General features: G+C 36.4%; 7 protein-coding genes and 1 long non-coding RNA gene across 9 annotated transcripts; 4 read left to right on the top strand and 4 right to left on the bottom strand.

The window, feature by feature from the left end:
• Positions 1–3,846: 3,846 nt before the first annotated feature.
• Positions 3,847–8,612, top strand: LOC113329156 (probable apyrase 7). Of its 2 annotated transcripts, XM_026576122.1 has the most exons (4): positions 3,847–4,212; positions 5,161–7,270; positions 7,557–7,625; positions 7,737–8,612. In XM_026576122.1, the coding sequence occupies exons 2-4, from the start codon at positions 5,275–5,277 to the stop codon at positions 7,853–7,855; spliced, it is 2,184 nt and encodes a 727-aa protein (XP_026431907.1). In that variant the 5' UTR covers positions 3,847–4,212; positions 5,161–5,274; the 3' UTR covers positions 7,856–8,612. The 2 variants fall into 2 exon arrangements, with proteins under 2 accessions (XP_026431907.1, XP_026431906.1); XM_026576121.1 differs by having other exon boundaries at positions 3,848–4,212; positions 7,557–8,612.
• A 105-nt stretch (positions 8,613–8,717) lies between these two features.
• LOC113329178 (guanosine deaminase-like) lies at positions 8,718–9,647 on the top strand. Its single transcript, XM_026576145.1, has 4 exons — positions 8,718–8,815; positions 8,896–9,078; positions 9,180–9,284; positions 9,396–9,647. Exons 1-4 carry the CDS (start codon positions 8,807–8,809, stop codon positions 9,645–9,647), a joined length of 549 nt encoding a protein of 182 aa, XP_026431930.1. The 5' UTR covers positions 8,718–8,806.
• Positions 9,648–10,047: 400 nt separating this feature from the next.
• LOC113329177 (guanosine deaminase-like) lies at positions 10,048–10,944 on the top strand. Its single transcript, XM_026576144.1, has 4 exons — positions 10,048–10,137; positions 10,243–10,436; positions 10,526–10,630; positions 10,741–10,944. Exons 1-4 carry the CDS (start codon positions 10,119–10,121, stop codon positions 10,942–10,944), a joined length of 522 nt encoding a protein of 173 aa, XP_026431929.1. The 5' UTR covers positions 10,048–10,118.
• Positions 10,945–29,463: 18,519 nt separating this feature from the next.
• On the top strand, positions 29,464–29,796 carry LOC113329176 (antimicrobial peptide 1-like). The gene has a single exon (XM_026576142.1). It carries the CDS (start codon positions 29,464–29,466, stop codon positions 29,794–29,796), a length of 333 nt encoding a protein of 110 aa, XP_026431927.1.
• A 26,878-nt stretch (positions 29,797–56,674) lies between these two features.
• Positions 56,675–58,434, bottom strand: LOC113329117 (UDP-glycosyltransferase 87A1-like). Its single transcript, XM_026576083.1, has 2 exons — positions 57,807–58,434; positions 56,675–57,707 (listed from the first exon to the last, which is right to left on the bottom strand). Exons 1-2 carry the CDS (start codon positions 58,312–58,314, stop codon positions 56,722–56,724), a joined length of 1,494 nt encoding a protein of 497 aa, XP_026431868.1. The 5' UTR covers positions 58,315–58,434; the 3' UTR covers positions 56,675–56,721.
• A 1,760-nt stretch (positions 58,435–60,194) lies between these two features.
• Positions 60,195–60,755, bottom strand: LOC113329175 (UDP-glycosyltransferase 87A1-like). Its single transcript, XM_026576141.1, has one exon. The coding sequence runs from the start codon at positions 60,753–60,755 to the stop codon at positions 60,195–60,197; it is 561 nt and encodes a 186-aa protein (XP_026431926.1).
• A 700-nt stretch (positions 60,756–61,455) lies between these two features.
• LOC113329227 lies at positions 61,456–62,245 on the bottom strand. The gene is made up of 3 exons (XR_003349762.1): positions 62,188–62,245; positions 61,664–61,732; positions 61,456–61,547 (listed from the first exon to the last, which is right to left on the bottom strand). It is a non-coding gene; the product is annotated as an uncharacterized LOC113329227 (long non-coding RNA).
• A 155-nt stretch (positions 62,246–62,400) lies between these two features.
• On the bottom strand, positions 62,401–68,158 carry LOC113329174 (20 kDa chaperonin, chloroplastic-like). The gene is made up of 6 exons (XM_026576140.1): positions 68,151–68,158; positions 64,585–64,853; positions 63,247–63,428; positions 63,002–63,157; positions 62,604–62,681; positions 62,401–62,445 (listed from the first exon to the last, which is right to left on the bottom strand). Exons 1-6 carry the CDS (start codon positions 68,156–68,158, stop codon positions 62,401–62,403), a joined length of 738 nt encoding a protein of 245 aa, XP_026431925.1.
• Between the last annotated feature and the right edge of the window lie 3,931 nt (positions 68,159–72,089).

Raw genomic sequence — 72,089 nt, 5'->3', positions numbered from 1 at the left:
CATAAACACTTAAGACTTAACCCAAAGAACAGTCAAGTGATTCAATATGTCTATGGTGTTTAAAGAGATTAATCAAATACAAATTATCTCAGAGAAATAATTCATTTGCATATATAAGAATTTAATCGACATGGCACGTAGATGTGCAAGGTACAAATACTAAAGCCGTCCGTGAATCAGTTGAGCCACAATACGTGTACTGGTTTGCATATTGCAAATATTCCCGAGTTCCGGAGTTAACACAGAACAATTTGGGTACATGTACCGGTTTGCATACCATAACCACTTATCGAGTTCCGGAGTCAACATAACTTTTCTGTTATGTATACCAGTTAGCATACCTTAAGACTTAAACTGGTTCCGGAGTCCACCTAACTTTTCTAGTATATGTACCATTTTGTGTACCAAGCCGGACGTTGCGTGACTACAGTTCTTTTACGTTTGTATACAGGCATGAGTACCGATGCGGTTCATGATTTGATGAATTTTATTCAAAGTATGCATAAGAATTTGCGCACCAACAACCCTTTCATCGACATATAAATACTCCGTCACGTGTACGAGTACATGTAATAAAAAATCAGAATTATATCAGTTTTCTCAGTTTGTAAAACTGATAACACTGTCTTATATCCGAATATAATATTTCTATATCTATATCTAAATAAATTCGAAACATTCCCGAATAACATCAATAATACATATCATTGTTCCAGGCTATTTCCAAATGATAGAACTTGAACACGATTTTGATTCTGAATAACAAAATTGTCCTTAATCGAAATTAATCAATTATGAACAAATGTTCATTAAGCTTGGTCACTATATTTCGAGAATCTTTTCATTTGGAAATTAGTGCTCAACTCGAAATTCTTATCTATGTATAATATTCTAATTAGTTATGCGACATCGTCTCATAGATAAAAATATGAATATAACTTGAGATATAGGTGGCTCAAACTCGAAATCAAGATATAGTTTTGACAACTAAATTTGACAATAAGCTTGAAATAGAAACACTTGTGAGATCGACCGAGAAATGCTCTAACAATACCTTTAACTCCTAAGGAATGACCTGGACAATCAAAAATAGTTAATCAAATATCACCATTTTTTGTATAATACATATAGGAAGCATCAATTATTATCTTAATATATCCTTTATATCGTGGTAACCGTTCCTTGATGAACACCTTCTGGTTTATTCTATGACTAGTAGAAGCTACAACAATATCACATTTCTGAACTAGATTTTGAATTCTCATGATGGTGCTATGAGCATTAGATTTTATATTTTGAAAAAACAAATTACATTTATCCTTCCATATGTACCATACAATGAACACAATTCTATAAATATAACTGTCTGAAGTAGTATCATTATTTCCATCGTTATCATTAATAAGAAAAAAACTTACCATCTAATCCTGAAAAGAGGCAAAATTCTGAAGGACAACAGACATGTTTACATTCATACCTATCCAAATGGACCTTGCATAAGGAAGTTCACCCAACATATGACTAGTAATTTATATAGTGTGATTATAGAAACGACAATGTATTTCTATATCCGCTTTATAACCTGTAATTTTTTCTATAGTAGGGAGAATATCCTTTAAGCATTTCCAGACAAATAACTGAACTTTATGTGGCACTCTAGTATGCCAAAAATGCTTCCAAATTTCTCTTAGAATCATATCACCACTTATACAAAATTATTAACATAATTAGTACATAAAATATTATAAGCACTTTTGGCTGAAAACTTACCTTTGCTATCTGGTATCCAAATGAGATAATCCTCACCAGTTGAAGGCATAGTCATATTAAGGATGACATTAGCAGTATCTTGATTAAATATAGACATGACAAGATGAACATACCAAACTCTAGTATCAAGTAAGAAAAGGTCACAAACAAAAGTAAAAGTAACAAGACTGGATAGACCCATAACTGGAATATGTGGACTATTTAAGCCAATAATCCACTTATTTAGCCAAATTTTTATCTCAGTGCCACATTGAACAATCTACATAGAGTGTTGTTGAACAACCTCAAGACCAGAGTATATACACTCCTCCAGAGCCAAGAATAATCATCTTTAAGTTTATCTAAGTGAAGTAAACTTCTATTTTTACCATACTTAGCTCTAACAATCTGCATATATAGAGAGTTATTATCACCACAAGGTTTCCAAGCAAGTTTGGTTAACAATGCAGTATTAAAATATTCAAGATTCCTAAATCCAAGACCACCCAAAGCCTTAGGAATACTGAGTTTATTCCATCATATCAAACAGAGACCTCTATTATTTTGATGCCCCCACCAAAAATGTCTCTGAATAGAATCCATTTTATTTATCATAGTCTTAAGAATTCTGAAACTCCCCATTTGATAAGTTGGTAATGCATTCAAGACATGCTTAACCATTGTAGTTCTAGCAGATTGGTCATCGTTGTTCCTTTTCAGGTTTTGAGTCTAGAGCCAAAAGAGTGAATTATTAGATTAAAAGCTTTGGTTTTGTTTCTTCTTATCAGAAGGGTAACACCAAGATATTTATCAGAGTCTTTCATTTCAGTCATTTTGAGTTCTCTAGCAAGATCATATCTAGAACTAGGACTAATATTATGACTAAAGTAAACATTAGACTTATCCAAATTTAGTATTTGACCAGAAACTTTACCAAAATTATCCAAGACATGCATTATACGAATAATATTATGCATGTCAGCTTTAGTAAATGTAAGAATATCATCGGCAAACAGTAGGCAGGTGATACCTAGTGCATTTCTAGCTTCCATAACACCTGAAAGCAAATGATTAGTTTCAGCAGTCAAAAGAATTCTAGGCAAATATTCAATGCATAGAATGAAAAAAGAAGGTGAAAGAGGATCACCTTGCCTAATACCTCTAGAATGAGCGGAACTGTGTGTAGGAGTACCACTAAAAACACAAAAATTTGTGTAATAGAGATGCATTGTTCTATATAACCACAAAATTTCTCATCAAACAATTTTTTTTTAGAAACACCAATAAGAAAGGCCTCTCAATCCTATCAAAAGCCTTAAAAGATCTAGTTTTAAAGCCATAATACCGTTGTAACCTTGTTTATGTTTCATGGTATGAACCATCTCATGTGCAACAATAATATTGTCATGAATATCTCTTCCTGGAACAAAAGTTGCTTGGTAAGGAGAGATTAAATGCTTAAAATAAGGTATGATTCTATTAGTAATAATCTTGGAGATAATTTTATATATAGTGTTACACAAACCAATTGGTTTAAAATCAACATGAGTTTTTGCATTATCAATCTTGGGAATCAAACGAAGATAAGTCTTATTAAATTCAGCAGGCATAAACTCAGATTCAAAGAAACTTTAAATAACAATAATAACATCATTACCCACAATGTCCCAATTATGCTGGTAAAAACCATCTTGGAAACCATCGGGACCTAGAGAACTCCTAGCAGTCACGTGTTTGATAGTTTGATGAATTTCCTCACTAGTGAGGAACTCTATTGAAAAGAAGATTATCCTGATCATAAATCATCGTGGGTATGATATCAAAAGTATCATCAGAAATGCTAGGATTGGTAATCTTACTAACTTAATTAGTAATATCTTTACTATCATTGTACCAGACTCCATTAGATTCACATAGACAATCAATGTCTTCCCTAAATATTCTCCTATTTGTTAAGGTGTGAAAATATTTAATATTATTACGCATTTGTGTGATAATTTTGTCTCCTGAGTTTTGCTTATTGAATTCTGCTTTAATACTAAACCAGTCGTCAAGCATCTTAGTGATACATAGGGAACTGTTCCCATTTCTTCTTGTTGTCCGTGGATCCTTTTGGTTAGCCAAAACTGTTCTCTGTAGCACCCATTTTTTCTTTTACTGTCGGTACTTCTGGACAAATAAATTAACTGTAAAAACAGTCGCGGAAAAAGTTCTAAGTCCTTCCCTCCCTCCTCATTTCGATCTGATCGAATTTGGGGGCACACGGAGAAGATCTTCTGCTTCTTCATCATCGGAAATTTCTAGGGAAGAGGGAGAGAAAGTTAATGTATTTCTTCTTCTTTGGTTCTTCTTCTTCCTCACTGATCTGCTCAACTTCTTCCACTACAACTGACTCCCTCTCCCTTTAAAAGTCCTTTTCTGGGTCAAAATCCGATCATCATCATCTTCACTCATTGGGTACAAGTAAGTTCTTTGTTCCTTTTCTTTGATTGTTCATTTTCAACTACTATGAGTGAAATTTCAATTTTCAGATCTATTTTTTCTTTTTTCTGATATAATTTTCATGAACTCAACAAATATCTTCAGAGATCTCAGAAAATTTTGATTTGATTTAGTCCTGTGATAGCCTAATTTCATTTTGTGTGGTTTTGATTTTGTTGTTGGAGATTAGATTAATGGAGGTTTAGCTCAATAGGTGTTTGTGAAAATGAAACTAGAATTGGTGATTGTTGTACAACAATTTGGGCGCAGAATCTTTGATATCAAACCACAATTCGTTACATGAGATAGAGAGATTGACACACTCAATCAACATCCGCCCCGTGTTAGTCGTGCACATTATAACACTCTTATGAACAAATCACCCATCACTAATGTATCTACTGGCATGACTAAACTCCTACAAGAAAAATAGAGTCTTACCTTTCATTTACAAGTAATTGAACTATCGCACATCACACCTTTATAGAGAATTTGAATGACTTCTCATTGTCCTAGACATAACTAAAAAAATGCTCTCTGGAAACTTTTCATGAACTATGCAACCAACTGAACCTATGCAGTTAACGACCCTACAGTTCTCTAGGAAGTTCCTTTCTGTACATCGTCCATGAGGTAGGTGTTGTTGCTTTGACAGGGTTGTGATTTATTGTCAGATAGAAATTAGGATATGTAAATTATCAATTCGACTGTTGTATGTTTGTCTATTTTATTAGGATAGACTGGTAATTATCAGATTACTTTACCATTCTCGAGAGTAAGTGATTAGGATTGAGAATAAGGTGTCTTGCAAGTAGTCCCTGGCTTATGGAAGCTTTGTGGAAGTGATAGTGTGGATAAATCTTACATAAGTAAACGGTAAGCAACATTATGGAAAATCTGTAGGTTTAAACATCTTTGTTTTTTTACCAGGTCTCTGATATGGTATGTGTAAAGTGGGAAATTCAAGTGTGCTCTGCGCTCTGTCATTAATTTAAGTTTTGATGGAATAAGGCGTTATTTATTGCGCAAAAGTATTGGCTTGAAATGACGTTCATCAGAAACGCGGAGAAGTTTTCATCTGCTGATAGTCGTATGTCCGGTGCGGTTTCTGCAAGTGGACCATCTATATCATCTGGAGCATCATCACGAGTAGGTACTAGTCATGGTCATTTCTATTCGACTCCAAGACAGAAGAATAATATGCGTGTATCAGCGTCTCTTCAAGACTTCTCTAGCTATCGTAAGCCTGATACAGAAGATCTTCTTATAGGCATTGACTATGCGAAAAGTGCAACTCATACAGATGAAGAGACTCATCCTTTGCAGAGAGAAAATGGTACTTCAAGTTTTTCAAAGAACAAAACCTTTCCTGGTATCCCATTTATGAGAAAGAAAATGGTGCGAGCAACCATGGCTGTTCTAGGCCTAGTTTTTTTCTTTTTCCTGATTCTATTGGGTGGAAGATTTCTTAGCAATTTTTGGTTTCAGAAAGCCTCACAGTTTTATGTGGTACTTGATTGTGGAAGCACTGGGACACGGGTTTATGTATATGAATCATCTGTTGATCACCAGCAAGGTGGAAGTCTTCCCATTGTCTTGGAATCGTTACCCGAAGGTCTACAAAGTAAATCTAGTTCATCGAGCGGGCGTGCTTACCGTAGAATGGAGACTGAACCTGGGCTTGATAAGCTAGTATACAATGCATCGGGTTTGAATGAAGCTATAAGCCCACTTCTTCTGTGGGCAGAGAAGCAAATACCGAAGCATGCACATAAGAGTACTTCTGTCTTCCTCTATGCCACTGGTGGAGTTCGCAGGCTACCCAAATCCGATTCAGAATGGCTTCTAGATAATGCATGGTCCATACTGAGGAATTCATCATTCTTGTGTCATAGAGACTGGGTTAAGATAATCACTGGAACAGAGGAAGCTTATTATGGATGGATAGCTCTTAATTATCATATGGGCATGCTTGGGTCAATACCTCCAAAAGAAACATTTGGTGCACTTGATATGGGGGGTTCTTCTTTACAAGTTACTTTTGAGACGAAGGAACTTGTGCACGAGGAGACTAGTTTAAACTTAAGTATTGGAGCTGTTAATCATCACCTTACTGCTTATTCTCTTTCAAGCTATGGTCTGAATGATGCTTTTGATAAATCGGTTGTTTATCTGCTGAGGAAGCTCCCTGGAATTAGTGGTATGGATCTCAACAAAGGAAATATTGAACTCAAGCACCCATGTCTGCAGTCCGGTTACAGAGAGAAATATGTATGTTCCCACTGTTCCTCATTGAATGGAGAAGGTGGGAGTCCTGTAATTGGCGAAGGTAATATGGGTAAAGGTGGGAAACGTGGAATAGATATCGAGCTGATTGGTGGTCCAAATTGGGAAGAATGTAGTGCACTTGCAAAACGCACCGTGAATTCGTCTGAATGGTCGGGAGTGAAACCAGGAGTTGATTGTGAGCTGCAACCCTGTGCTCTTAGAGATGGTTTGCCTCATCCACATGGGCAATTTTACGCCATTTCTGGTTTCTTTGTGGTATTCCGGTTTTTCAACTTGACCTCAAAACCGACACTGGATAATGTATTAGAGAAGGGCAAGGAGTATTGTGAAGAAGTATGGGAAGTTGCAAAGAACAGTGTCCCTCCACAACCTTTCATAGAACAGTATTGCTTTAGAGCACCCTACATCGTGTCATTGTTGAGAGAGGGCCTGCATATACTGGATGACCAAGTGATTGTTGGTTCTGGTAGTATTACATGGACACTCGGGGTTGCTCTGTTGAATGCAGGAGGATCATTATCAGCTACAATGGAGCATCACAGTTACATTATATTCCAGACGAAGATAGAGCCAATTGTTCTTTATGGAGCATTGTCCATATCACTGATACTTATATTTTGCTTCTTGTCATATATTTGGAATTGGATGCCGAGATTTTTGCGTAGACCTTATTTACCACTTTCTAGACATAACAGCTCAACGGCTATTCCATCTCCTTTCCATTTGAAGCACTGGAGTCCTATCAATTCGGGTAAGCTTATTTACTAGTTTGGCGACATGTGTAGTGTTTTCTTATCCTCGATACATGATTACTTTAAGTTACTCTACCTTATATACACGTAAACCTTTTATGTTATACTAATTAGTCCACCACTTATTGTTGAGAACTTCTTGGTGTCAAAGAATGTTATGGGGTATCAATGTTTCTTAACAAATGATGTTTCCTCTACCTTAATTTGAGCTTCTTGTTTCTGCTTCAATTATATACTTTGAATGATGTCATTCTTATAAAAGCATTCCGTTTGGCCAATTTTCAGGATCAAAGACACCACTGAGCCCTACAGTTATCGGTTCTAGACAGAGACCGTTCAGCACAGGGGGACTAGGTGAAAGTGATATCCTGCTCTCCATGGGTTCTTTCTTACACCCATCACGCGTACCACATAGTTATTCTTCTGGTAGCTTGAAACAGATGCAATTTGAAAATAATGGTGCAGGTTCCTTTTGGAGCCCTCATAGAGGTCAGATGCAGCTCCAGAGCAGGAGATCACAATCCAGAGAAGACCTTATTTCTTCCTTGGGTGAAGCACAGATGGGTATTGACAGGATGGTCTAATATGGTGCCAATTTCTTCCCTCACATTACATGGAGTCACGGACACGGTTTCCCTTACCAATTCAAATGACATCACCTGTCAAGTCCTACTCCAGTTCCATGCTTAACATTACAGTCCACAAGGCTAAGTACTACTAACCCTCATTTAGTATTAGAATATTATAGGCGAAAACAGAGAGAATAGAACAATTCTTTTTCCAGTTATCAGCAGTAGTGAAGCTCTAGAATCTAGATGCACCTTTCAAACATAAGTTCGATGGTGCTTCATCCATTCTTTGGTAAACCAAGATCACATTATTGCTGCAGATCATGTAGCATAACACCCAGTCATACAGCACAGAATTTTTTACAGGGGATTAATCTGAGGTTGCTGTAGCCTAGTCATACACACAATCAATTGCAGTGGAGAAACCTCCCCACTGCAAAGTTGGCTATCTTCATGGGATCAAATTTAAGAGCATCAACAGGCACTCCTTGATTATTATTTTTCCTGTAAACATTATTCTATTCCTTTGTTGTAATACATATGAAAAGGTGATTTAGATTTTTTGAATTTGGGAAGTTTTGTGAAATTTTGAATGTATCTTCTCTGACAAGTATTGAAGAATGGATTTAGCACTGATTGTACATTTGCTTTGTTAATGTCTCCCTCTGACATTGTTGTGTCTGCTTTGGGTGGTTCAAATTTTCTCGAGACACCCACCATAGGGACTGTATCAGGCAGGGAGTTAATATTGTATTTTCTATAAAAAAAAAGACTTGCCGTTGATTCTTAGATGGGGATAAGCTTATTAAATTGCCAATTTGGTTCTGAAAATAATTACAAAAATGTTGAATCCAGCACTATATTATGAAATGTAGATCTGCAGATTCTGAAAATAATAAGTTGCATATTTCAGCTCAAGTTGCTTAATTCTGGTGGTTGACATCTAATCTCTCCCAGCCATGGAAGATGCAAATGGTAAGTCACTCTCATTATACCACAATTTGTTTGTTCCGTAATTGTAGAGATCAGGAGTGTAATTTCAATTTGTTGGACAGGATACCGATCACAAGTTCTTGAAACAATCAGTTGAAGAAGCATACGAGTCTGTCAATACAAAAGATGGGTATCCTCTTGGCGCAGTTATTGTTCGTAATGGGGAAGTAGTCGTGAGTTGTCACAACATGGCTCGTAAATACAAAGATCCAACTGCCCACGCTGAAATGATTGCTATTCGAATGGTAAATTAGTCTGTACTCATATTGATCAATGAATGATTGATGTTACATCCGTCTAAATCTAGCTCCTATTCGCATTAACTAAACTCATATGTACTTGATAGGCCTGTGAGAAGCTGCACATGGAAAAGTTCTCGGACTGTGAGATATATGCGTCTTGTGAGCCTTGTCCAATGTGCTTTGCTGCAATTCAGTTTACTAGCATTAAGGTTTATTTGTTTGGTTCCACACTCAATTCGTCCGTCTTTTAATTTCCTTATCCTTAGTAACAACCGAAACAAAGAAAATTCAGTGCTGATGCATTCATGTTTTTTGCTCAGAGGTTAGTTTATGGAGCTGGAGCAGAAGCGTTAGCACCCATGGGGTTTGGTAATTTCATTTCGGATGCATTGAGGGGTACCACTGCATTTGAGAAAGCCAATTTGGAGATCAAGAAAGCGGAAGGTGACGATGCTATCATGGCTAAGCAGGCGTTGCTATCATGGCCGAATTTTCACAAAACCGAAGTTACAAATTTCAGTCACTATCTGTTTCCTCAACTCTTAATGAACTTTTACCATTTTGATCAATAATAATAATCGAATCCATTCCTTACCAGATGCGACTGTTAATATTTATTTGTAGAGAGATTATTAAATAGTCGAGTATTAATTAATGGAGTTTTAACTGTAATTCTGAATGAAAATTATTTAATTGTGGAAGGGACACTAGAATCAAATCAAGATATCCCTTGAATGATGCACATATTTTTTTCAATTGTTAAACTATAATAAACGTGAAAAGCATGGCAATACAGACTTGCAGTTGATCGAGACGAGATATGGGTCATCACGCTATTGATTTGCCTTGTCATTTCTAGTTGGGCAATGTAAGGATATAGCTTATTATAATGCCAAGTTGGTTTTTAAAATATAATAAAAGAATCTTGATCTCAGCATTATATGAATCGTAGATCTGCAAGTGAGAAGTTACAAATTTGTTTGCCGATTTAAGCTCAGTCATTTTGATCTAATCTCCTAGCCACTCTTCATATTTCGGGTGCCATGGAAAACGCCGTTAATGGTAAGTTATTCTAAACTTTACTCCGTTACGCCAAGTTTTAAGTTCCGTAATGTATAGACGAGTAGTGTAGTTTCACGCTAATGAGGGCTGTTTATGATTCACCAGTTGGACAGGATAGCAGTGATCACATATTCTTGAAACAAGCAGTTGAAGAAGCATACGAGGCTGTCAGTACGAAAGATGGGTATCCTTTTGGCGCAGTTATTGTCCGTGATGGTGAAGTAGTTGCGAGTTCTCACAACATTGTCCGGAAGACGAAAGACCCAACTGCCCATGCCGAAGTGACTGCCATTCGGATGGTAATTAGTTCTTATTCTTACCGGTGGAATAAATGATTGACGCATCTTTATAATTATGGTCTGATTCATCATTATATGTCACTTGATAGGCCTGTGAGAAGCTGGACAAGATTAAGCTCTCTGACTGTGAGATATATGCTTCCTGTGAGCCTTGTCCAATGTGCTTTGCTGCAATTCAGGCTACCGGCATTAAGGTTTGTGGTTCATACTCGGTTCGCCCGTCTTTCCCTTTTTCTTAGTACTTGCCTCTTCTCTATTTACAAGCACTCATGTTTAGCTTTTCAAATTTTAAACGTGGTTACAGAGGTTAGTTTATGGAGCAAATGCAGAATCATTAACAGCCCTGGGATACCGGCTTTTTGTTTCGGATGCATTGAGGGGTACCAGTGCATTTGGAAAAGCCGAATTGGAGATCAAGAAAGCCGAAGGTGAGGATGCTATCATGACAGAACAGGTGTTCGTGAACACAAAACCCCTTCACAAAAAGAAGAAGCCCATCACAGAGTAGTGAGACTGTCACAAAAAAACCGCACTGGTGTCAATCTGATCACTCCTGGATGTTTTATTTTACCATTTTTGATCAATAATAAGTGAAACTAATGAAGGCAATGTCGGAAGCAATTCATTGGAAATGCTGACATATAAACTGTTAGGATAAAGTTGTTGAGCAGCAACAATGCACCAGCAGCAAATCACATAATTCAAGCCCAATCAACCAGGCCCACATCTGTGGCTGTCTCTGCTTGTGTTTGGTTTTGCAGGAAGACTACAGTTCTATATCCAACGCACTTGTTTAGAACTCACTGCTATAGTTAAAAAGGTTTTTTTCCTCTCTTACATAGATGCATTCATGATAGGGAGGTGATGAAGGCGTTTCTGTTGGATTATAAGCACTGGACTGGTCGGTTTTGTTCATTCTTCGGATGAATCAGTCTCAAATACCCTTCCAAGTAATGTTTATGCATACTTAGTTCTCGAGCACTTCCATGTTCTGTGTCATACAAAACTAGGCCACTAGAAGTCAAGAACATAATCTTACCATTCTGAAAAGACCACAACGTAGTTAACTATCGATGGTCCTTAATAATGCTCTCATGAGTAGTGATATAGCATCCAATCCAAAATTTTTGAACTCCATAATTCAGCATCCGTCATACTTCGAAATGAATCCTAACCCCAGATAAGGTATGGTAATCTCAGCTTTCCATGAATTTGATGCTAACGAATAGACTTCGAGTAGAATGGTAACCTTTCTTCCACAACTTTGTGCACCTATTGCCAACTTGTGATCAAACCCAAATGCACTTATGCCTTCAAACTCTTTAAGGGATTTATTAGGTATTTCTTAATATTCTCTTGTGGCTGGGTTCCAGATACAAGAAAAATCCCCATCACCACCACCATTATGAAATGAAACAACCATATCCAAACCAGACCATTACATGAACATCCTAATCTAAATATTTAAATGGTTGAGCATGAGAATAGGTTTAAATTTGTTACAAAAATGAGGGTTAGAAATAAGGGCATAATCAATTTCTACAAGGATTATATGCAGAAGTAGGCCTAGTCTGGACCCTCACTTTCATTTCTAGGCCACTTTTTTTATTTCTTGCAAAACTAGGCAAGTTAAACGGATTCCATCCACTTTAACCATGTCGGTCAATTTATCGCGTTGACTTGTCAATATCTCGGCAAAATATCATATAGGGAGATCTCATACATGTGCTAAAATTACTGAAATGTCCTTCACACGTGTGTGTCAGTCACACTAGATAAGATGTCCACGTGTTGCTATCTGAGAGCCTAATCTAACTAAGACGACATCTCGAGGATTAATTGAACGGCCATGATAAACCAGTCGAGATAAACTCGATCTCATTCATTCTTCTTCTTCTTATCTTCTTCTTCTTTGTTTTCTTCTCCTTCCGTTCTTCTGCTCAAATTAGTGAAGAGAGGATTTGGAATTAAATTAGGGTTTCACTGAAAAGATTTGTAGGAAGAAATTGATGATGGTTCTGAAATTGATTGAACATGGAAATTCGAGAAAAAGGGTTTGATAGAAATTGAGAAGCAAAGTAGATTAAGGTTCAGTTTTTGAAGAAAGTATTGATGGTGTTTGGATCTAATCTGAGGGGAATCAGAGACGGGTTTCTTCTATAATTGAGTACTAGATCGATGCGATTGAAGAGAGAAACCAACATGAACTGATGGAGATGCCATTGGTCGGAGATGTGATTTGATGTTGTGCTCGAATTATCAAGAAGAAGAGGTTTTGAAGATGGGTACTGGTAGAGATTATGAGATGGTAATGGTGGTGAATTGAGCAAGGTTGAACTGTGAACAAGAGATGCGAACAGAAATAGAAGAAATGATTAAGATGTGGTGATTCAGAGTTAGGGTTTCCGTTGGTTTTGCTGCTGCTGGGTGAGAAATCGAAGCTCTGTAATGAAGCAATCAACAGTTGTGTTGATGAATGGAGATGGGTATGACTCATCTGGTGAATGGGTTTGAGCTCGATGGGAATTCAGGTGGGGTTCTTGTTGGATTAATTACAACATCAGAAGAAGAAGATGGTGGTGCTACTAATTCACAGTTCGTGATGGCCTGGATGGAGAGATGGGTGCTGTGTATAATTTCACAGAAGATTGAAACCGAAATTGCAGGAATTAAAAAGATTGGGTTGCTCCTAGATTTGATTTTGGTTTGTGTGTGACTGAGTTCTGATGGTAATTGGTGCTGGTAGTTGCATTTGAGCAAGAACAACACAAGGTATGAGTTGCTGCTGTCGAGATATGCAGGGTTGCACTGCAAGAATGGTTGCAGTCTCAGATGGTGCTGGTACTTAGAATTACAGGTGGTATTGAGCTATTGTTGGTGGTTGTAGCTCATGACAGTGAGGCATGAGGTGAGTAACAGAGCAAAATGTGCAATTGGTGTTGAATGAGCAGATGGGTTCTTGAGTTGGTAGGTGGTTTGCAGCGGAGTGATGCCGTGGTGAGATGAACTAACAAGAGCTGAGGGCAAGCTGTAATTGCAGGGTTGTAACTGAAGTTGAAGATGCGGAAATGATGAGATTACAAGGCTGTAGAAGGTAGTGAAGGATGTTGAAGGTAGTGAATTTGATGTGGTGATAGTTGGTTGAGGTGTTGCAGCTGGTAGAGATTGAAGACTGTATGTGTTTTCCATTCTAGGAGTTTCTTCTCTTGAGCTTTGTTCGGGCGCAATACAAGGATGATATGTATCCCACTTAGAGTGTCCAAGGTAAAGAAATACTAAAACTGTGTTGATACATTTTTTTTCAAAGTCTGTCTTCATGACCAGTCAACTAGTGAAAAACAACGATTATATTTTGTTGTAGTTGAAATTTTGTGTATAACAAGTTATGCAGTACAAAAAAATGTGCATAACCAGTTATGCAGATGCATTACAAGTTATGCAGTACAAAAAAAAATGTGCAGAACTAGTTATGCAGTACAAAGAAAATGTGCATAACTAGTTATGTGGCACAAAAAAAATGTGCATAACCAGTTATGCAGATGCATAAGACATTATGCAGTACAGAACAATGTGCATAACTAGTTATGCAGATGCATCAAAGGTTATGCTTATCATAAATCACTGCAGATGCAAAAAAAATATGCATAACTAGTTATGCAGTACAAAGAAAATGTGCATAACAAGTTATGAAGTACAAAAAAAATGTGCATAACCAGTTATGCAGATGCATAACTTGTTATGTGGCACAAAAATAAATGTGCATAACCAGTTATGCAGATGCATAACAATGTGCATAACTAGTTATGCAGTACAGAACAATGTGCATAACTAGTTATGCAGATGCATCAAAGGTTATGCTTATCATAAATCCCTGCAGATGCAAAAAAAAAATGCATAACTAGTTATGCAGTACAAAGAAAATGTGCATAACTAGTTATGCAGTACAAAGAAAATGTGCATAACCAGTTATGCAGATGCATAACTTGTTATGTAGCACAAGTAAAATAAATGTTATGCAGTACAAAAAAAATATGCATAACATCTTATGCATGTGCAATCAAAGACAACAGAAACTCAAAATCCCCAGATTTAAATCGCAGATTTTGAAACATAAACCCTAGTTTTATTGAGAAGACTATTCAGAAAAGGATTTGGGAAAAGATTTAACAAAGAGAAAGCTATTTTCGTGATATGTACAAATTTTTTCCGTGACATGATTCCCACATAATCAGTCCACATGGCATATCCGAGCCCACGTAAGCAATCCATATGGCATATCCGAGCCCACGTGTACAGTTTTCATGTTGATTTAACTGAGTTAAATCAATGATATAACATTAAATCAGTGATACAAGGACTTTTAGGTCTTTTTAGTTACACCTAACGGTGCTAACTTTCCATCCATCACTTTTGGTCAAAACTTGCCTAGTCTAGCAATAAATAAAAAAAGTGGCATACATTTGAAAAGCACCAAAAAAACAGGCCTATTTTTGTAAAAAGCCCTTTCTACAAACAGACTTACATACAAGTAATGATGAATTCACTGGTAACCTTAAAAGGATTTCATGGTACATCTCTCTTCCTGAATGCTCAACATTATTGCTTCTTCTTCTTCTTCTTCTGCTTCGAATTCAGATTGTAATTTTCTTAGAGAGTGAAATCGGAAAAGTTACAATCAGGTTTGTTTTTGGAGAGTGGGAATCAGAGATGAAGTGATGATTCTTGAAATAAACCAGTCAAATCAATCTTTCTGGAAAACTAGGGTTTCAAAGTTTCACACTGAATCCTCGGAGGTAGGGGTGTGCAATCGGACGGACGGTTGCGGATTATGGGTCACCCGCAACCAAACCGTCAAAATTGCGGATTTGGAAAATTGAACCGTGACCGGTTCAATCACCTGCATATTTGACCTCTACGGATCAGCGGATTGTACGGTCCGGATGCGGATTAACCGCGGATTTACTCAAAAAAAAAAGTTAAAAAAAAGAAATAAAGAAAGTAAAAAAAATAAAAATACAATTTTTTTCATCACATGAATGAGTAATACCGGATGACGGTAATGGGGGAGGACTAATGATGTCTATGAACATGTTTTCATTGAAAAATCGTATCATTTCTCATCTATTAATGCAAATTCTGTCATTACCTCACAGGAAAACAAATCTATTGGATTATCCGTACCCAATCCATTCATCCATGCATCCATTGGATGTCGTTTGGTATGCGGATGCCAAATTTGAAATCCGTAATTTGTTGGATTGGATGCAGATGAGGGAAAAACCGGTCCATACCGGCCCATGCTCACCCCTAATATGATGTTGTTGCAGGACAGTAGTAAAATCGCTGGATGAAGTATATCCCATAAGTTAGAAGAAAAAGTATCGGTCATTCTATATGGACTAGGGATGAACCAAGTTTTCTTCTTCTTTGGGTATGACTAAATTATCAAGTTACTGTAAATTCAATAGGCTGCAGACCTTTTATGCAACTTGTATTTAAGATTAACTAAAAGTTCAGCTATATGCACTAGCAAATGCATGGACAAATTGAAGTCCATAAATTTTTTTAGTTGACCATCAATCGTAATTTTCGTTGTAATTTCCGAAAAAACATTGATAAAACTGAAAAAATAATAAAAAGTAATTTTCGTTGTAACCGATCCTAGTGATTGTTGTGAACGATTACAAGTAGGTATCATATTTAGGTATAACCGATCCTAGTGATTGGTATAACTAATTCGAACTCATGTATGTGACTTGGTAAGACCGATCACAACTAACCATTGTGATTTGGTATGTCCAATCACATAATAGTCTTGGAATACTTTCAAACCAATTCTAAACTTGTTTGGAAGTGTGGTATAACCGATTCCAAGAAACCAAATTCATGTAAATATGAAATAAGGATTTGCAATGAAAAGATGTCAACATACTTTGAACACGAGCAACAAATATTATCATTTATTGTTCAAAGATATTCCTTGGTACTCAAGGTGATCCTGTGCGGAAATAAATTCGGAATCTTTTAATTAAGGTTTTTGATTTTATATGTTGTAATTACCAACAATTAATGCATAGCTCTAGAGACTAAAAATTAGTAATGTGCATTTATTAATTGGATATTTTCTATTGCTAGATTTCAGAAATATTTGACAAGCTGTTGTTGGAATCATGAAAACCGAATTTTGCTATTCATTGCATATCTTGAGAATAATTTCGGTTTTGGAAATTCCTTGTTGTCCAAACATCCATGATCTATAAATACCTAAGTTTGCATTTCTAGCAAATTATCCTAAGAGTCAGGAAAACTCCAATTCTTGTTGCTTTTGGTGGAGCCGACTATTCAAGGAAGGTATCCTAATTAAGTGAAATCTCTTACGACAGCTTGTTTAAAAACTTCTGTGGGTGAAGAAGCTCTACGAGTACAGTTGGTGGGAAACTAGATAATTGCAATGTTATTAGTTTTCGAGTTAATTTGATTGACTAACGGTTGTTGAAACTTTTATTGCACGTAGTTTGTTCATTCTTGAGAATCTTCTCTTCTGATATAAGATTCACTCAAACTAGATCGAAGTATCGACGAGATCTTTAGAATTATTTGTATATCTAAAAACATATTGTGATAATCCATTGTTAACAAACTCCGTTATATGCGTGATTGATGACAAGAGATTCAGGTGGTGTTGTGAAGGTATTTGATGTTAGAGCATTGCTCGGTCGAACTCGAAAGCGTTGCTATCTCAAGCTTGTTTGTCAAGTTTAGTTTCCAAAACTATAAGTCTTGATTTCTAGTCTACTTATAGCTAAGTCTTGGATTAGGATAGTAAGTGTAGTCGAGCTCTAGACTCCATGGCGTCATCGAATGAAGACGAAGAACTACTCAAGGGATCTTGTGAAACTTCATCAACAAAAGGTATGTGGAGACTTGAACTTATCTATCACTCAACAATATATCTACTCTATCACCTATTTGAGACAAAAGTCGTATTTCTATATAGACTTCAATTATACACATTTGCTATTTCGAGCGGAGTTTATGTCTCTTATCTATTTCTCGAAATATATGTTGGTAAGCTTTTTCTTTGGCCAAGTTCATCTTTACTCGTGACGAAAGTCATGTTGATTATTTCAATAACTTGAAAATCGCTTTGATGAAAATAGTTTGTGGATAACAACTATTTTAACATCCTCTAAGAAATTTTTGATGATTGAAATGAGAGTTTAGAACATGTGACCATGTTTGGATATAAACATAGTGCGTTCCCACATTTGTGTAAAAGTCCAAGCCGGTAACCTAAAGTATGCGTACTGGCGGTTGTTGGAAATTCGGGTAAGTATGCGTACCCGTACGCATACTGGCAAAAAATTCATGTCCGTGAATTTATGCTGGAGTTTGGAAGTTAAAAACGAACTCAATCCGGATACTTAAGTATGAATGCATACCCGTTTGCATACTTAAGGTGGTTACTTTCTAAAATTGGTTTGTTCATGAACTAAAAAATTTATATAATAAGGAATGCAATCTTTGCAAACCGTGGCTATAATGTTCATGAATTGATTGAAGTGAATCAAAATCGATTTTTCTTCGATTGTGTCTTGTATACTTCTATGAGATCTAAGCAATTGAACAACTCTCTAACTAGTTTCATTTGAGTCATTTGAACTAGTTATAGTGAAGATGAATCAGGTTAATATGAGAATGGTTATATGGCTAACCATTGGTTAACTATTGTTTAACCGACTAAGTGTATACGTTTAGGTATGGTTACTCAAACCTAAATGAAGTTACATTTCATTTGTGTATAACAAGCTAAGTTCGATCTAACAGTTGAAAGATATTAGCTTGAATCTAATCAGGTTTTCATCTAACGATGAATATTGAATGCTTTGCTGCCAAGGTAACTTAGATTGAAAACCCTGATTTCAAATATATATAAAGAAGAACTCTAACAACTGAGAAACCTAATCCCCACTCCTCCTGTGTGATACTAGTTGCATAAGCTAGAGTCGATTCTCTTTTAACCTTAGATTATTCATGAAACCCTGTAGGTTAACGACTTGAAGACTTCATTGGGATTGTGAAGCCAGACCCAACTATTTTTTCTATAGTTGCGTGATCTGATCTTGCTGTTTTCTATCGCGATTGAGTGAAATTGTAAGATTGGCTTGAGATTTATATCTCCGATAAGCAAGATATAAAAGTAGACACAAACATCTTCGTCTCTTCATTTATGATTCTACAATATCTTGTTTCATCAATCGATTACGATTATTGTGAGGTGATTGATAATATTAGGTTGTTCTTCGGGAATATATATCCGGGTTATCAATTGGTTCCTGTTCACCTTGATCTATCAAAAGACGAAATAAAAACTCGTAGGTATTTCCGTGGGAGACAGATTTATCTATTCATATAGACTTTTCTTTATGAGACAGATTTGTTTATCAAGTCTTCGAATTTGGGTCATAGCAACTCTTAGCTAGTTGAGGGTGAGATCAGCTAAGGGAAACAAGTGCGTAGTATCTTGCCGGGATCAGAGACGTAAGAAGAACGACTATACCTTGAATCAGTGTGAGATTGATTAGGGTTCCACTACATTCCACACCGAAGTTATCCTTGTAGTAGGCTAGTGTCTGTAGCGTCTTAATACAGTGTGGTGTTCAGAACTGGACTAGGTCCCGGGGTTTTTGTGCATTCGTGGTTTCCTCGTTAACAAAACTTCTGTTGTCTGTGTTATTCTTTTCCGCATTATATTTTGTTATAAAATTGAAATATCACAGGTTGTGCATTGAATCGATCAATTGGTAAATCCAATCTTTGGTTTTTGATTGAAATTGATTGATCCTTGAACATTGGTCTTTGGTACCTTTCAAGTTATACCTCTTATATTCAATCGGGCTCGCAGATTCCTATTTGCTGATTGCATATTGAATTGAGAGATAGAGATATTAACTCTTTGATACTTTTATTAAGATTCAATCTAACTGTCTAGTTGATTCTCTTGTAAGTATATTCGAGTTAGTCCATACAGATTGATAAGCAAAATAATAGGTGAGGTTGTTAGACCCCCGTTTTTTTATTAGAAAATAAAAGAAGATTTGAAGACGAAGAAGATTTGTTATTAGTTTTCGTATCTTGTGGATTTAGTGCACAAACCATGGTTGGATGGGATCCAACTAGAATCGATTTATCTTTGATAGATCTGATTGATTAGTTGTGTGAGATCGACATTCTCTATTTTTCTCTTTGAGATATATATCGATTGAGTGCGAACCTAAACTTAAATATTTCGGTAGTTATTGGATAGATTGATCTAACCATATAAAAGAGTTTATTAGATTAAAAATGAAGAGCCTTTGTCAACGAATCATCTATATCTTGTAGAAAGACTGATTACCAAACAGATTCCTCGTTTTCTGTTTGGAGTACGATCCAAAGGACTTGCTATTCACGTGCGTGCCTCAAGAAGTCGAAGGCGCAGGGATACTGAGGGAACTAAGTATCTAGGGGTAGTCTGATTGGTCTCAACTGTATGAAGTTAGTATTAGATTTTGTATAACGGCTTAATTATGAAAGTATTCAAAACTGGACTAGGTTCCGGTGTTTTCTGCATTTGTGGTTTCCTCATTAACAAAATCTTTCTGTGTTATTTACTTAACTTTTCCGAAATTATATTTGTTTATATAATTTAAAGTAAATACACTCATACGTTAACTAGGCACTCATACATTAAGGTTTTAGTTATTACCGGAAGTATTATCAAGTGGACACTTTGTTGTCGTATTGTCTCGATTTCATATCCATAGACGATCGATCACACAAAGTGTATTTGATTTCTCCACTTTAGTATGATATATTCACATGTTAGGCCAGTTCGGACTAACCCTATCTCAAGTGGACACCGTGTTGAAATATTCTTTTTGTGATTGTTGCTTCAAGAGGTTTATACACGGTAAGTCTTGAGGTTGTGATGAAAATAAAATATTGTGGTGTATTTGGGTACCCTCGTCTTTTCAGATATCCAATGGATTTTTCAAGATTGTACTCGGGCCCAATCTATAATCTATTGGATTTCAAAAATCCCATCCACATCCAACCCGTTAACGAACGGTCCGGACATCCATCAAAAAACTATTGGTCATTATTTTGTACACATGGGAGGATATAACAAAAACATACCGATAATAATCAATTTTCATCATCATTTTATTTAGCTATTTTCTCCTATCCGACGCTTATATTTCTCTCCGACGACTTTGGGTGTTGGAAACAATAGCAAAAGAAAGGAGAAATATCAGAATTGATCATTATTTTATTAGGTTATTTTGATTAAAAAATCGTATTCGTTATATCCGGTAGAAAATACAATGCAATACAGTACATGTACTGTATGAAGGCTCTATGCTATAGGACGACGACAATCAATCAACTTTCATTATTATTTTATTAAAAATATAAAGAGATACGATTGAGGATATAACAAGAATATATGAGGATATATATCGATATTCATAGTCATATTATGTAGAGATAAGAAAGAATAACAAAAAGATATACATAACTATCAATTTTTGTTATCATTTTATTAAAAAGAAAAAGTGTAACAAAAAGAAATGGGAAACTATCGATTTTAAAAAAGAGATTTGCTAGAAGGTATAACAAAAAGGCACGAACAAGTAACAATTTTCGGCATCATTTGTTTAAAGGAAAAATAGAGTAATAGAAAGGCACGACAAAAATCATTTATAGAAACACAAAATTGGATAAAAAGACCAAAATCAATAATTCCTGGGTGAAAAGGACATTTAGATTTTGATACTGTTTAAATGGACAAAAATGTAAAAATAGCCAGGATGTAAACAGTTTCATCCTACCCATTTTTAAATAGCTTTTCTTATTTTTACTTTACATCAGGATGCATCCAGTTTCATCCTTGCAATTTTTTAAGTTTAAGTCAGGATGAATCCAGTTTCATCTTTGCTATTTTTTTGGTGTCCATTTCATCCATAATAATTTTTACTCGTCCATTTGAACCATGTTTTAAAAATATTTGGACAAATGACCCATTTTCCGGAATAGAAAGGCACGACAAAATCATTTTCATCATTATTAAATTAAGAAGAAAAATAGTAACAAAAAGACACAATAAAAGGGGAAAAATAGACAACTCTTAAGTTATACTTGGCTAGAGTTAAAGCAAATAAGAGCCAAGTAAACAGTAAAAGACTAGCAGTTCAATGAATAGTTCTAGCTGAAGGATTCAATAAAATCATTTTTGATTCTTCCTTCTGCAGGGAAAATAAATGTATGGAATCTGGACTAATTATGCTTAATGATATAGGTGTCTTCAAAGGGGCCTGGTGTATCCCAGTAGTAGCAGAAGATGCGGAGCAGGCAGAAGCATTGGCATTACTTGAAGCAGTCCAAATAGCAAGAAATAGGGAACTGTCTAAGGTTCATCTGGAAGGAGACTGTATCAATGTAATCAATGCACTGACTGGAAGCATCAGAACTGTTAAATGGAAAAACAATGCAATAATCAAAGACTGTGCTGAATTCTTAAAAGGTTTCGATAAATGGATAATTAGTTATGTTCCCAGAGGAACAAATTGTGCTGCAGACTTGTTAGCAAAAGATATAATTAGTATGACATCTATTTCTTGTTGGACTAATGAAACCCCTATGCAGCCAGATTCTCTTATTAAAGAAAAACTTTATATATAAGTAGTTTAAAATTTAATGAAATTTCCTATCCTATTGAAAAAAAAAAGAAAAGTACATCATCATGGACAACTATCAAACTCGATCTTAAAGAAGCATTTAATCAGTTAAATTCGTAAGGTGAAGTCAAGCAAGCCCATTGCATAGCACAAACACAAATTTAGTACAAGTAATAAAATTAGAATAAAATTTAGCCAAGCTTTCATTTTGATCCATGACTTCAAAAGTCTTTCAATCAAACTTCTGATTCCAACACATATTATAACCGTTCTTTTCTGCACCTTCTTGCAATATTCATTCCTAGCTTACCCGCTGGAAGCTTGGAAGACATGAAATAAATTGCATAATTAAAAATCTGAATGCACTGTATCCTTTTAGTTTAGGTATAATAACTTAAGTTGAAAATTTTAAAAATGGTCATTCTCTTACAGTTTAAAAAAATATGGACATTTTATTGATGGAGTTTTGTGTACCTCGGAAATTTATTATTATCCCATTAAGTATAGCTTGTTGGAGCAAATGAATTAACAACTAAGAAGGATTATACATAGTTATATCCCATTAAGTATACCTTCTATCAGATGACACTTAAGAAGGATTATACATAGTTATATCCCATTAAGTATACCTTCTATCAGAAAACTGTGAGGGGGATATAATTATACATGATACAACTTTGTTTCTGTTTAGCCCATTTAGTTAAAGCATCCGCTTCATTATGGATTTGGATCTCCAAGCTCAGGTGGAAGTTTTTTTTGCAAAAAAAATGGATCACTCCTTCACAATCACATTGAATTTTCAATTTTTTAAGTTGCAACTGTTGAGCCCACTCCACCGCTCTCATTACTGCAATGGTCTTTGTACCGTCTGCACTGATGGTAAATCCTGAAAAAGCTTCGATATCAGCAATTATATCATGAGACCGGTAAATAAACCACAAAATTAGTTAAAAAGACCAAAATCAATATTTTTTGGGTGAAAAAGACATATAGGTTTTGATACTGTTTAAATGGACAAAAATGTTAAAATAGCCAGGATGTAAACAGTTTCATCATACCCATTTTCAAATATTTTTTTTTTATTTTTAATTTACATCGGGATGCATCCAGTTTCATCCTCGCTATTTTTTAAATTTAAGTTAGGATGAATCCAGTTTCATCCTTGCTATTTTATTTTTGTTCATTTCACCCGTAATAATTTTTACTCTTCCATTAGAATTATGTTTTAAAAATATTTGGACAAATGACCAATTTTTCGTAAATAAACCCCCACTCCATAATGTCCTGAGTTGGCATCATATGACCCATCAGCATGCAAAATATCCGAGCAGCCATGATGTAATTTTTTTTGATTTTTGATGGTTAAACTAGGGATTAGCTATCAAAGCCTCTTTACCAGTATTTAGAATGTCCTTGATATTTTTGTGTCATCATCAACCGACAACCGCGAAACTAATCGAAATAAAAACTTCTTTCTTTCTACCTTAAGTTTTTGGCGATAAGATCAAAAATTTCCTTCCTACTGTCCTGTCCACACAAAACTGACCCCCACGTCGGTCACTGTAACAGCCTTAAATCTGGGACACTTTGTCGAAGAAAACAGATCATCCACATCTATACTGTGCATTATTATCCACACCTATACTGGTCATCAATCACCCACATCTGTACTGTGCATTATCATCCTTTTACGTTTGAAAAGAAAACAGATCCGCATCTATCTATAATTACGTGCATCCAACTTAAGAAGAGAACACAGTTTTAAGCTGAATTAGCAATGGCATCTAATACTAAAAAATCATTCTATATGCTATTCATAGCTTTCTTTCTCATGGCGGCGATAGTTAGTGAATTGGCAAATGCAAATTCCTTCACAGTATATCGTTTAGGAGGTTGCAGCGGCGATTCTCAAACATATAGTAGATGTGGATGCTCAAACCTTTTGTATATGGGTGGTTATACATGGTCTTTCACTACTAGTCCTGGTCCATCTGCTACAATGTATAACAATGGGAATTGTCTTGGTGCGGGTGGTACTGTATTTGCCGGCAGTAACGCACAGCGTTGCAACGGCTTTCAGTTTCCATGGAGGAGTGTAAGAATTAACTGTTAAGTAAATTTAACTATGGATGTCTCTACCATAAGACAGACACTATATGTTTATGTATCCTACTGATAGCTGTATCATGTTCACCCAAAACAAGAGATAGCTATATCACTACGTGCTTCCTAAGAGTCTTGGTATAAGTTATTGAATAGATTGGGGTGCGATCCGTGCCCTAACGATAAACTTTGGGTTGTTGTTATTGCAGAATGTTGCTACTACGTGCTTCCTAAGAGTCTTGGTATAAGTTATTTACTAAAATGTCCTTGTATCTATGATTAGGGTTTCTCCTACTAGGGACATAAATCCTTGTAATACACATAATAAGAAATCTCTGTTCTTGTCTCCTATATTTTGTGTCTCCTTCTCTGCTTTCTAGTTTGGGTTAAGTGGTAAAATGTCCCAATTTGGACTACAACGTTGTGAAAATGCCCCAGACGTTAGGCAAAAGATCAAAATGCCCCAAAACGGAATCAAAATGTCCCAATCTGTTATGTTTTCCGTCTGACATGGTTAAGTGGTCAAAACAGTAAGCGTGTGGCCCCGCACGTGTAAATAAATATCATTTATACCCTTCTGTCAAAATCCCCCACAAGCACGTGACTACTTAACCATGTGCCACATTTCGTTAGATTGCGACACGTGGCTAGACTAAAATTGGACGGCCAGTGATGAAGTGGTTATATTTACTGAAATGGATGTTTCTTTTCTAAAATGACCAGCATGTCATATTAACTAGGGTTGCGACACGTGGCTACTCTTTTAGTTGGACGGCTGGAGATTTGGTTGTTATATTTACAACAATGGGTTTTTTTTAAGAGAATGACCACCGTGTCCTACAATCTAAGATTGCAACACGTGTCACATGAGTTCAAATCAACGGCTATAGATTTCGACCGTTGTAGATTCCGACCGTTGTAATAACAGTCACTTTCTTGTCTCGCCTGACTTATATAAATGGGGAATTTTCACAACCTTAAATCAGTATATCGGTTTTTTTCTTCAAAATGTCTGCTAGCTCAAGTGAGAAAATGAAAATGGTAAGAGCAATTTCAAGATTTTTTCAAAGAAGAACATAGTTAAGGGGTGAGTATCTTATCCATCTTACTTTAATTTTTACTTAATTTGCAGGAATGTGAGATGTGCAACGAAAATAATCATCAATCAATTGATTGTCCTTGGATCTACAGTAGGTGTAAATTAGTTCCTTGTAATGGTATTCAGAAACTTTTAAAGGTCAAAGAAGGTGCTAATTCAGGGAAGAAATTCTTCTCTTGCTCTAATCCTATGTGTCCATACTTCGAATGGTTTGATGATGCTATTAAAACCATGACACCTCAGTACAAAGGAGGTTGTAAAGCTTGTGTTGGTGATCACAAATTTGATGATTGTCCTTTGTCATATACTCCTTGTATCAACCCCAAATGCAATTCAACTAAGGTGAGGATGTTAAACATAGCTCAAACATCATGGAATTATGGTATTGGCTATCTAAAATGCAAAAAATGTGAAGATTTCCAATGGGTGTCTGATGCTATCTTTGTGGAAAAACAAAAGCAATCTTATAATTCAGAAGATCAAATTTGTGCACAGTTTAAAGACAAAGTGAAGGTAAAGTGCAGAATTAGAAGTTAATGTATGTAAACAAAAGCAATGTAACAAAATATTGTCAACATTCATAAAACAGAACTGAGTACTACTATCTCTGATATTACTGATATTTAGAGTTAGGCTTTCTAACCCTTTTTGATGGTGGCTCAGAAATGTTGATTGTTTGGCTAGAAATATTAACAGTACCATGATGTGTAGAAGAAGTAGATGGATGTGTTACCTTCCATTTGGGTGCAGTGGAGGAGGATGTTGTTGATTTCTTTGATGCAGATGTTGATGCAGTTTTTCCTTTTGAAAATGGTGGTACCTCAGCTGATTTCTTTGATGCAGATGATGTTGCTTTTTTTGATGCAGATGATGTTGCTTTCTTTGATGCAGATGATGTTACTTTCTTTGATACAGATGTTGATGCAGTATTTGGTGCAGACAAGGCCTTCCTCATCTTCTTTGTTGGTGCAGCAGTAATACAAAACTCATCCCCATTAACAGAACACTCCATTCTCACTTCTTTCTTCTTGGGATTGGATCCAACTGGAGGACCTTGACAGGTTAGAATGTTATGATCAATACCTTTACATACACTGCACTTTGTTATTCTTTTGCGCGGCTTGTTCTTCTCATACCAGGACTTCTTTCTTTTGACACAAGGTCTTCCCTTATCTCTCAATTTGTGTGGATGTATAATCTTGATACCAATCTGCAAAAGAAATAAGGTTAGGGTTAGTATACTTTAAATGCACAGATCTAGAGAATAATGAAAAAATAATAAATAATAAAGTAAAAGGACAAAAGTAGATAATATTATTCATTGAAAAGATTCTCAAAACAAGAATACTTGAAAATAGATAATGGAAAAAGTTAAAGCATTTGAAAGAAATTTATGGTTATCAAACCTTATTGGGATACTCATCAATGTCTCCCAATGGTGTTATTTACCATGAGTAGGTGGTCCTATAGTAGTCTACTGTGTAGTATTTACTGCAGTACCTACACACATAATTGATCCAATCACTCATCATTCATTTATTGCATAACCACATTCAACTATTTAGGTGTAGTAAATTTACTCACTTGGACCAATCAGGATTCAATTTAAACAATGCAACTACACCATGTATGCAGGGGAACTTCCTCAATTGCCATTGTCGACATGTACAAGATTGTTCTTCCACCCGAACAACAAACACTTTGCTAGTAGCTTTGTTAGTAACCTCATACACTTTGCGCTCTATAGAAGGATCACATTCATAGTTACCTCTAAGATCACACATCACCTTAATGAGATCTTCATTCCCCTGTACTTGGTTGTCTGCAACAGATGCTTGTGTAGCATTAACTTGTGCTTCATGCACTGGGTTTTCTGCAACAGATGCTTGTGTAAAAATAACCGGGTCTTCATGCACAAAATCAAGTCTCGTTGGTCTCATATCACTTAGCCCACTAACACTAGCAGTCTTATTAAGTCTTGGACTCCTCCTAACCTCAACACTTTTACTAACAGTTCTCTTCTTCACTGGACTCATAAAATCAGTCACACCACTTACCCCACTAACACTAGCAGTATTACAAACAAAACCCCAATGTGTAATTGTAGGAATAACTACAGTGAACCACAGTCTTACCAAATTGTCTTTACCTGGTTTCCCTTTATTCCAAAATGAAATAAAACTCTCCTCTGTTTCACACTTATCATATGCATTCCCATTATCATCATCAAATAAAAACAGTTCTAGTGCAGAATTCATACCCTGTTCATTAACCAACCTCCTCTTTAGCATAGCCATGAAAGCTTCTCCACTGGTACCATCTTTACAACCAAAACAATAAAGGTCCTTAAACCTCTTGCCTACATCTGTAATCCAGAAATTCCTATCCTCACTACCCATTCTGAAACATTTTAAAAAAATGAAACAATAATCAGTTTCACAGTAATCAACAGTTACCAAAATAGACAAAGATACACAGAAATTCGTCAATTTCTTATCCCCTAAAAATGGAAAACCCCCAATTATAATCCCCAATTTCGTTTCTTTCAAACCCTAATTAGAAAGAGAGTTAGAAACAACCCTAAATCATCTGCTAAAAATTCAATAACCCAAAAATATAATCCCTAATTTCGTTTTATTCAAACCCTAATTAGATTTATTCAAACCAAAAATTTGCTTCACTAAAACCCAATTTTGTTTCCCTGAAATCCTAATTTCATTTATTATCTTTCAAACCCTAATTTCATTGATTCTCTCTGAAACCCTAATATCATTTCTTCTCTTTGAAACCTAATCACAGTTACCAGTTTCACAATGTTTCGAAAACCCTAAATCGTAAAACCCAAAACAAATTTAGGGTTAAAAGTTTACCTGTTCTTCACTGGGTTAAGAAACGTGATTCTTATCTTCTCCGCATCTATCTTCACTGGGTTAACGTCTGTATCTCGATCTCTCTGTCACTCGATCTCCCTCTGTATCTCTCTCTATCTCTGTCTGTATTTTGATTTCTGTGGCTCAAACACGACCAAGGTTGAAGATAAGAATTGAAGTATTCGTGCGAACCACACGGGTGGTACAGGTGTCTCAGCCACGTGTCATTCAAGTCTACGTGTTCATCACTTTCCACGTGTCGCCAGTTTACATTGCACGCGTGTCATCAGTTTGAAGTCTACACGTGTTATGAATTTTTTAGCACACGTGTTTGCAAGTCGGGCGATTCATCTGTCCAAGGGCAAAAAAGACATTTCACAACACCGTTGACCAGTCAAGAGTGATCAAAATGCCCCATTTTGACTATTATAGAAAAAAGTAACGGATTGAGGCATTTTGATCTTTTGCCTAACGTCCGGGGAATTTTCACAACGTTGTAGTCAAAATTGGGGCATCTTGCCACTTCACCCTTCTAGTTTATAAGACCTCTTTCTTTCGCTTCTTAAGTTGGTAAAAGATCGCTACCACTGCATTAAATCTGGGACACTTGATCGATGGCTTTGGCGGGAATTTTCTTGTCGCCTTTGGTCACTGTTATTACTGCATTAAAGCTGGGACACTTTGTCGATGCCTTTGGCTTCATTTGATTTATTTTTTCTCGTTTTTGAAGCAGCCATCATATGAATTATTATCCTTTTAATTAATCAACGTTTGAAAAGAAAACAGATCCACATCCATAACCAATGCAAATATGCAATCCACTAGCCCATCTTAATTATGTACTCTTCTTGCCTAGTAGTTGGAACGTCCATGGTATTTTCGGGTCATCATCCATCAATCTAGTCGTTCTTTTTCTTCTTAAGTTTTAGGCTGGTAAACGATCACTACCATTGCTTTAAATCTGGACACTTTATTTATCGATGGCTTTGGCTGATATTTTCTTGATTTGCCATCATGTATTATTATTCTTAATGCTATTATCCGTTAGTTTTTGCCATCATTTTCTTTGAAGCAGCCATGGTGTCTATTATCCCACTCTTTGAACATTTAACTATAAATACGTGCACCCAACTTAAGACAAAGACACACAATTTCAAGAAACCTAAAAAAATTCTCCTTTTGCTTTCTATATTCAGAAGGCAGTCCAATTACTAAGTTAACAAGCTCAATTAGCAATGGCATCTACTACTAAAAAATCACTCTCTATGCTATTCATGGCTTTCTTTCTGATGGCGGCGATAGTAAGTGAATTGGCAAATGCAACTTCCTTCACGGTATATCGTCTAGGAGGTTGCGACGGCGATTCTGAAACCTATAGTAAATGTGGATGCTCAAACCTTTTGTATATGGGTGGTTTTACATGGACTTTCACTAGTCCTGGTCCATCTGCTACAATGTATAACAATGGGAATTGTCTTGGTGAGGGTGGTACTGTATTTGCCGGCGCTACCGAGCAGATGTGCAACGGCTTTCAGTTTCCATGGAGGAGTATAAACATCAATTGTTAAGTAAATTTAACTATGGATGTCTCTACCTTAAGACAAACACAATATGTTTATGTATCGTGCTGATAGTTCTATCATGTTTACCCAAAAAAAAGAAGAAGAGATAGCTATATCATTACGTGCTGCCTAAGAGTCTTAGTATAAGTTATTGAATAAATTGGTTTACGATCCGAGACCTAGTGATAAACTTTGGGTTGTTGTTATTGCAGAATGTTGCTTTGTTAATGTATTCCATGTTTGCCCTATAAATATACCTTTATATTTACGGCTAGTTTATTTTAGTGTTCCTTGGCTGCTTTGGCCCTTGCACGCGCGCCCGTCGTGGAACAGCGGTTTCTGGTTTCTCAGTAAAACTACAAACCTCGCTGAGAGCAGTAGCCCAACGTTTCCGCCTATAACACTTTAGAGGAACCATATTTTATCAGCAATTTAACATAAAAATCCTAAAATGCTAATTGCTTATGAAATTGTAAGGCTTCGTGCTTACCAAAGCTTCTTCATCACAACTGCATACTTTCTCCCAGTCTGGTAACTCTTATGAACTATTAAACTTTCTGAAGCTTAACCTCAGAAGCATCAAGATCACTAATCTCAGAGAAATAAATAATTGTTGGCAAGACTGCAGTTAAGTTCTAAAATCTAAATTAATCCAACACGCTATTATTTAGAATCAACTTGTGAGTGTTCATTTCATTCTGAGTTGAGAAAGTTGCTCAGTATTCTTCATATATTTCCATCAATAGAGAAACAAGATCAATGAAAACAAGATAAAATCAACTTTCCAAAAACAGAGAGAGGGATCATGGGAAACCAAAGATACCTGAAAGTCAGAATTGAGTTTCTTCAACCAGGAAGATGCCGAAGAAGCGGAAGAATACACAGTTATCTTGGTTTGATGATAACTTCCTTGAGGAGAAGTGTTCTCCCAGGATAGAATATATATTAAAATCATATTAATATTTCTTGTGTTTACAACCAAAGTAAATGGAGATAATCTCCCAAAGGTAAATAAGATAAGAGGATAATATAAAGTCTATTACACCGCCTTAGTCTGCGCGGGAGAGGAACAAACGCTAAGACTAGAACGAAAACGAACAAATAACTGTCGAGGAAGCCCCTTGGTAAAGATGTCAGCATACTGGTTCTCAGAGGGGACGTGTAAGACTTGAATGGCACCAATACGAACTCGTTCACGAACAAAATGTATATCAATCTCCACATGTTTGGTGCGTTGATGTTGAATAGGATCTCCAGACATATATATCGCACTTACATTGTCACAGTAAACAATAGTAGCACGTCGTAGAGGTAGACGGAGCTCTAGAATAAGATTGCGAAGCCAAGTTGTTTCAGCAACCGCATTTGCTACTCCCCGGTATTCAACTTCAGCACTGGATCGAGAGACTGTTGTTTGACGCTTGGAGGACCAGGAGATGAGATTGTCACCAAGAACCAGATGTCGATCGTCGAGAGTCGGGACAACCCGCCCAGTCAGCATCAGAGTATGCAGTTAATCCAGAGATATAGGAGACCAAGAGAAACAGTCCGTGGTTGATGGCGCCCTGAAGATAGCGAAGGATTCGCTTGAGGGCATGCATGTGAGGCTCACGGGGATCATGCATAAATAGACATACCTGCTGAACTGCGTATGCAATATCTGGCCGAGTAAAGGTAAGGTATTGAAGAGCATCCGCTCGACTTCTGTATAGAGTGGGATCCGAAATTGCCGGGCCAGAGGTAGCACTGAGTTTGGACTCTGTGTCGACCGGAGTGGCCACTGGATCAAATTTTGTCATGGAGGCACGCGCGATGATATACTGTGCATATAATGACTGAGACAAAAATAATCCTGAAGATGAACGAGTAATAGTGATGCCCAGAAAATGATGTAGTGGACCAAGGTCAGACATAAAAAACTCTCTCTTCATCAACTCAATGAAGCGGCATAGGAGAGCATCAGTAGAGGAAGTCAAAATAATGTCATCAACATATAAAAGTAAGTATGCCGTTTCGGATCCTGATTGATAAACAAAAAGTGAGGTATCACATACACTACCACGGAAACCACAACCTGTGATAAACTTGGAAAATCTCTGAAACCACGCACTGGGAGCCTGCTTAAGGCCATAGAGAGATATACGTAATCTACATACGTAATAAGGGTGAGCAGGGTCAACAAATCCTAGAGGCTGATGCATATAGACTGTCTCGGTTAGATCACCATGAAGAATAGCGTTCTTGACATCTAGTTGATGTATGAGCCAAGATCGTGATGTAGCAATAGTGAGAACAGTACGAATAGTAGCAGGTTTAACAACCGGACTAAACGTTTCAAAACAATCAACTCCAACTTGTTGAGATTTGCCATTGGCAACAAGACGAGCCTTGTGATGCTGTACGGATCCATCAGCATTATATTTATGACGAAACAGCCACATGGAACGAATAACATGAGCATCACGTGGTCGTGGAACAAGTTCCCAAGTATTAGTTTTCAACATAGCATTGTACTCATCTTTCATGGCAGCATTCCAGTTTATGTCCCTAAGAGCATACAAGTGAGAACGAGGAAGAGGAGAGATATGTCGCAAGGTTTGGACATGAAGATTAAGACGATTTATAGCGCGGAAAATGCCACGAGAGGCACGAGGGATAGGTCGAGTAGGAGCTGCAGGTATGATGGGAGTAGGAGTTGGAGTGGAGGAAGTGGGAAGTTGATCTGTAGTAGAAGTAGGAGGTGGTAACACAACACTGTGCTGTGCTGTGTCGGGAGTGATAGTGGAATCAAGGGACATTGTAGTGGGGAAAGAAGGAAGGGGATGGTGTGCTGTAGAGTGGACGGTGGAAGTAGGAGGCAGCAGTAGGTTTATTTGCTGCGAAGTACTGGGATCAGAATTTTGTACAGATCCCGAGGGAGTGGGACGGTTTGTTGTAGAGAAGATAGTGGAAGTAAGAGGTGGCAGCGGATTTTTGGGCTGGGAAGTGGACGGTGCAGAAGAAGATGGAGTTGGATAAGCTGTAGTGGGAATAGTGGACGGTGCAGTGGGAGAGGAAGTTGGAAAGTCTATAGTGGGGACAGTAGGGAAGGTGTTAAGGCGCCGGTGGGGTGGAGTGTAGAGATGTGGAGTAGGTGAGTGTTGACTGTAGAATTAGCAGGGGGAGAACTGTAGGAAATTTAGTGGGAATTAAATGGAGAAGAAGAGAAGGAATCATTATCAGAAGAGTGTGTTGGAGGATCAATGAAAGGGAATACTTTCTCGTCAAAAGTTGCATGACGGGAAATGATGATTTTGTTTGTGGCAAGATCAAGGCAGCGGTAACCACGGTGGTTGGGAGAAAAACCAAGGAAGACACATTTAGTGGAGCGGGGGGCAAGTTTATGATGAGTTGTGGAAGAGAGATTTGGATAGCAAAGACAACCAAAAGTACGAAGATGGTCATATGTTGGTTGGAGTTGATAGAGAATGGACACAGGAGAAGAATAATTTAGGATTTTTGTGGGAAGAATATTATGAAGATAAACAGCCATAAAGAGAGAATAAACCCAAAATTTTGGTGGAATGGAAGCGTGAGACATAAGGGTGTGGGTGATATCATTGACACGGCGTATCATACGTTAGGCCTTGCCATTTTGAGAGGAAGTTTTGGGGCAAGAGAAGCAAAAAACTAGACCATTAGTACGAGCAAAATTGTGAAAAGAAGAGTTGTCAAATTCACGTCCCATGTCGCATTGAAAACTTTTAATTTTACGCTCAAATTGTGTTTGAACAAGAGATCGAAATTCCAAAAATTTGTCATAGACTTGGGAATTAAATTTTAGAGGCTAAACCCAAAGATAATTGGTGAAATCATCCAGCAAGATAAGATAATAACAAAAACCGGTATCAACATGTAGTGGAGAGGTCCATAAATCACTGTGAATGATATCAAATGGAGAAAAAATATTGGCATTTGATTCATAAAAGGGTAATCGAACATGTAAACTAACTTGACATGAATGACAAAGTTTAGAATGTTGATTCTTATTACAATGAATAAAATTATTGGTACGAAGAACATTTAAAACAGCCTTGCCGGGGTGACCAAGGCGGCTATGCCAAATATCTGGAGAACAAACAACAAGAGAGATGTGGGAAGGCTGGGACGATATTTGTGGTGGCACGACAGAGTTGGTGATAGGGTAGATCTCCCCGGAACTATTGTACCGAGGGATAATCCTCCTCGAACTCAGATCTTTCACAATAAAACCAGACGGATCAAACTCAACAGACACACGATTATCAGTGGTGAACTTACAAACGGAAACTAAGTTTTTGATAATATCGGGAACAACAAGAGTATTTTTGAGTTCAAGGGTGCGAGAAGGGAGGTTTATGAGCTTGGTACCACTAGCAGTAACTGGAATGTTATTGCCATTGCCAACTAAGATATACCGTACAATACTAGAATTGGAAACATTATGTAAAGTACCTGAATCAGCAGTGAGATGCGAGGTAGCACCAGTATCCATGTAGAAAGCATCATCGGGTTGTTGTAGATGCATAGAACTATATGCTTCAGCAATGTCTGTGAGCTGCAGTAGTTCCTTTGCCATTGATTTTAATGGTTTAGAGAAAATAGGATCGTAGGGGGGCTGATACCATCTTGGCTTGATGATAACTTCCTTGAGGAGAAGTGTTCTCCCAGGATATAATATATATTAAAATCATAATAATATCTATTGTGTTTACAACCAAAGTAAATGGAGATAATCTCCCAAAGGTAAATAAGGTAAGAGGATAATATAAAGTCTATTAAGTTATAATGCTTCCTGTGCTACTACAACTAAATTCCAAGAAAATTGGAGCTAATACGCAGTTTATAATTATTCTTGTACGCAGTTATAATGCTTCACAAAAAATTAACTTTTGTACGCAGTTTAGTTATGCCAAAAAGCTGGAGCATGTGCAAAAAAAGTAATCATGGTGAAATTCTCAAAATAGTTTTGAGACTTGGATAACCGAGAGTAGAAACACCCAATACCAAGTCTCTAAGTCGCAAATTTGAGTCTCAAATCTCAATCAACACCAGCACTGTTTATTTCATACCTTTGCTGGTTTGAAGACCCAATTCCCTAACGTATGATACCTTACTTATAAGAAGGTGACATATACGAAAAAGAAATAAAAAGAAGATTAAAAATCTAAGAAAATGAGAAGCCTTTCCAGTTTACAGAGCCCCACTGACCACAAACCATTTGAGGTAACAAGGTAACGAAGGTTAAACAGAGAAGAATGCAGATGTTCCGTGAAGTGATCCCTAACGGCCACCAAGAAACTTAAATTTCTCTACATCTTTATATACTCCGCAATAGAGATGAGAGGTACATTAAGGATCATATGCAACATATATTTTAATCCCTTCCAGACCTACGTTTGACCTTTATAACTGTACAATACACAGAATTGCTTACCCCCAATGGCATTAGGTTCACACAACTCGTCATTAAAAATGAGAAAATCCATAGCCTATAGAATGACATGAATGCAACTCCAAAAACTCAATGAAGAATACCAATTTATAAGTAGATGTAATCAGGGTTCGCATAGTTCTGTAGCTGCTCACCGCGTCTTGTCAACCCAATTTCTACTAACTCCATTATTATTATATTTTCTTCCCCTAATGGTTTCAATAAAACCGTTCCTTGTCTCCCCAAATTCAACTAACTCCATTATTATTGTATTTTCTTCCCCTAATTAATGTTTTCAATGAAACTAAGGTGTTCTTGTGAGGAGATACTTTCTGAAACCGATTCTTAAACTTCACAAGCCTTCTAAAATTTGATGTTTTTGTGTCACAAATGCTGAGTTAGTAATAATAAGTATAAGTTAAAACAGCACCGCAAATAATTCCTCATGATTTTCCAGAGGAACTGAAATATATGCTTTACGAAGATGCGCAAGAAGGGGATACGATGCATCATGGTATTCAGCGTCAAAGGCCATGGTGGATCCCTATGCTCTCTATGTGGTAACTAGAAGCTAACGCAATTTTTTTTTTTGCAAACGATGTATAGAATGGAGGTTCCATATACTTACTCAAAGTGACTGTATAACTGTAAGATATTACTTCCAAATCTCAATGAAGATTACCAGTTTATATTTTGTTTTATTTTGAGGTAAAAGGTTAAAATTTTAGTAGAAAATGAGAAGGAAGTAGAACAAGAGGGGAGAACAATACATGTGCGACAAAACGGAAAATGAAACACAGCACATAACACGTGCTATAATAGTAAAACCCATAGGCTAAACAAAGCCTGACAGAAGAGAGCAAACACATATATCACTTTCTAATATGATTCCAGGACGACATATTTTAGTTAATTCCTTACCATTGTTCAACTTGGATTGCCTTACGACTATTTCCTGAAGATATTTCCTGCAATTCGTATTTTCCTTCATTAAGAACCCATAATAAAGAGCCAACCTTCATAAGTCTCTGTACCAGTTTATAAGTTAATGTAATCATGGTTCACATCCTCGTCGGTAGCATAGCAACCCAAAATAAAACTACACCAGCAGTCTGCACTAGCTTACTAATGGATACTTCCCATGGAGATGGAAAAGTAGCACTATTTGAAGACAAATCAATTAGGTTGTCTGGGGAACTTGTGGTAAAAGACATAATTGAAAATTATGTCATATGTTGGTTATCACAGAGAAATTAATAGTGCAGTTTCTTATTCAAAGTACCACTTTCCGTAAAATGACACCAGTAACTACAAGTAACAACACTATCATAAGCAGTGTGAAAACACTAAACAATGATATGTGAAAGATGAATTTGGATCCTTTATCTATCAAATAATGTTGTAGTCACATACAACTGGGAAACTCCGATTTTCCTTGATTTTTGCCGGCATATCTTATTCGACTCTCTGGTATAAAGGAAATATGTCACCAACGCATGCATCACATTCTTCCATTGAAATATGGTCAAGGCGTCGAGTAATTAACAAAGTGCACAACTAACAAAGCAATATGGCTTAACCAAAAAAGAATAACTATTGTATTTCTAAGACAACGCCAATAGCATTAGTTTCACATAGAGTTTACTTGTCACTGGAAATGAGAAACTCGGAAATTTATAAAAAGAATGAATATAACTCCAAAAACTGAACGAAGTTTACCAGTTTATAAGTAGATGTAAGCAGGGTTGGCATCCTTCTGTAGCTGCTCACGGCTTCTTGTCTCCTCAATTTCAACTGATTCCATTGTTGGAAAAATTGGGCTAAAACGGAGGATGAAAAAATAATACAGGAACGAAAAGAATGTTGTATCACTTAGTTTCAAGGCCTTGCGATTTTTTTCAGCAATTATTTCGACCATTCCCAAATAATTGGCAAGTATAACCGGTCAACGAAATATTGCTTTCAGGATACAATGAAGCCCTAACAACGTAATTGGATTCAAGAGTTGTACCTCAATTGACCCAACCAAGAACACACGGTATTTAAATTCTAATGATGCTTAGAGAGAAAAGAAATCAGAGATTTTGATTTTTTTTTTCATTGTTTGAATGAAAACAAATTATCACTACTTATAGGGAATTCATGCCCATTGGAGATGCCATTTCACTTCCAAAAGACACGTAATGTATCTATTGGGAATGGTTGTGTCTTTTAACAACCATCACACCTATTAGAGGTGTCTCTTCATCTCCAACTAACATCCATTGTGTTTATTCAACACATGAAGCTCCCCGGTCATAGCGGCAAACCAAAATCGAAAACCATTTTATTTTCTATGTTATTGAAAATATCTAACAATCTCCTCCTATTTTCAAAAAACCGAAACAGAAAATAAAGTAAAAAACTTACAAAACAGAGTGGCTGCATCACTCAAGTGACTACCTACGTACCCGAGTGGGATCAAGCCAACGTAGTTCAAGCTGAGTTGGGAAATAAGCATCATCGTTGAAATCAATATATAAATGATAGGTATCTTTTGGATTTGAACCTTCACTTAGTGTAAGAAATCCAAAGCCTTATCGGGGTTCAGTGGTGAAACCAGTCTTGAACCAAGTACCCCATGTGATAAAACCAGAATCTCCACACATACTGATTTCAGAGAGTAGTGTGTTCTGTAGCCGGCGCATTAATGGACCCGCGCTTATCCTGAATTCATGAGTCACTCAGAGAGCGATCTTTTTCTCTTAGAAAACGACCTGATTTCCATACTCATATAGGTAAGTCACGAAGGTGTTTCTTCGAGACACCTTATGATAAAAGTTAGATTTATTAAGAATTTTCATCCATCCTGTTTTCTTGCAGAATCCCTGCACTAAACAGAAATAAAAAGTTTTTACTTAGTGCACCATAATCATATCCATAACTTTTTGGTACCACGTTGAATCTTGTTTATCTTTTTCAAAACATAGGTTGGGTTTCTGCTATGGGTGATCGACCTTCCTTCACAGACCTTAGTCCCATTTCTGTATGCTTCGTTGAAAACATTTCCTTTGGGAGACATTTCATAAATGGTCTTTCCCGTTTCAATGGTTAACTGCAATTACTCATTTCTTGAATAATTGACTTACCGTTCAGTATCTAAGACTTTCATGTCTTACTTTCAATTATAAGTCTTGTTAGAGACATAATAAATCATATCCTAATTCACATTTAATCAATACCGCTTGAAATGACTTCTTCCAAAATGGGATCTCTACAATTAGGTTCTAAGTCATTCTTCCTCGTCAATTGCATCCGGTTATGCAATCAATTATGACAACATTATTAAAAATGTTATTATTTAATTTTACAAAATAATTGCAACTTCTCTAGGAATCATAATTAACATTCACAGTTAACTCACAAGATGTCCTTATAGACTTCCATTCGCTAGAGGCATAGGAAATTTGTAGGCAACTTACTTGCTATTTCAGCGAGCGCATTATCACGATGAGTAAGTCCTTTACTCATGCCCAATCCTCTACAAATTTACACCCAAATACATATACCATGTCTATTTAAAATTTTACATTGTGTGATGAAAATGTTTATAATTTATACATCGATAATATCGTAAGACCTCATCGTTGGAATTTGGTCGGCCGCCCAATTTTCCAATACGTTACATATTAGCCGGTATTCCACTTTTTCAATGTCATTTAAGACATGCCAATTTCCAAGTTTTGGAACCATTTAAGACATGTCGTAAAATTATTTTCTCAACGATTCTCGACGAATTACCAACCACAATAAAAATGTACATGACATTCTCATATTGCATCTTTCGCTTCCATTTCATGACTATTGCCAAGTTGCAATTAAATGTCATGAAATGGGCTTACATACTTGTATATATTAGTTGATAAATTTTCTATTTAGTCCACTAAATCCGATCCAGGTTATTATGTAGTCCAGTTGCAAAAAAAAAATATCCGGAGGTCCAAAAAACATTTAAAAAGTTAAAAGTACTTGACTGCCCTCACCACTCATGTGTGTACATTTATTCCTCGTTCTTCTTCTTAATTTTTCAGACGAAATGCATCTTCTTCTTCATTGTTTTCATCTACAGACGAGAACTTTTTCCTTCTTCTCAATCAACAACACCAAAAACAAAAATCAACCTAAACCCATGCTTAATCATCACTAAAAATCGATCATTATAGGCAACAAAAACCAAAAATCTCTAATCAATCTTCTTCAGGAAACCCTAACTCCATTTTCAGCAACCCTAACCGTTCCAATAATTTTCAATCTGAGAAAATGGTTACCAAAAGGGAGATTAAACGAATAATTAGAGAAGTAATTGTAGAAGAAACTCCTTCACCAGCAAAAACCAGAAGGAAAAACTGTCGTTAATTAATCAACAACAAAAACCAAGGAAAAACCCGCTGCAAATTTACCAACAACGAGAAGTATGACAACAGCTTTTGAATCTGATATTCCTTCATCAACAAAAATGAATGAAAACGACGGTACTCCTTCACCAGAAGCTAAAGGAAAGAAATCAAATTTAATAATGAAAAAAGGTAAACATCTATTCAAACTTTTAGACTACATACCAATATGTAGTGTTGGTAGATTTGCAAAATGTAGAAATTCTTTTGCATGTGGAAAATATGTTATGTTTTGTTGTGTTTGATATGATATGTAGTGATTTTTTGCATTGGTGTGTTTGTTATCAATATTATGTAGTGAATTACATATCAATATGTAGTGATTTTTTGCATTGATCTGTTTGTTATCAATATGTAGTGATTTATTGAACATGAATATGTAGTAATTCCTTAATTATTATGGCAGTAGCATTGTTGTGTTTGTTATGAATATGTAGTGATTTATTGAATATCAATATGTAGTAATTCTTAATAACGAGGGGACGCTGCCCCCTCGACCCCCATAAATGGTGATACTATTCATATCAATATGATATGTAGTGATATTTGCATTCTGTTACTTTGTTATGGGAGTAGCATTGTTGTGTTTGTTATGAATATGTAATGATGCATTGTGTTACTTTGTCAAGTAACAATATGATTGATATTACATATTAGTGGACAGTATACATATTGTTATGTAGTGTATATTCCTATCTAGATATGTAGGTTATTTGTACGATATGAACAAATACTTATTGACATGTAATATTATGAAACAGTACATATTGACATGTACTATGTGAAAAACATCTTTTATGCTTGAATAAGAATCAATACATATTGATAGGTACAGTTGGTACTTTATCTTACATAGTTATTAGGTACATATCACTGCATTGTTGAAGCCCAGCGAGAGAATTATTGAACTTGACCTTCCACATGGTGGGCATCTTTCTTACGGGTATCAGGTGCGTCTAGTTATTCTCACTCAATCGTTCCAATTTAACTTGGTGTCAAAATATTGATATGTATTATTGGATATCTAGTAGGACATATTGATATGTGTTGTAGGATTTGAGAGATTAGGTACATATATGTATTGTTGGATATCTAGTAGAACATGTTGATATGTGGTGTAGGAACTTGAGCGATTTAGGTACATATTGGTATGTATTTGGATATCAAGTAGGTACAAAGTTATGTACTACCCTGCAAAGTGTAAAAATGTACATACTAATATGTACTAATGAACCCAGTACTTAGATTCAACAATATATGGTAGTATTTACTAGGTAAAATACCTAATTATTCACCTAGTACATATTGATACAAAAATGCAGGAGACTTATTCTTAGTTGACAGTACAAGAGAGCCTAGTTAATTTTGTGGACGCCATTTTATTTTTGATTTTGGTTTACTTTCAATTATGGTATATACTGTTTGAAAAAAACACTATTATCTGTGGATATTGATATGTAATAGGTGAATAACTTGTTTATATGTTTTCAGTATCATTTCGACCACCCGTAAGACTTCATTGGAGGGCAAGAGACTTACATTCTTAAACCTATCAGGGAGATGGAGAAAAGGAAGTAAACATCGAAGAATTCAACATTCACCTAGTGTGGAACACCTCAACAAGGGACATCGCCAATCACGTGTGGTACGTATATCTCATTCTTCTTCTTTATTTTTTCGAAGTTGTTCTTTTTCGGACGAAAACTTCATCTACTTTCTCAGACGAAAACTTCTATTCTTGTCAATCAACAACATCAACAACTAATTCAACCTAGAAACATGCTTTAGGTAGAAAGGTAGTTTATCCATGTGGGATATGTTAACGTACATATCAATATTTAGATGTATTGTGGGTCTTTATGTAGCTTTAGGTACATATTTAGATGTACTGCGAGTTTTGTTCACTAATAGCTTTAGGTAGATATTTAAAATATATTAATAGAATCCAGTAAATATTTAAATTTACTGAGAGTCTTTGCGGAAATCAGTGTATAAACACATACTGTACCTGATGGTACATATTGATAAGTACTGATTGGAAAACTGACTATTGATATGTATTAATTGATAGGTACATATTGATATGTACTAATGGATACTTATATTACATATGTATTAGGTACATATATCAAAATGTATTACCTTGCAAAAGTAAAAGTAAAAATGTTCTTGTGCTTTGTCACTTTGGTCCATCAATATCTTGGGTTCTTGTCATGTATTTTCATCGTTTTTCAATACATATGTATTAAGTACACAGTATTTGTTATTTTGCAAATTTATGTAAGAATATATTGATGTGCAACTGATAAAAAAACTGTCTTACAGTACATATCCATCAGTACATACTGATATGTACCTAGAAATTCATATTACACATGTACTTGTGATTTGTTACTTAGGTCGAATGATATATTGGGTTTTTGTCGGTAAATATATTCTCATCATTTGTAGTATGTTTTGCAGTCATTTCCCATAACAAGATTCGTGAAGAAGAGTTAGGATCCGCATTGCTCGCAAGAGGAAAAATGATGAAGATGCAAAGGAAGAGCTCTACTCACTTATAATTGTAGCATAAACTTTTGCAGAAGGTCTCAAGGGTTTGGGCACTAACGTCGTTGAAGAAGCTGATGATTAGAGTTGATGTTAAAGATTGGTGTTTATTTTTTTTAGCTAGAACCGAAAGAAAGTTAGATTAATATTAATATTTTAGTTCTTTTTCAGATCGTTTTTTTTTTCTGATTGAATTCTTAGTTTTGAAAACAACATCCTTAAGGATAAATATAAACTTCTTTTTTGTCGACAATAATGTTCGTAGTCATAATGTCCAACTGAGAAACTGTACTTGTCAAGTAAGATCAAGCTTGTTTTGTATAACACGCACTTCATTAGTGTCTACCAGGGATGGAATCAGTAATATAAATATATATAAAACTCTTAAGAACTCCGAGAAAATCAATACAATGAAAATATTGTATGGTTTAGCTATTAATTGGGTTTGTTTACAAAGATATCATCCCTTTTGAGATGCGAGAATCATCTCCATCCAACTGATGTTTCTTGTCGTCTTCTTCTTTGCACCTGTATATTTTCTATAATCTTCAATGACTTCACTCACATTCCTGAACCTAAAAGAAATTATTCCGTAAAATCCCTAATATTGATTGCCGAACATGAAAAGAAATTTCTTGACCAATTGTCTGCCAAATCTGCCTGAACACATGGGAATAAAACATACATATTAGATTACTTAACCTAAAAGAGATCAATAACAGAATATCAAGAGGCTAGTCATCCACATCAATGTTCCTAAAAATTAGATTAACCGAACTGCGAAAAGTTGAGGACAACATTAAGTGAAATCCCAGTACATATTGATATGTACTGAGTGAAACCCAATGCAAGGAAACGCCGCTTTTCAGCTCACGATAAACATAAGTCATTATATTTCATATACATGTTCTTATGAAAGTACATTAAAAATAAATTGTACATATACATACGTTTCTCTTTCTTTCACAACCTATAGTATACACACTGATCCAAGGATTGTGGTGCTGCTTTTGAGGAAACCCCATATAAAAACATCTTCAGAATTTGTGTATGGATTTAATGAGTGGCTACACTAGTCACTCGGTTAAAAATTTCTTGTTTACACCACACACCAATTGTTTTTTTTTTATATTCATTATAAAAATTAGAGTACATATACAAACGTACTGAAAAAAGTTAGTAGGTATTGATATGTACTGTGAAAACCTTGTACATATTGATATGTACCGAGTAAAAACTAGTAGACATCGATATGTACTCGAAAAAACAATTGTGGTTAGTTCTAAAATACATGTTAATACTGTCAAAATAGAGTTAAACAGTTGACCTCCATTACATAAGTATGTTGAATTAATATTAGAAGCCATGAAATCAGATGCATTTAGATTTTAGAAAAAAGATATATCATCATGTCTCCTAAAGGTTTGCACCTATTTGTTATTATTAATAAAGAGGAATACAGTTTTACCTGATCAAAAAGGAATATAATCTATCATGCTCATTGAGTCTACAAGTCCAGCTCCATCAGAAACCCAAGCTCCACAAGTGCAGACCCTTGAATCAGCAGCACCGCGAAACGATGAATGGAAGCAAAACCTTTAAAAATCCCGATTTACATATAACATCTAAAACAAAACTAGTAAGTTATGGAAATAATATTTACCCGAATAGAATGAATGAAGAAGCATGTCTCTTTAGCTTATTTCTACTACACTAGTTTCACAGTTTATCTTATTTTTCTTTTGTTGGTTCTCTTTTGTTTTCTGCAATTTGCGAAGTTTTTTAAGGGAATGAATCTCATACAATATAGCAGATTATAAAAATTGGAAACCAATAAATTTCTAAAGAGATTCAAAATGAAAAAAAAAAACAGTGCATCTATATATATATGTATTGAAAAAAACAAGAACTAAAAACCCAGTACATATTGATGTGTACCAAGTGAAAACCCAATACATATTGGTACATTCTGAGTGAAAACACAGTACATATTCATAAGTAGTGAGTAAAAACCTGACTACTGGACTCCATCAACATCAAACTTGACTACTAGAGTACTGGGAAACGAATCAAAAGAAAACCCAAGAACCATCATAAGGATACCAATTAACTGTTGCATCAAAAAACTGCTTTCACTTTCTGGAAAATACAGCTAGTAAAATATGTATAATACCACTAACTTTGTCAAGCTAAGACCAATCAGTATTGATCAACGAAGAAGAATGTCAATTAAATTAGACATACCCGTAGGAAGAGAAATAGCTTCTTTTGCACTTATTCCTTTTCTGATATCATCCATTCTTCTTTTTTTTATCATCAATTCATTTATGATGCAAATATGATCATCTCGGATCTAAACAAAAATCTATTACCTGAATCATGAAATTGACTAATGCTTTTACTAAGATAATAAACAACACTCAATTTTCTCACTTTACGTGTAAATGAATTGTTTAGAAAACTGAAAACTAATTAATCTTCATGAGCAGAAGAAATAACAGATCTTTAAATCCAATGAAATTAATTCTGCATAAAATATTTTATCATAAAAAAAGCTCCAGAAAATCAAATTGATCAACATAAACTAACCGCTCTATCAAATAAAAGGTTAAAATTAACCACATTTAAATCAAAATTAAACACGGATTGAAGATAACCTAACGTCAAATCAGAAAAAATAAAGTTCATTCACCTACCATAGAACAACCAAAAGATAAACTTTGAAAACCCTAAAAATGATTTCTCCTTTTTAAACAACACTAAAAGATGTTTAAGATCAATATTAGAAGAATTATAAGAAGACTTAGCTTTTGGAAAAGAAACAATTGTCCATCATCATCGCGATTTTGAAAAAACCAAGTCTTCATGAATATCCAGAGATGCTTTGATGTACGAAATTGAAACGAAGAAATGAAGTTTTCTGTATTCAAGGCTGCCTCAAATAATGTTTCTATACGTAGGGATGTTTTGGGAATTTACCAAAAAGGAAATAATAAGTCCGCACGTGTGCCGGATTAGAGAGTACAAGATCTGGTCCAAAAACATGTTTCTGGACCAGCGATTAAATTTTTTCTGATGCTGGACTACACATTAACGGGTTCTCTTATAACTGGATTAACCAGTAATTCCTTAGTTTCCATCGAACATGTCACTCACATTTCCAAAAGGAAACACTTCATCCAAAGACCGGTACGCATACCAGCCTTCTTGGATTTGGCTCTCTTTTGTGGTTGCGGTAGAAATCAACCACAAAAATGATACACTCTTACTCTACACAGCAAAGGACAAATTTGAACTAGGAAAACAGCGTATTAACGGTGTGGTTTAAGCTGTGTTTGATACCGTCCGACCATGCTCATGAAGGAATCTTCAAATCCATTTTAGTACTACAGTTGCATCTCTTTGGATTTGGCTATACTAATATTTTCTGACCTAGACATATATGCATACATCAGTATACACACCACCTATAACATGATTACAAACTGAACAATGAGATGATTCAATATGAATATTATATTCACAAACAATATATGTGCAGAGATGTAAACATGATCTTACTGCCAATAATCACCACAAAACTTCTTAGGCAATCTCAGAAATCAAGTAAAACCCTATTTTCGGTTTTCAGTAAACCCAACGACAAACATTTAAACATCATTTTAATTTACAAAAAATTAAAATACAGGAATGAGAAACTTACCGTAAACATGATTCATTCCGGGAGATAGCCTTGCCAAGATACCCTTTTGATCTTTCTTGTTACCCCGTTAGGTAAAAAGATATCTCCATCTCTTGTCTCTTTAGGAAGAGATTTTCATCGGAATAAAAACGTTTACTGGACTGGAAGTCCAGATATAGTTTCTTTTATACACGTTGACACCAAAAAAAAAGGGGGGCATAGGAATCTCTTAAAATGTTATAGAAATATCATGACCTTTTGTTTCAAAAGAAAATTCAATCATGGAGTCATTTTAAGAGAATTCAAGTATGCACGGATACGACATAAATCATGCATGCTAGACTTAATCATTTAAAACATTTTGATTGCAGGCACCACTAATCAAAATTGTAACATCAAATGTGAGAGAGATAAACTTATCGGTTTGGTTCACGGGTTACAGCCATGTCAAAGTTTTCCATAACATGTAGTCCACTCGAATCGTTGCTATTAATATAAGTACGTATGCATAGATAGAGGCACTTATCAGATTCCATATCGGGAGTTTCCCATAGCTAGGGCTGAACATGGTTTCGATTTTCCGCTAAAACCGGACTGAACCAGACCAATTAGGAAGAAACCAAACCGAACCATTTACTAATGGATTGGTTATGGTGTAGAAAGTGGAAAACCGATAGTGTTGGTTTTGGTTTGGTTTGACCACTAAAACCGAACCAAAAACCATTGGAAAACCGATTAATTTTTAAACTTAGTTTTTACCTTGATTTACAAGTATTAGATTATACCCATTGATTTAGAGGATAAATAGAAACCCTAAATCTAATATTTCATTATAATACTCTCCCTGTTTCTCCTCCTCTTAGTCGTCTCCCTTCTCCGCCCCTAACTACAGCAGCCACTGCTGCTACTCGACTTTCTACTTCCCTTCTTCCTTCTTTTTTGTTTGTCAATAACTAAATTAAGATATATTATATATCTTCTTTTGATCTCTAGATTTAGAATATGCTTTAACTATTCTTGATTTCTTTTTTTTGTCTGTAAATTTGTGTAAACCAATACTATCGGCAGTTACGATTTTTTTATCTGTAAATTTGTGTATTTGTTTTTTGTTTGAGTCGTTTGACATAATTATCGGTTAACCAAAAACCACTGGGACAAATCGAAACCGGCTAGAACCATTTGGAAACCGAACCAATGGTTAATGGATTGGTTTGGTTTAGATTTTTAGAAACCGACAGTATTGGTTTCGGTTTTGGTTTGGCTAGAAACCGAATCAAAACCGACCATGAACAGCCCTACCCATAGCGACTATCATTAAGAATCTATTTTCCGAGATTCGAAACAACTTCTCCACCAACTCTCGTTCTTTACCGTTCTCTTGTTTTGTTCACTTAGTTGTTTCACCCTCCTTTGTCGAAAGGATAATTGCTGAAAATTGCTGGAAGAATTGGGCTAAAACGGAAGATGAAAAAATAATACAGGAACGAAAAGAATGTTGTATCACTGAGTTTCAAGGCCGATTCTTTTCAGCAATTATTTCGACCATTCCCAAATAATTGGTGAATACAACCGGTCAGCGAAATATTGCTTTCATGATACAGTGAAGCCCTAACAACATAATTGGATTCAAGAGTTTTACTTCCCTTGACCCAACCAAGAACATACAGTATTTAGATTCTAATGATGCTTAGAGAGAAAAGAAATCAGAGATTTTGATGTTTTTTTCTTTTCATTGTTTGAATGAAACAAATCATCACTACTTATGGGAATTCATGCCCATTGGAGATTCCTTTTCACTTCCAAAAGACACATAACGTGTCTATTGGGAATGATTGTGTCTTTTAACAACCATCACACCTATTAGAGGTGTCTCTTCATCTCCAAGTAACATCCATTGAGTTTATTCAACAGAGGAAGCTCCCCTGTCATAGCGACAAACCAAAACCGAAAACCATTTTATTTTCTATATTATTGAAAATATCTAACATCTATTTTTTTTTGATCGGAAAAGAGAAGATATATTAGAATAATAGAATTTACAGTAGTCTACCGATGATGGCAGAAACAAACAACGAAAAGAAAGCTATATTACATGAATAAATTATCCCAATCATTAATCACAACACTAGAGAAGTTCACATGAACTCTGTTTCCAGCTGCTGCGGCCCATATGAGGATAGAAGTCTTAACTTCATTGACCAGATCGTCATCTGTCTTGAAGATATGGTTTGAATTAAAGGTACGGCTGTTGCGCTATTTCCATAAAGACCAGAAGATTGCTGCCGATATCAAATTCCAAATATAGTTTCCATTGTTTGTAAAGGTTGTATTGTGCCAACAAAGAGCAAGCTGCATAACCGATCCAGGAATTACCCAAGCATATCGATAGGTAGGCAACAACTGAGACCATACTTTGAAAGCGACTTTACAGTGTAAGAAGAGGTGGCTTTGAGATTCTAAATCATCACCACAAAGGACACATGAATTATCCAGCTCAATTCCCTTACGCAGGAGGACATCTTTAGTGTTTAACCTGCCGTGAACTAAACTCCAAACAAAGAGGTTGATTTTGGATGGAACAACGGCCTTCCACACAAAAAGATATGGGAAATTTTCTATTCCATATGATTCGACCAGTTTACGGTATAAAGTTTTAACGGAAAACACACCTGAAGGATGAAGTTTCCATCTTCTCGTATCTGGAAGTTGATCTCGAACCGGTGGAATATCACCAATGACAGTGAGGAGAGTGGCGTATTCTCCAGCTTATGAATTAGTTAGGACACGTTTGAAATCAAACCTCCAATTCCCCTACACATAAATCATATCGGCAAGCCTAACATCTTTGTCTCTAGCCAGTTTGTATAGGTTTGGAGATAAAGTAGCTAAAGATTGCTGGCCACACCATATGTCATTCCAGAATGCAATTCCACTGCCTGAATGCAAATAAAGTGTTGAGTTCTCACTAACTAACACTGCGGAATCTGCAATAACACGCCAACATGAAACTCCATATGTTTGAGTTACTTTTCCAGGGATCCAAAAAGAGAAATAAGTACCGTATTTATCTTCAATTATCCCATACCAGAGTTTATTCTTTTCAACACCATATCTCCACCCCCATTTAGCTAGCAATGCTAAATTCATAAGCCTAAGATTGCATACTCCTAATCCACCTCTTTCTTTACTAGCCTGAACCAGGTCCCAATTTACCAAGTGAGATGTTTTAGCATCTTCTTTGTACTCCCACAAAAAATTGCGCATCTTTTTCTCTAGAATCTTGATGACAGATATAGGGGCCTTGAAAAAAGAAAAATAATAAGTCGGAAGAGAAGACAAGATGCATTTTAAAAGAGTAAGTTTACCTCCTTTAGATAACGATATCCTTCTCCAAATGGATAGTCTAGCATCAAATTACTTTATGATAGGGTCCCAAATTCCTTTTGATCCTGATTTTGCACCGAGTGGCATTCCCAGGTACATAAAAGGTAAGGATCACTTGTACACCCAAATTCTTCATCCCATAAAGATAGTTCAGGAACATCGCCAACCGCAATAAACCTAGTTTTGGATGTGTTTACCTTTAAACCGGCAATAAACTCAAAACAATGAAGAGCTGAGAATAAGTTATGCAACTCCTCCTTTATATGATATACAAAAAATATAGTATCATCTGCATAGTGGAGATGGTTAACATTAATACTTGTAGGTGAAACAGAAAAGCCACTAAACAAGCATTGATTCGTAGCTCTATCCATGAAACATGAAAAACCCTCCATTGCAATGTTGAACAGAAGAGGGGACACTGGGCAGCCTTGTCTTACACCTCTTGTACTTGTGAAATACCCAAAAGGTGACCCGTTGATAAGAACCGAGAATGAATAAGTAGAGTATCAAAACTTCAACCAATTACACAATTTCCTGCTGAAGCCCATTTGATTTAACAAAAATTCCAGATATTTCCAATTGATTCTATCGAAAGCCTTCTCAAGATCAATTTTGCACACAATACCAGCATTTCCATACCTGAGTCTAGAGTCTACGAATTCATTGGCAATTAAGGTACCATCAATAATTTGTCTCCCTTCAATATATGCACATTGAACAGGGGAAATAAGCTTATCCATCACAAGTTTTAGACTTGTAGCCAGATCTTTTGCTATGATCTTGTACACACTAGTTAGAAGACAGATATGTCTACAATCTTTGATAGTATCTATGTGATCCTTCTTAGGCACAAGAGTAATGAAAGTAGAATTGTGTTTAGAGTTTATTGTACCTGTTGTGCAAAATTCATTCACCGTACTCATAATATCTTCCTTTTTAAAATGCCAGCACTTCTGAAAGAAAAGTATTGGGAAGCCATCTGGACCCGGAGATTTATCATTACCTAAATCTCCTATGGCTTGCAAAACTTCTTCTTCGGTGAAATCAGCTTCTAAGATTGTAGCCTCCGTAGAAGTGATGCTATCAAACACAATCCCTTCTAAATCAGGTCTTATAATCTCTTCTTCAGTAAACAAAGCTTTATAGAAATCCACTATATGTTTTTGCAATCTTACTTTGTCAGACACCAATTCATTACCGATGTATAATTTCCTAATTTTGTTGTATCGTCTCTTGGCAGAAGCATTACTGATGAAAAAAGAAGTATTCTTGTCTCCTTCTTGTAACAACTTAGTGTTCGACTTGATTCTCCATGAGGTTTCCTCCATTTTTGTGATCTTCTCAAATTCAGCTTTGTTCTGTAGTTGGGCAATCAACTCATCATCCGTAAGGATGTTAGTTTCTGCAAGACTATCCAAAGTTTGAATATCAGATAGGATAGCACTCAGCTTTGTGTTGGTGTGACCAAAAACTTCCTTATTCCATATTTTCAACTTCTCTTTAAGTGCTTTCAACTTAAGCCAAAGAACAGTGCTGGGAGTACCTGCAAAACAAAAAGAAATCCACCAATCTTCCAATAATTGTAAGAATCCATTCTCCAAGAACCACATTACTTCAAACCTAAAAGGACTAGGTCCCCAAGAGGGGTCAGAAATGTCTAATAAGAGTGGGATGTGATCTGAGGTAGGTCTGGCTTTGGCTAATTGGGAAACAAAAGGGAAGTGTTGTTCAAAATATGGTGAGATAAGAAATCGATCTAATCTGCACATAACTGGGTTAGCTTGTCTGTTTGACCAAGTATATCTTGCACCCTTTAAAGGCAAGTCAATGAGATCATGTTCAACTATAAACTTATTGAACTTCATCATACTTCTTGTGATCCTTGTACAGCTCTTTTTCTCATCACATTTTGTAATTGTGTTGAAGTCACCACCAATACACCAAGGAAGATCAATCCAAAACCTGCAAACGTTATCCAGCTCAATCCAAAATTCAGTTCTCTCAACTGGTTTGTTTGGCCCGTAAACATTTGTTAGAACCCATTGAAAGTTGTCTAACTTGTTCTTACAAAGTATAGAGAGGGTATATTCACCTACCAATGAATCAGAGACCTCCACAAAATCTCTATCCCAAAGAATTAACATGCCACCAGAGCTTCCTACAGATTGTTGTAAGGTCCAACCAACGTTCTTGTACCCACAAATCCGTTTAATGTCCCAAGAAGTGCAGTGCGTCATCTTAGTTTCTTGCAGAATTATGATTGGAGCCCTAATCATCTGTATCATTTTATGCACCACGGTTCTTTTGTTCCTAGAATTTAAACCCCTTACGTTCCAAGTGAGGATCTTAAGACTCATTTTGAACTGTATCTGCCCTTAGAACTAGCTGACCTTCTTGTCCTTGAAGAAGGAGAAGAGATTACCTCAACAGAGATACCCAATCTTTTCAACTCATTTCTTAGCTTCATGGGTACGACCGGTTGTGGATCATTAACCAGACATACACCTGAGCAAGCATCATCTGACATGTCTTTTGTGGTAGGTTCAAAACCTGGGGGTATTCAAGTGAGCTTGTTTCTGATGAGCAAAATTCAACATCTTCTATATTCACAAAAAATGAGTCCTCAAGACCCATCATAGGCAGAACTTGTTGCCTTTCTTCATGCACAGAAATATTGTCGACACTGTTAGTGCAAATAAGGTTCTGAACAGCAAAGTCTTTGACTACTTGGTTTTTGGTTGGTAAAATGGGAATGGGTTTTAAGACTGGTCCGGATGTGGAAATCTTAGAGAATAAGAATTTCCTAGCATGGTTCGGCATATTAGGAAAACTAATTCCAAGCTTGACACCAAGATCAAATAGACGGTTAACTTCTATCCATATCCAAGTAGGTATTATGAAGGAATGAAATTTCTGGTGGTCTTTGGGTTGAAGTGAAGAGATAACTGTTTTTGGGTTAAAGAGATGGGATTTCTGACGCACTCTATGGTTTCCTGTGTAGGATGAAATATGGAGTGAAGAAGGATTAGGGTATTGAATGAGGTTATTAATGATGGGTACAAGGGATGAAGGTGTTGGGATTGCATCAGGTAAAGCTGTTTGGTGGTTTATTTCTGGTGCAACTTCTGATGTATGATTTTCCAGTGATAGTTCTGGAATGCACAGTCTGAAAGATGCTGATGTGGTATGAGGATTCACTACTTCAATATCCTTGTCAATATCCTCGTTAGTTGCCACCTCATCTGAAACATGTAGATTGGCAACGGGATTACCGATATCCTGTGTTGACAAATTTAGGTTGCTAACCTGCCGCCAAATTTGTCGGACAAGCTTTGAAATGGATTTTCTTTTTTTCCTGGACTTCTTTTTCTTTGCTGGCACAATAAGTGCAGATTTCTGGTCATTAATAACAGATGTATTTAGAGCCGTAATATTTTCTTCAGCCTCTTTTGACTGCGAATTATCCTTGCATGTAACGGTTACATTATAGCTGTTCTGGAGGAACTTTCTCTTTTTTTCTCTACCGGTTTCCAACATATTAGGAGTCACGGTTATTTTCTTTGAAGCTCGATCCTGATTTGGTGGTGGTTGAATAAGAAAGTTGCAGTTAGCCGGAGAAGACTTTCCCGTCACTCTGACATGCACAGTAAACATCTGCTTTCCTGAAAAGATCTTAATCACTCTAGGGATGGAATTTATACCATTCTTGTTTCTGACTTTCATACGCATGGCACGCAGATTTGTGGGCTTTAGCGCAGCAGCATCGATCACAAGTATCTCACCACATATGTTTCCAATTGCATGAATGACCTCAATTGACCAGAACTGATATGGGTTGCCAAAAATTTCAATATGAAAATCATAATGGTGGACAGCTGCAGAACCCCAAATCTGTTTATGCCGCCTAAAGATAGAATATACAACATTGTGTGCAGTGAACTTGAATTCTACATTTGATCTTGAAAAATCGTCATCCACATAAAATATTGCTTGGGTTGAGTTAATAGGAAATAACTCAAAGGCTGACTGGATTTCAAGTTCGAAACAAAGTAATTTTCCAACTTGCGGCCATGAGTTAACCCTTTTAGATGAAGAAATCAAAAATGCATTACCCCATTCACCTAATTGAGCTCGACCATTATCAAGATGGATGAATTGACCATATTTGGAGTTTTTTGATTTGACAGAACATGGTGCAGCATATCTGTTACAGAGGAAAGGTGAATTGGTTTGTTTAGGTTTCTCATATAAATCAGCATTTGTCTTTTGAGAGAACAGGGATTGAGCATAGGTGGTATCTGGATCAGTGAAAGTTCTTTGGTGGGATTGATTTGATGGAGGGTTTTGAAACTGAGGTTTAGGTTTTGATAAAGATGCAGAGAAAGTGACAATGGATTCCATTGTAGAAGCAATGTTAAACCAACCTTCAAAACGTTCACCAGATGGGATGTAAAATGACACAGGGTATGTCTTAGGGTTTGGTCTTGAAAGAAGGATATACAGATAAAATCCATTGTCATTGTGAAGCTTGGTTGCAGAAAACCAATGTTGATTATCTTCATACTTCCATACGTTTCTTCCCAAATCACCATTTTTTGCAGCTTCATAAAACAATATCTGTAAATCTGTAGCTAGTTTGAAGGTGAATAATCCATTCAATTTACCATGTGAATGGAATTCAGTTAGGGTAATGGTTGCAGATGTTTTTTTTTTGCTACAAGATACCCTAAAAAACTTTCTATCAATGGTCACAAATCGATTCTCAGAAGTCATGGATGTTGGTTCTAGGTTCTACATGTTCTAATGGGTCTAAAGAGAGGAAAACTAAAGGATCTAATCACTAAAAGGGATGAAGAGAATTGTGGTTTTGGAGAACGGAGGAGAGAGAAAAAGTCATGGCATGGAGGTTTTTTTTTGCGTGCGTTCTAATGGATCCAACATCTATTGTTATTGCATTTTCTTCCCCTAGTTCTTTCAGGGAAACTAAGATGTTCTCGTGAGGGGATACGTGATCAAACTTATTCTTAAACTTAACTAGCCTTTTTGAGGTTGAAGTTTTTGTGTAATAAATGCTGAGATAATAATAGATATAAGTTAACACAACACCGCCCTTCGTAACCGCTAAAACGTTGTCGTAATCCCTAAACTCTTTACTCCAACCCAATGACTGGTGTTCTTCTTGTTCTTTCATCTCATGATTGTCATTCTTGGTTTTCAATAACCATATGTCATAAAATCCATCTCCTTCTTCGTCCAGATTAATAGCAAAAGACAAAAACCTATCAAAAACGTTTACACCACATTGATGCGAATCACTGTGGAAGTCTGGTAGTGAAATATTTTCAGAAAACTTTTCCAGCCAAATCAAAAGTCTCAATTATTTCTAATCTATCATCCAGCCAATAAAGAGTTCCATTGGCAAAATACCATTTCCACTGGATTCAAAATTGAAAATTCCAAGGTTTCTCCATCCACTGCCCCTACCTAGAGTGTATATATGGACTTGTACATAGGTCCCCAAACTACCCATTCCTATAACTTTGTATTCATTTGTTGAAGAAACATAACCAAATCCATGCATGGAACAATCATATTGATCATCATTGTCACAAGAATCTCTCTTAATATCCGGAAGCATAACAAGTTCTCTAGTGATAGGGTTACATACACAAACAGATGGCCCTTCAGCAAGACAAATTAAACCATATTATAAGATCTGACAAACTCAGCATCCCTAATCGGAGAGGTCAAATTGATCCTTTTAATTCTCTGAATGAAATTTGTCGACTCATCATGATTGTCATCATATTCAACATAGTAAAACCTTTCAGTGACAACAAGAAAACCCAGCTTACCAGATTCGAAAGAATGATTATGATGATCGAAGTGCATCTTCGAGAACCACTGTCGAACAAGATTTCTCCAGGTTTTGCATACTAATTTGCAGTCCAAAACTAACTCAGTTGGTACCCGACTTACGATATCTAACGTAACTTCTTCGTGAAGAAAATTTAAATACTCCATGAAACCTTTTTACTATTCCCTTTTATTTTGCTTTTGAGAGAACAAAAAATCTTCTTAGGGTTTATGGAATAGTCACCGAGACAACATGGAGGGTTAGGGCTGTGGAAAGAGTTGTCGTCGAATATGAATAGAATGAAGTACGTAAATATAAATGGTGTTGGCTGGGCCTAACCGACACGTAATGGTTTGCAATGTTTTAGGATGAGCCGTAAAACTGAGGTTTCAGAGGGCATGGAGGTTTTTAATCTCAAGTTTATATTTTCCATCGTCAGGAACATGTTTCCCCAATCTGGCTCGACAAATCCAGAACCGTGGTAACGTTGCCTTCCGTAACACATGATTGCTCGAATCAGTAATCACAGAAATACTAAGTTCACATCACAATGCAGTTTGGAAGCAATATTAGTTTTGTGGCTTTCGGAGGACCTCATGGAGATAAAAGCAAAAAATGTGCAGTATATGTCATGAACCTTTCAGTAGCACACATTCAACTTTTTGTTACAGTTAAAATGCCCTCAAAATTAGAATTGCTTGCTTACTACAGTCTGATAATATCTTTTGAGTGTGCTTACCAAAAATGATGAATTGTGTTCGCATTGTCTAGTCTGGAAGAAAGACTGAAGTCCAAATGGGAAGAGAGGTAACATTGTATTTGCGTCCCTTTAAACGTGTTGTTTCTGAGTTTCCGTTCAAGCATCTACATCATGTAATTTCTACAAAATGTTGCAAACCCTATTTTCGTGGAGCAGACGCATCTTCACACATACCGAAGGGAAACTTCTCATAGTTAGATTGTATAATATGAATCCGTACGTCATGTAGCACTCAAACTTACAAACTAGACTCCAGAGTTGCTGATTTCCATTTTTTTTTTGAAGCATTCAACGTGCACATGAGAACGATCCACCTTCGATATATGGGTCTCTAGTAGAATAGTATTGTGCAAGTAATCATCATGAATCCACGATTATCTTATTCTTACATTACTGCAGCTAATTAATTAAAGTCAATGGTTTCGTCAACCTATAACAGTATCGCAGATTCCAGTTGGCAATAACTTCCTCCTTTAGACAAGCGGGTAAGAAAAAAGAAAAAAAAACATTTGCATCGATTAATCCATTTGTTAACTGAGGTGCGCTAGTCCATTTGAAGTGAAGCCACGCGCATGCATAATTATAGGTTGGTATAGGTTATTGGAGGAGGTCGTGGTGGTGTTCTGCGAGAAGTAGCTCATCATTCTTCCGCTGAACAAATAGACATATGATTTTTTGAGAATAATAACATACATAATAAGACTAATACTTCCATCGATCTATTGTGATACTATTACCTGAGGTCACTAATTCAAGTCTCAGCACAACAGACTAATAATAACATACATAATAAGACTAATAATGACATCATTAATTACCATTGAAATGGAGGATGTCTTTGATAAAAGAGTTGAGGTTGGTATCGGATGAACCACCTTCTGCAAGTGCTTTTCTACATATATCCTTGAGTTCACTTGATCTTCTTCTCATTTCCTTAGTTTCATTATTAACATCTTCCTCTGCTTCTCCATTTATGTTCATGAATTTCCTCAGGATTTTTTCAACTTCACCCCTTTTGACCAGTGCTTTAGCTCCAAACTCATTCATGACTTTCATTCCAACTTTCAAATCATCTACTATCAGTTTTCTGTTTGGAATTTGATCAAAATATATCGGAAATGTAAGCATGGGCACACCGGCGTATATCGATTCCATTACCGAATTCCACCCACAATGAGTCCAAAATCCTCCAACTGAAGAATGACAAAGTACCCTCAATTGATCACACCATGGCACTACTAATCTCCGACTACTAGTAGTTTTTTCATCACGGTCGCCACCACCACCGCCATGTATACCTGAGGTAAGATACCCAGCACCACGTGAAACCAACAAATACAGAACGCCACTTTCATGCAACCCAGACAATATCTCCTCCATTTGTTCTCCTGAAATTGAAACAGTACTGCCAAATGCGATATACATGACGGAGTTTATAGGCTGGGAATCTAACCATTTTAAGTAATAAAGTTCCTCGCTGTTTGTATACTTAATTGTAGCTGATTCTTTTTTCTTATCATGAATTTGATGATGCTGATTAATGGTAGTGTCGAGGTTAGATATGGAAGGGCCAATCGTGTAAACTGGGAATCGAAATATTTCCTTTAGAGTGTCTGTGACTTGAGGTTCAAGCTCGTAAAAAGTAGGAATAATAAGACATTGGACTTTATCCAACAAAGTGAAGGCTACCATCTCTGGGTTGAATTTGGGGTCATTTCCTCGGGGCAACAATGGCATATCTGTCAATCTTGTTGGCGACACTCCAGGAATGTAATTTATCACCTCATCATCGCAATCTTGCACAAAATAAAGGAAACTTTAGATCGACATGGCTTTTATGTTTTTGTGACAAACTATATATACCGGGTTATAAGTCTATATGCATGAATACGTACCTGATGAGTGATCAAGGCTATGCCCATTCTTAGTTAGAAGGTCAGCATGAGACAACACGGAGAACATAAATGATGAAGCCGTCCAGAACGAAACTACCGGAATATTCCTTCTATTGCCGATTGAAAGTGCCCATATCAAGCTGAAATCCGCTATAATAACAGTCACCGGTTCAGATGTATTCATAACGTTCTCGAATGGAGCTTGCATCTCTGCAACTACGATTGCAAGGAAAGTCTCAAAGTCTAATGTTGATGACCTTACAAACTCCGAAGGAATCACATTGGGAATTGACTGGAGATGAATTTGAGGCGGTATTGGAGCTAGATCAAGGATGCCAAACCACTCTTCAGTGACTACAAAAGTGATTTTAACATTATCACCTAATTTATGAGCTAAATGTTTACAAAAATTCATCATCGGATTGATAAGTCCTCTTGCTGGAAAAGGCACTGCAATAATGTGACATCTCTCCATTGATTTGGGTTCCTGCTGATTGATCTCCTCCATGTCTCTCTAAAGCTGAACCACTAGAGTTATATTTTGAATAACAGCTTTTCTAGCTAGCATCCAAATATATGAAAAGAGTTTGGACCAGATTAGAAGCTATAAGTACTTTATATTGCAGCAACAAGATAACCTGCGCTATACGGTTATTAATTTCAACTTGCATTTTGGTTTTGTTTCTCATCTCTTTGTTTGTACGTTTCAGCGTAGATGCTTCTTGGCTACTGCTTAATACAAAGATATGAACAAAGTTTTGGATTTCCATGCTTTCGTTAATCTGGTTATAAAACTAAGTAAGGTTAATCACTTAATGGATGAACGTAATTTGAATTACTTCTTATCCTTTAATTCACTGGTTTAAGAGGATTTTTTAAGGAACCGATATGTTTATTTTAGAATTCATCTGAATATTTTGTTCAGAGAGTTTTTTCTTTTAACCCGGAAGAAGATTCGGTTGGTTTATTCCTTTTAAAAACTACCTGAAATAAATTAATATGGGGATAGTCGGAGATAATTGGGTCAATATCTTATAACCATGTTTACGCCAACTACTGTGGCGCAAAATCCGGTTATACATGTTTTGAGAGGATCCATAGGTAGCAGCAGTACAGTGGATTCCTGAATACCGCCTATGTGAGTGGGAGGGAAGGGGCTCCCTTCCTAATGGAAACAAACAAAACATGAAAGAAGAAATGTGTTCTCAGTATATAAAACAAGAGAAAATACTCTAAAATGTTTTTGTGGAAACCAAAGTTTCAAAAAATTCAAGCTGCCACGGAAAAAAAAAATGGAGAATCCGAACCAAAACTTCTCCATCCGTAGGTCAAATGAAGAAGGCGAAATTGACATCTCAAATTTGGTGGCATTTATAATAACAGTCACCGGTTTAAAAGGGGTCGAGCAATCCATCCCCATTTCTGTTCAGTTTCCCGTAAGGTGGTCCACTGTAGAGAGGTTAGGTTTACGAAGCCAGTAGACTTTTTATCTGGGAGTTGATTAATACATGAAACATTAAAAGAAACAGATCGCTAGATAAAAAGTTGGGTTAATTAATTACAAAGTAGACTTCCTGTAAAATCACTCTTGCAGATCAAGTTTCACTTCGACTTAAGATATGGGTTTCCCGGAAATCATGGGTGGATGAATTTAGCATCCGGATTCACAGTGCATGTAGATAATGATGGAATCATGGTAGATGGTAGATGCATATATATATATATATATATATATATATACAACTGTTAGGAATTGACCCGCGGTCTGTTAAATAGTACCACATCGCCTACGGCAACTTAGGATCCATGCTTAATAAGTCATGGGCAACCCTAACCTTGCAAGTCGGTTTTCGAGGTTAGTTAGGCATGGGGATTTCTAACATGGTATCAGAGCCAGTCCCCTCTCAACCCACCCATGTCCATCCGTGTGTCCGTGGTTTCCGTATCACCCATCAGTGTAGCCCAGTAAGCGGCTTTCGTATCATACCCGTCAGTGTAGCCCAGTCAACGGCTGTCATACCCGTCAGTTCAGTGTAGCCCTAGTCATTGAGGGGGTGTTAAATAGTACCATATCGCCTAGGGCAATCTAGGATCCATGCTTAATAAACCATGGACAACCCTAACCTTACAAGCCGGTTTTCGAGGTTAGTTAGACCCGGAAATTTCTAACAGCTAAAGTTCAAAATTCGTGAGCATTTCTCTTATTTTTCACTGACCATCAACAAAAAGAAAGAAAATAAAAACACAATATTAAAGCACTTTCACACAGTCTAATGATATACAATATCCATAATACCATGTACTATTCAGCTTGCCACAAGGCCGACTTTCATGCTGTAGGTCAATAGTTCAGTTCTCATCTACTGTATTTGATGATTATTAACATTATTAATTACCAGGGAAATGGAGGATGTCTTTGATAAAAGCGTTGAGGTTGGTGTCGTATGAACCACCTTTTTCCGGTGCTTTTCTACACATCTCCTTGACTTCACTTGATCTTCTTCTCATTTCCTTAGCTTCGTTGTTAACTGCATCTTTATTGATGTCCATGAACTTCTTCACTATCTTTTCAACTTCACCCCTTTTGACCAATGCTTTCTCCCCAAATTCCTTGGTAAATTTCATTCCAACTTTCAAATCATCTACAATAAGTTTTCTATTTGGAATTTGATCAAAAGATACTGAAAATGTAAGCATGGGTACTCCTGCATATAGCGATTCCATCACCGAATTCCACCCGCAATGAGTCAAAAATCCTCCGATTGAAGAATGACAAAGTACCCTCAATTGATCACACCATGGGACTATAAATTTTTGACTTCTGGTATCTTTCTTATTATACTCACCACCATCGCCACCATGTATGTAACCGGAAGTAAGATGCACACCGCGTGAAACCAACAAATATCGAACCCCACTTGCTTGCAACCCAGCTAAGATTTCCTCCATTTCCTCCCCTGATATTGAAACGACGCTTCCAAATGCGATGTACAGAACGAAGCTTATAGGCTGGGAGTTTAGCCATTCTATATTTCTATATAAGAATGTTCTTCCCGGTTTATATACTTACACTACAAGAAAACTTGGTTTGAGCAACCAAAATCTTAGCAAGAGCCCAAAATTTTGGTCGCTTTAACAGTCAAGCAACCAAAATTCCGACTACCATAAGTTTTAGCGGTTGCTAACCTGTTACCGCTACTTCTTAGCTACCAAATAATATTTTTGGTTGTTCAAGTACTTTTTCCAAGTTCTGTATAGCGAGTGCCATAGTAGGTTAGTAGCTATTTACGTCAAGCGACCACAGACTAGCAAGTCAAAATAAATTTTGGTCGGTCAAACCTGTCTCAGCAACCAAGTTTAGAATCACCAAATCAGAAGAGATCACGAGCATGTAGCTAGCTTAGCTCATTGGTTGGACACTTTACTAATCATCCTGCATAAGGGTTCGAAAAAAACAATGAATTTAATCCAATAGATATACACCCATCGTAATTCAAATTCTCCTCTAAACAATTGTTTGTGTCAAGTTACACTTAATCCAACTTACAGCTGAATTCAATCGACACATATGTTCAAAATCCGAGAAACACTAATAAAAACTCAAAATTCACACTAGTACAAGTCATTTATTCTATCACTCAACACACTTCCAGATTTGTGTAGATAATGACTTGCTTGCAAGCATTATTGCTTCTCCCCACTTTCTTCTCCTCCAACAGCTTTTTGTAGCTCCATTTGAAACTGCTCATATTAATGCAAAACAGAACGACAAGGGTCATTACGCATACATCAAGTTAAAATATGAAAACACAACAGATAACAGAAGCAGAAATAAGAACTAGGAGAGAGTGACACACCTCAAGTTGGTCGGAAGGCTTTTTTTAAGCTCTCGCTGCAATTGAATTACTTCTGATTCAGGTCCAGACCTTTAAGCAGAAATGAATACTAGTTATGCCTTGTGAGTATATACAGATTATGCAAGATGGTGACTATAGCAAGATTCGTAAAATGGGTATGCGCATATACTAGTGACAAGCAAGGTGCTGAGAAGACCGCAGGTTCTGCCAATCAAGAAAGAAAAGAAAAAGAAAAAGAAATGTCGGTCTGCAGAAATGATCTAGCAGAACCAATCTTCGAACTTTTGTAAAGACCCGACATTAGATTCATGGTTTATGGCAACTAGGTGAATACAGAACACTTATGATTGAACTCCTTGTCTTGTTAAATAGGTTGTATTTTAAAGATGAATCAATATGAGTATTTACCCTGAACTGAAGTTACACATGTGCTTATGAGTTCCCCGTTATTCACCAAATTGATATTCCTGAATAACTAACCAAACAATCATTATGCAAGGTTAAAAGAGATATGCATGACTTACTTCTTTGATGGCTTGATTTGTTTTTCAGGTGTTGCATTCGTGTTTGTAAACTCTGAAATGAATGACCTTTTATCTGCAGAATTATAAGAAAACAGTGACTACTCATGATGGACAAACTATGATAAAAAAAAAACATAGAGGGGAATTGCCTAAGTAAATGTCAAGATAGGTGTAAAATTATCATGGCTATTGCTTCGAATGGCACAGGTCACATCAGCTTACATAGTACATGTACAAAGAAAGGACAAACTGATATACCTATATAAGAATTTGTACAATTCAATTGTATACTCTGAAGCACTCTAAATGGACATTTGTACACAGCTCAAAGGTAGGACTTACATGGATATTGACTGAGATGAACCTAGCAGGTAATGCATGTGTAACTCAAACCCGTAAAACAGAAGTTTTCTTACCGTTCCAATGGAGGGCTTCTCCTTGCTATCCTCTGTTAGAAGTAACCCACCAGCAGTTTCCTTCTCGGCCTCCTCAACCTGAACACGATCATGTGTAAGAACCACTATTAAATAGGCAATCACTCAAATATGTAATCACAAATTATACTACAACCAAAATAATGCAAAGAGTAACAACCCCAATCTAAAATATTGCCTGCTTAGGTAAAAGAAACCATGTTCACATGAACCCAATACTACTATGGTGCCTCATAGTGCAAGGTCCAACCCTCCCCTGTAAAATTTACGTGCAATTGTTTTTCCAATTTATTACTCTCCCAAGCCATTCTTTACTTATATCGACACCTTAAATTTCTCTAGATTTATGAAGAATCTGACTATGTAAAGTGGGAACAGACTTTAATTAACACGCGTTCGCTCAGGGGCTTAAAATCCTTGACATCTTCGGTCTCGAGAATACCAACAATGCCATTGTCATTCAATAAAAGATGGCTTACTCCATTCAAGTCCACTTCAGTTCCGGCATATTTGGAGTAAATGATTTGAGCACCAGTCTACCAACAAATCAGCTTACAATTGTTAATGTCAATTCAAAACCATAGACACACAGAAGATAAATACCCTTAGCCGAGTTAATCATTACCTTCACACTAACATCGACTTGGGCCTTTCCGACGGTCTTACCCTTCTCAATAGCAAGGAGATCACTTCCTTGTGGCTTAGTCTGAGCGGTAGAAGGCGACTGAATACCACCTGTGGTCTTCTGCTCTGCTGTCTTGGTTACAACAAGCACCCTGTCTCCCAAGGGCTTGTGTCTCCCAACGGCTTGAGGGCAGTGTACAGTAAAAAAAAATAGAGCAAGGTCAATTATAATAAAAAGATTCCAACTAGCAACAAGTGAGTAAAGGTAGGATCCCTGAAAAACAGTTGACAGTCATGGTACTTCATTATCACATACAAATGAAGATGAACCAGCAACTGAATCCAATGGATTCGCATAGAAATGATATAGTTCACAAATGTTATCCCATACCTAAACAGGCTTCAAATAAACACACTGAGCAAAAAAATCTACCAAAGCATAATGCCTAATGGTGAGCATAAGAATGAGCCTTTTCTTTCACAAACCCTCTAATATCTCAATTATGACTCAAACAACATAAAACGCTTGTCACTTGTCAGCATAATGGTAGGCATCACAATCATCCTTTACTTTGACAAACTCTCTCGTATTGCAACAGAAAGCAAATCAGACTACTGTTACCCACATGGCTGCCCGACTGGAACAACATAAATCACATATTTGTTAAATAAAAATATCTTCTAATCAGAACCCAAAGCAGCGATTCATAAGACAATGACTAAGCAATCAGAACCGAAAAAGCAATACCCAAACGATTAAAATTCACAGGGATTTTAAATTTGGGTAGTAACAAATTTGTAATACACAGAAAGCCCAATTTGTTAAGCTCAACTCCATCACTACCCACTTCTAAAAATCTCAAATTTCCCCTATTACATGAACAGACAATTCTAAAAACTCAACCCACATTTCAATTGAATGAAATCCCACTTTGAAGAAAATCAATTTTGTTCCTTAATTCAATGAAAGTCTATCTAAGAAAAGTAAAATAAATGAAGAAAACATCTAATAGAGAAAGATACAAGCCTGTATAAAAACTAAATAAGACGAGCACACCCAAAGAGATTTAAGTAAACAGATGAAATATCTAGCTTACTAAATCTTGATAAATTCTTGGTAAAAGAAACAATTTTCACTGAAAAAAATTGAATCAATCAATTGTCAACAGTAATTAACCGGACAAAATCGAAGTAATAAATTGGTTAAAACCCCAAAATTAAATGAACCGCTCAAGAAATCCAAAAATCAAACAAATCCCATACTGATAAAACCCTGGATTTGAACAATATATAGCATCAAAACTTTCTCAAGGGAATAAAAAGAGAAATCAGAACAAACCTAAAACTGTAACGGCCGCGTCATTCCCTTTCAATTTCTGAGAGAGAAACGAGGGATTCGAGTTCCTTTCAAACTGTGAACTAGAGATGTTACGGATTTGAGGTTTAATTCCGGAAACAAGTTTTACTTTTTGTTTTACTTCATAAGATATGTGATGGATCGGAGTTTTTTTACAGAAATTGAGACACAGAAAGAAAGAAAGAAAGAAAGAAAGAAAGGTGAGATAGAAGCTGTGAAAAGGTTCCAAATGAGAGAGAAGGAGAGAGTTTCTGCCTCAGGGTTTCAATTCTAGATTTACCAAACATGAATTTTAGATTCCACCCAAAAAAAGCGCCAACATTCCCGCCAATTCGTTTACCCTAAGATGTTTTCGCGCCACATAAGAGCTGTAGTTTTGGCACCGTTGGATAAGGTAGTAATCCGAATCCATGCTTGTGTTTTGCGTTTATAGCCATACGATTAAAGATCCTTGTTTCCTATTGGCTAAATATATATCATGCGGATCATATCTGGTAGCTTTGGTGTTTTCAATTGGCTAGATATGCATCATGAGGATCATAATTGGTATCTCTAGTGTGGGAAGCATCTTGTGTGATTTGCATCGGTAATTGATCTCTAAATTATAGTACTAAGTATCGAAAAATAACAAGAAATTGAGTAAAGTTAAGGTAAGTTGAGTGGCAAAATGTTGGTTGATAATGCAATTAAGAGAGTTTATGACAGAAGAGGAAACCGATAAGTTGAGTAGCAAAATGTTGGTGGATAATGCAATTAATAGTAACAAAATTGATAGATCACAAATTGAGTGAGGGAAATTGAGTGAGACTGACCAAAATTGAGTAAGAGTGATGGATTAGAAACGATGAATCCACCTATTTTACAAGTAAGATTCCATCGAAATATTCTTTAAAACCTTAGGAAAACCCTTTTCTGGCGACTTCGAGTAAGAAAGTGGCTCCGAGTTCGAAACCTGGGCGGGAGTGGACTACTATAAGTCAGAAACTTCGTAAGAATGATGAATAAACCCATTTACATGTAAGATTCCATCGAAATATTCTCTGAAACCTTAAACAAATCATATTCCGGCGACTTCGAGAACGAAAGTGGCTCCGGGTTCGAAACCTGGCCGGGAGTGGACTACTATAAGTCAGAGACTTCGTAAGAACGATGAATCCACCTATTTTACAAGTAAGATTTCATCGAAATATTCTTTGAAACCTTAGGAAAACCCTTTTCTGGCGACTTCGAGTAAGAAAGTGGCTCCGAGTTCGAAACCTGGCCGGGAGTGGACTACTATAAGTCAGAGACTTCATAAGAACGATGAATCTACCCATTTACAAGTAAGATTCCATCGAAATATTCTCTAAAACCTTAGGCAAACCCTTTTCTGGCGACTTCGAGAAAGAAAGTGGCTCCGAGTTTGAAACTTGGGCGGGAGTGGACTACTATAAGTCAGAAACTTCGTAAGAATGATGAATAAACCCATTTACAAATAAGATTCCATCGAAATATTCTCTGAAACCTTAAACAAATCATATTCCGACGACTTCGAGAACGAAAGTGGCTCCGAGTTCGAAACCTGGCCGGGAGTGGACTACTATAAGTCAGAGACTTCATAAGAACGATGAATCTAACATTTACAATTAAGATTCCATCGAAATATTCTCTGAAACCTTAGGCAAACCCTTTTCTGGCGACTTCGAGAAAGAAAGTGCCTCCGAGTTCGAAACCTGGGCGGGAGTGGACTACTGTAAGTCAGAAACTTCGTAAGAATGATGAATAAACCCATTTACATGTAAGATTCCATCGAAATATTCTCTGAAACCTTAAACAAATCATATTCTGGCGACTTCGAGAACGAAAGTGACTCCGAGTTCGAAACCTGGACGGGAGTGGACTACTATAAGTCAGAGACTTCGTAAGAACGATGAATCTACCCATTTACAAGTAAGATTCCATCGAAATATCCTCTTAAACCTTAAACAAATCATATTCCGACGACTTCGAAAACGAAAGTGGCTCCGAGTTCGAAACCTGGCCGGGAGTGGACTACTATAAGTCAGAGACTTCATAAGAACGATGAATCTACCCATTTACAAGTAAGATTCCATCGAATTATTCTATGAAACCTTAGGCAAACCCTTTTCTGGCGACTTCGAGAAAGAAAGTGGCTCCGAGTTCGAAATCTGGGCGGGAGTGGACTACTATAAGTCAGAAACTTCGTAAGAATGATGAATAAACCCATTTACATGTAAGATTCCATCGAAATATTCTCTGAAACCTTAAACAAATCATATTCCGGCGACTTCGAGAACGAAAGTGGCTCCGAGTTCGAAACCTGGCCGGGAGTGGACTACTATAAGTCAGAGACTTCGTAAGAACGATGAATCCACCTATTTTACAAGTAAGATTCCATCGAAATATTCTTTGAAACCTTAGGAAAACCCTTTTCTGGCGACCTCGAGTAAGAAAGTGGCTCCGAGTTCGAAACCTGGGCGGGAGTGGAATATTATAAGTCAGAAACTTCGTAAGAATGATGAATAAACCCATTTACAAGTAAGATTCCATCGAAATATTCTCTGAAACCTTAAACAAATCATATTCCGGCGACTTCGAGAACGAAAGTGGCTCCGAGTTCGAAACCTGGCCGGGAGTGGACTACTATAAGTCAGAGACTTCGTAAGAACGATGAATCCACCTATTTACAAGTAAGATTTCATCGAAATATTCTTTGAAACCTAAGACAAACCCTTTTCTGGCGACTTCGAGAAAGAAAGTGGCTCCAAGTTCGAAACCTGGCCGAGAGTGGACCACTATAACTCAGAAACTTCGTAAGAACGATGAATCCACCTATTTACAGGTAAAACTCCATCAAAATATTCTCTGAAACCTTAGACAAATCCTTTTCCAGCGACTTCGAGAACGAAAGTGGCTCTGAGTACGAAAGCTGGCCGGAAGTGGACTACGATAAGTTAGAAGCTTCGTAAGAACGATGAATCCACCCATTTACAAGTAAGATTCCATCGAAATATTCTCTGAAACCTTAAACAAACCCATTTTTTTCGACTTCGAGAATGAAAGTGGCTCCAAGCTCGAAACGTGGCCGGAAGTGGACTACTATTAATATGAATTCATTGAAATGAGAACCCTAAAATTAATATGAATTCAATTAAAATTGAAGAAATTGGACCCGCGATTAATCTAAATTTGACAAAATATGATATTCAATCAAATTTACATTTTACACTTCTATTTTGTGCCCACATAATGCCGATCGACGTTTTTGCACATTTAGCCGATTTGCGTGCGCATTTTTTGGAGGGACGAAGGGTTATAGGGACATCCCATTTATGCCCACATAAATGAAAAGTCGTCAAATGCATGTACTAAATATGAAAAACCAAAAAATCACTTTGTTTAACGTAAAATGCTTCATAATTTGATATCAACTCTACTTATACTAAAAAATCAATTAAAGTGCGGAAAAAGTATCGAGCATCATGTGGCCGGTAACCTCTGTATGTGCTTATTTGTATCATATAAATTTTTCCCCACCTAAAAATTACATCGCCATCTTTTCTGGTCGCCAATCGTAGAATTGGAACATTTTGTTTAACCGCAAATTACCCCGACAAGTGATTCACATGACAAATAACATTTTGTTTAAATTTTAATAATTTGGCTGGGCGCCAAATTTTCCAACATGTACCAAACAAAATTTGGTTTAAATTTTGGTAATTTAGCGAGCCAAATTTCCCCCCAACTTCTTACTCACAGGCCAAAAAAATTTGGTTCAAATTTTGTTAATTTTCCCGAGCGCGAACTCTCCCCGCCAACATTCACTAGGCGAAAAAATATCTTAATAAAATAAAAGAAATCTCCCCGAGTAAATCTGTTTCCACCCCATGTGAAATGGGAACAAAAGTTATCGACTATATTCTCACCCGTATGAGTCGTATAAGTTAGAAGCTAGGGTTTCATCTTCACATTTTTAAGTTCTCGTTCTCTCTCTCTTTTAGGTTTAGTAGCAGCGGCTGCAGGACAATCGAGAGTCTCTCTTCATTGCACTCTATATTCTTGGGTAAATCATTGTTCTTTACTTCGATTTTAAGTTCATCTTTCCTATCTGAGCATGCATACCTTTGATTTTAAGCTTTTAGATTCACTGTCTAGGGTTTAATTTGGGGATTCATCAAAAGTATTGATTTTTAGTTTTAGTTTTAGTCTTTGAAGTTGTCTTTTTGCTACTTTAAGCTTTGATTTTAAGCTTAGGATCTCATTTTGAGCAGGCATGTATGTTATTTTAAGATTCCACCGCCTAGGGTTCAGTTTGGGGATTAATTTTTTTTTTCTTTTTTGTCTTTTGATGTTTGTTTAATTCTATTTTACATTTGTTTTTGGGTTGGATGGAATCTTCCATTAACCTTTGTTCTTTTTTTTTTTCTTTCTTTCTCTGTAACTTCTCCTGTAACTTAAAAAGAAAGGAAGAACTCTAAATCCTTTGATTTACCTTATGTTCCATGGATTTTTACTTTGAAGTTCATATACCCTTGCTATAAGTTTTGGGTGTTGGTAAATGTGAAGTCTGCTTGTTGAGTGATTTCCCTATAGTTGTTTTAGAAATGGACAGAAATAGAGGGTTTTTTTCTTTTCTTTTCTTTTGATGTATCTTTTTTGCTGCTTTAAGCTTTGTATAGTTCTCTTTTAAAAAAAGAAAGAACATTTAAGTTTTATAGATTTTTTTGTGTCATTTATACCTTTGATGTAAGTTTTGGGTGCTGGTAAACTTATGAAGTTTAGCTTGTTGAGTGATTTGCCTGATTTTTGTTTTCAGAAATGGCTAGACATAGAGGTGGTCACGTGAAACAAGTTTCCCGTGGTGATCCCATGACCACTCCACGGTACTCTTCTTCTCCACCAACACAAGAAAGGGCGCCGGCTAATATGCGATCTGTAAACAGTAACAATATTCCTTCCCCTTTCTCGTAGTTTCTCCCTTATTTTGTTCATCGTATCATTTCATTTTTTTTCATATCTAATTGTTTTTTTTACGGGGTTACTGCAGCAATGGGTGGTACGTCTTTAAATGTATCAAAGTCCAGAAAGCGACCTGCTGCAGCAGTAACAACTCCTCAAAGGCCGTTAAAGAGAAGACAGTCAGTGATAGATATTGCATTACAAGCAGCTAGTACTCAAAGGCCCCAAAGTTTAATTCAAGCAAAACGATCATTGTTGTTGGGTGATGTAGAAAAGCGTCAATCATCTGTTCCACCACATAATGATGTTGAAGGCAACTTCAGTCAACGTTCTGCTTCTAGGCAGTTATCTCATCCACAACGTCTTGATTTTGAAAATCGTAGCAGGAAGCGTTCTACTTCAGCTTCTCAACCGACATCTGTGCACCACAGCAGTCCTCGGGTGTCTCCTCGACGACATACTCAGTTTGCTCGTAATGAACGTGAGTCAACACCTCGTAGGAGTCCTCTACGACGTACTCTATTGGCTCATGATGCATGTGAATAAACACCTCGTAGGAGTCCTCGATTGTCTCATCGACAACAAACTCAGTTGGCTGAAAATGAAGATATATCACCAGAGTTAAGTCATCGAGGTTTTTCGCAGGAAGCTTCAAATTCTCCTGTGGAAACTGATTCTGCCCATCCACCAGCTATAAGTAAAATCTGTTAACTTCTATCTATTATGTCACAGTTGATAGTTAACACGATTATCCTAAAAACTGATTTTGTTGGGTGATGTCTGTTTCTTGCACAGAGACTAGGGGTATTACCACCCTTCCTAAAGTTGCAATTGGAGATACTGACACGGATAAACTGAAAGTGGAAGTTTTTGAAAAGAGCTTGGTGGGTACATTCAGCCTTGAATGTATTCTCATGATAGGAATGTGGGTGCGCCAAAGTGACAACTTCCCTTTGACTGTGCGTTTGTTTAGAAACATGCCTGAAGAAAAGATAGCAATAGTATCTAAACTTGTCAGGGTAATACTTAATTCACCGTTTCTATTTTTTTCTAGTTCTTTGGAATTTTTTGATCATTGGTCACTATTTAACTTTTTTTTTGTTCTAGGATTACTATATCTTAGTACCTGATGATGAAAACTCTGAAGAGGCTATTAGAACACAAATGAGGTTGGCTTATGTTAGATATCGATCTGAGTTGGCGGTTTACTACAGAACGTTTGATAGTCATGAGGAAGCTTTGCGACATCCATCCCCAAGAATCCGAAATGTTGATGATTGGGATTATATGTGTGACTTCTTTAACACTAATGTAAAGTTTAAGGTATATAAAATTTGCTGGTCTTACCCTTTGCAATGAATTGACATTTTAGATAATTATATTTTATGTGTTAACCTTTAACATGGAGCTGCGGTGTCCAGCTAGTTGCTTGTAAATCTGATTATGATTTCTCTATCATAAGAAACAGTAAAAAGCTATATTTTTGGTGAAGGAGTGTCTCTTAATTTTCATTTTTATATTTAATTGTAGGCTGCGTCTGAGAAATCAAGGGATGCATGTAAGGTACAAGTTCTGAACCATACCAATGGTACAGAGAGTTTCGTCAGAAAAGCGTATGATAGGGTAAGTTTTAAATTATTCATTGATGCCTTTTCCTTGTTCTTCATGTGTTAATTACTTTTAACGGTGGTAAACTCACAAGTTCTATTTCATTAGGCGCGCAAAAATCTCCCGATTGATCCACTCAGTATGTTCATGGTAACTCACAAGGCTAAGAAGCTTGGTAAACTGTGTGAAGATTGGCAGGTACGAATCTCCTTCACTTACTAGTAATAAATTTGAATAATGCTTGAGACTTACTGTTGGTCTAAATGTGAACTAAGCATCCCAAGCTACAAGGTCCAGATACGCAGCATGTGTCATTTGTTACTGTTGGTCTGATGGCAATGTGTAGCTCAAATTTGTGTAGCTTTTTGGCTATGCATTTCTTACTGTTGGTATGATGGAAATGTTTTCATTCTTCCTAAGACTTTGATTAGCAGATGTTGCAATATTTAACTTGAATCCGTTTGGATATGGTCGCAAAAACTTTATCTTTTTAGGCAATAAAATGAAACTGCAAAGAAAAAAAGAGATAGTGCAGATATAATAGACACATGCCTTTTCACTTGGTTAAGTTCTCTTCAACTTGTAACAGACTCACAGACATGCCACTTATTTGGGCACTGACTCTTACCCCGTAGAATTGTCTCATGCATATCTTCTAGGAAATTTAAATTTGTATAGGGTAGTATTTGATCAATTTATCTTTTGCTTTTTTACTCTAGTTACTGCATTTTGAATGAAAATTCTGCTTATTCTATTACTGTAGTTTTGTTTTGTTGTCTTTTCTTCATTTTCTTCATAGTAGCTACATAAGCTTGAATTTTGATTTAGTTGCTTGTTTTTACAACTTGTATGCAGAAAGAGATGAACCAGATCAGTGAGCAGGTTCGCCGAGGAGAAGTCAACCACACACCTGAGGAAAT

Source organism: Papaver somniferum, unplaced genomic scaffold, assembly GCF_003573695.1.
Source record: "Papaver somniferum cultivar HN1 unplaced genomic scaffold, ASM357369v1 unplaced-scaffold_115, whole genome shotgun sequence".
Classification (NCBI taxonomy): Eukaryota; Viridiplantae; Streptophyta; class Magnoliopsida; order Ranunculales; family Papaveraceae; genus Papaver; species Papaver somniferum.
The sequence above is the reverse complement of the archived record's forward strand: the minus strand, read 5'-3'. Positions and strand labels throughout refer to the sequence as shown.

Excerpts from the sequence above, each read along its gene's own strand:
- LOC113329156 (XM_026576121.1), top strand. The coding sequence starts at position 5,275 with ATGACGTTCATCAGAAACGCGGAGAAGTTTTCATCTGCTGATAGTCGT. Across the intron at positions 7,271-7,556 it reads CTGGAGTCCTATCAATTCGG|GATCAAAGACACCACTGAGC; the intron begins GTAAGCTTATTT and ends GCCAATTTTCAG.
- LOC113329178 (XM_026576145.1), top strand. Across the intron at positions 9,079-9,179 it reads AAATGATTGCTATTCGAATG|GCCTGTGAGAAGCTGCACAT; the intron begins GTAAATTAGTCT and ends TGTACTTGATAG. Across the intron at positions 9,285-9,395 it reads TTCAGTTTACTAGCATTAAG|AGGTTAGTTTATGGAGCTGG; the intron begins GTTTATTTGTTT and ends TTTTTTGCTCAG.
- LOC113329177 (XM_026576144.1), top strand. Across the intron at positions 10,437-10,525 it reads AAGTGACTGCCATTCGGATG|GCCTGTGAGAAGCTGGACAA; the intron begins GTAATTAGTTCT and ends GTCACTTGATAG. Across the intron at positions 10,631-10,740 it reads TTCAGGCTACCGGCATTAAG|AGGTTAGTTTATGGAGCAAA; the intron begins GTTTGTGGTTCA and ends ACGTGGTTACAG.
- LOC113329176 (XM_026576142.1), top strand. The coding sequence starts at position 29,464 with ATGGCATCTACTACTAAAAAATCACTCTCTATGCTATTCATGGCTTTC.
- LOC113329117 (XM_026576083.1), bottom strand. The coding sequence starts at position 58,314 with ATGGAGGAGATCAATCAGCAGGAACCCAAATCAATGGAGAGATGTCAC. Across the intron at positions 57,708-57,806 it reads TAGCCTTGATCACTCATCAG|ATTGCGATGATGAGGTGATA; the intron begins GTACGTATTCAT and ends ATTTTGTGCAAG.
- LOC113329175 (XM_026576141.1), bottom strand. The coding sequence starts at position 60,755 with ATGGAGGAAATCTTAGCTGGGTTGCAAGCAAGTGGGGTTCGATATTTG.
- LOC113329174 (XM_026576140.1), bottom strand. Across the intron at positions 63,429-64,584 it reads CGCGGCCGTTACAGTTTTAG|CCGTTGGGAGACACAAGCCC; the intron begins GTTTGTTCTGAT and ends ACTGCCCTCAAG. Across the intron at positions 62,446-62,603 it reads AGAAGCCCTCCATTGGAACG|GTATATCAGTTTGTCCTTTC; the intron begins GTAAGAAAACTT and ends ATTCTTATATAG.